General features: G+C 34.1%; 1 non-coding gene across 1 annotated transcript; it reads right to left on the reverse strand.

The window, feature by feature from the left end:
* Positions 1-24,920: 24,920 nt before the first annotated feature.
* On the reverse strand, positions 24,921-25,022 carry LOC118911850 (U6 spliceosomal RNA). Its single transcript, XR_005024627.1, has one exon. It is a non-coding gene; the product is annotated as a U6 spliceosomal RNA (small nuclear RNA).
* Positions 25,023-72,089: the final 47,067 nt, after the last annotated feature.

A 72,089-nucleotide genomic window follows, 5' to 3' on the forward strand; every position in this document is an offset into this window, starting at 1 on the left:
AGTTACAGGGTTATTGTAGGTGAGTGACTAAATTGTCAGCTCATTCATGAATTCATTATTGCTATAATGGAGTAATAATGAGCATTGTGCCTTCACTAAGTATCAGTCTAACATAGTTGACAGTAGGATAAGTAGCATGGTTTTCAGGATTCTCAGATGTTCCTCAGGATTTCCAACCCCTGGTATTACTGTCATGATTATGCTGCACAACAAAAGGGATTTTCCAGATGTAATTAAGATTATTAATTTGTTTACATTAAGCTCCTGAGAGTATCCTAGTAGGTCTGATTGAATCATATGAGTTCTTTAAAAGCAGAGAGTCTTCTTGGTTGGCCAAAAAGAAAATCCAGAGAGATTTGAGAGGGGTCAGTGGGAGGGAGATTTTGTATTACTAAGATGGGAAGCCCTTTAGAGTGGCCTTTTGGACTTGAGATATATTTCTGGCTGAAAGACAGCAAAAAAATGGAGACTTTATCCTACAATCATACAAGAATTGAATTCTGCCAATAGCATTAAGGAATGAAGAAATGAGTTATCTCTATTATATTTATTTTTCTTATCTTATTACCTAACTAGGAACAATGGTAAAACACTGAATGTAACTGGTGATATGTGGTATCTTATTTTTTACCTTAATAGAAATGTTTCTAAGTTCCACCATTCTCTAGTATGCTTGATGTAGTTTTCTGTTAAATAAACTTCATCAGGTTAAAATTTCTTGTGTCTATTGTCTTCTTGTAGGGACCTTTAAATCACTAAGTAAATGTATTAGTTTAAGTATATTTGTATTTTGCATTTTCTTATTTATGGCCATTTGTATTGTTTTAGAAAAATATCTGTAACATGTAAGTTTTCAAATTTATCTGCATAGAATTATTCTTGGTAGTTTCTTATTTAAAAAAGAGCAGAGACTTCTGGTTTAAGATTCTAAATGAAAAGAGATTGACAACTATCACTTCTATTATTATAACAAGAGGAAAGCTGAGCAAACAGAAAATCAATGGCTTTCTTGGATCCAGCAAAGAATTAAGGTCATAGAGCAAATAACTACCCTGGAATATGGAAAGAGGTGAGTACAGAGAAGCACCACTGAGATCACTTTAGTTGAGCAGAAGCCACTGGACTCACAAATTGGCTGGAAGACTTAACTAGTAATTTTGATGAAGGGCTGGAGGCTGACTGTAGATTGGCCTAAGAGTGAAAAACTCCTGGAGGTTCTAGTCTTGGGGAGGCCCCTCCCACATTCATGGGTTTTACTTCCACGAACATGACCAGGTACTTACCATGAAAAACAAAGGAAAAGCTCCTCCAGCCGTTGTCGAAGGAGGGGAAACATGAGTTTTTTATAAAAAGATATACTTCAGAAACTTGCATTTACATAAAGAAAGGAAAAATATTGGATAATAAATAAATAAAGGCAAAATACATCTGTTGTTTTCTTATCCTTAGTTGATCACAATAGATAATTATTCCTTCAAAGTAAAATAATAGCAATACATTGTGTGAATACAGAATATTGATAAATGAAATAAATAAATGCAATATTATAAAGGATGGGAGAGAGAAATTAAGAATACCCTATTACAGAGTACCTGAACTACTAGGGAAGTATCATTTGAAAATGGACTTAGTTTATCTTTAAATGTGTCTTTCAATTCTAGAAAAACCACATAAATATTAAGAGTATACTTGATATTATATTAAGAAAGGAGAGAAAAATATCCCACAAAATTGTCAACTGAAACCAGAGGAAACAGGAAAAGAGAATAACAACAAAACAAAGAAAAACTGCAAAAAATACAACAGCTACAGACATGGTAGATATTCATCTAACTGGATCAGTAATTACTTTAAGTGGTCAACAGGCACCAATGTAAAGACAGAGACTATTAGAGAAGATAAAGAAACAAGACCTAATTATATGTTGTCTTCAAGAAACAAATAAAAAGTAAGATAGATTAAAAGTAAAGAAATGGTAAAAGATACACCATGATAATGCTAATCAAATGAAAGTAGCTATAGTGATTTCAGAAAAAAGAGATGTCAGAACTAGGAAATTATTAAGAATAAAAAGGAGCATTAGAAAATGATAAAGGAGTCAATTCTCCAAGAAGGCATGACTATCTTTACCATGTGTGCATTTAACAACAGAGCATCAACTATATGAGGTAAAAGCTAAAAAACTACAAGAAGAAATAGATAAATCCACTATTATAGTTGGAGAATTAAAATCTCTTTTTCAATAATTGGAGATCAAAAGGTAGAAAATCAGTAAGTATATATTTAAACTGACTAGCACCATTAATTAAATGAATCTAATTATTGATATTTAAAAAGTGCTTTGTTCAAAAATAGCAAAACATACAGTCTTCTCAAGCTCACACAAAACACTCATTAAGATAAACCACATTCTGGGCCTTAAATGCACTTTAGAAAATTCAAGAATAGAAAAATATTTTTTTGGACTACAATAAAATTAAACTAGAAATTAATTGAATGTTAACTTAAATTAGATTAGATTAAACAACACACTGCAGATGAATGCATGGCTCAAAGACATCTCAAGGCTAATTAAGAAGATGTTTTGCAATAAATGAAAGTGAAAATAAAACATTCAAATTTGTAGAATGCAGCAAAAAGAGTACTTGAAGGGAAATTTATAGCACTGAGCTCATATATTAGAAAAGAAGAAATATCTAATATCAATAATCTAAGTTTCCACATTAGGGTCCTAAGGAAAGAAGACTAATTTAAGCTTAAATCAAGCAAAGAAGAATTTGAATCTGAAGTAAAATGCAGAATGTCATTTACATTAGCATAAAAATGAAATGCATAGAAATAAATCTTGCTAAATATTTATATTATCTATATACAGAAAAGTATAAAACTCTGAAGAAATTAATCAAAAAGATCTAAATAAATGGAGACATATTCTGTATTCATAGATTAAAAAACTCAATATTGTTAAGATGTTAGTGTTTTCTAACTTGATCTACACATTTATCACAATCTCACAATCCCAATAAAAACACTAATAAGCTATTGACAAACAAACTGCAAAATTTACAGAGAAAGGAAAAGAAACTTATAAGAACCAACAAAGTACTGGAAAAGAAGAAAAAAAGAAGACTGCCATTATCCAAAAACAAACCAATTAAAAAGTGGGGAAAATATATGTACAGGCAAATCAACAAAGAAGACACATTATGACAAATAAGGATATGGGAATATTCTCAACATCATTTCTCATTAGTTAATTGCAAATTAAAAACTTTAATGAGATATCATTATACACGTATTAGAATGGCTAAAAAATCCAAAACCTGACAATACTTAATGCTGCCAAGGGTCCAAAACAAAGGAACTTGCATTTATTGCTTGCATAGTGTTACCATGCAACCTAGTAATCATGCTCCTAAGGATTTATCCAATTGAGTTGAAAACCTATTTCTCCATAACAGTGAAAGATAATAATAAATATTAAATTATTTCTCCACCTGAAAATAAATGTTTGTAGCAGTTTTTTCCATAATTGTCAAAAACTGGAAGCAACCAAGATGTTCTTCAGTAGGTGAAAGGATAAGCAATCTCTGGTACATCCATTATTCAGTGCTGGAAGGAATGAACTGTAAAGCCACAAAAAGACACAGAGGAACTTTTAATGCATATTATTAAATGAAAGAAGCCAGAAAAGGCTATATACTGTATGATTCCAACCATTCAACACTGTAGAAAAAACAATGCTATAGAGACAGTGAAAAGGACAGCGGTTGCCAGGAGTTTGGGGATAAGGGAAAAATAGGTTAGCATATAGGGTAAGCTTGACAAATAGGCTAAACACAGGGGAATCTTCCAGGCTCCCATCTGTCTTTTTAAAAAATCTATAGACTAAAGTTCATCTCACTAGGTATTCATTTCCCAACACCTAAAGTGAGCATCATTCCTTGGAAAACATCTCAGGATGTCATATCCCAGGCTCATAGGTACAGAGTTTCATCCAAGTCTGGAAATGTCACTAGTACCAGGAATTCCAGGTGAGTAGCTGGCTGGCTGAGAAATGCAAGTGGCCAAAGGTGGGTGACCAGTACTTCCAGGGCAAGTAAATATTTGGAATTGAATATGGCAGTGCATTATAGGAAATGAGTCACACTGTAAATTTGAGGATATCCTTAAGGTATGTGTCCTATATAATAGGGAAAATAGGGAATTTAATACCTGAACTCAGAGGACCATTTTAATTGGAAGTCCCATATACAGATAATTTTATTTTCATTTATCTTTATTTTCATTTTATTAAACGAACATATTTCACACTTAGATATACAATAAACTCTTGGGATTATCTAGCTTAACACTCTCATTTTGAAAGTGAGAAAACTCAGGCACAGAGAGGTGATATTACTTGCTTAATTTGTTGATACTAAGGAGTTTGATTTACTTAATTTGCTGAGCCTTGGAATTTGGTCCTTAACTCATAGTAAAATTCAAAGAAATTCTCATTATTTCTTGTTTATGCTCTATGAGGTTTTAGCCATGAAAGATAACATGAGATGTAGCATGAGAAGATGTAAGGTTTCAAATGGCACATAAGTCGAGCTATTTACTTTTGTTTTCCGAATATGGTATCTAATATAACAGAACTAGAACTGAAATAAGGTGTTCAGAATAAAAGGTAAAATTGTAATGTTGATTTTCAAGTTAGCAGATGAAACCAGTTACTTCCTTAGACTGAATTGTCAAAGATCTTCCTTATACCAGAGAAAGAAAGATCAGTTGAAGCTTAGATGTAGTACAGTAATGCTTTAGCTTGCATTGGATAACCAGGCTAATAAGCTTACCTTAGTGGCTGCCTTTTGTCATTTGTTTTTCTGAAAAGACATATAAAATTCCAATGTTTTAATTAAGAGAATATATAATTATTTGAAAAATATGGGAATAAGGAAGACTAAAAATTACATAGAAAAAGTAATCATTACAAAATGAAACAAGAAAAATACACCAATTAAAAAAAAAACGTCTAGGCTAACAACATTGTGAGACTGTGATGCAATTTTGGGGAACTTATTTTACAATGAAAGTAATCAACAGGATTTAATGAATATTCAGTGTTTGAGCATGTAATAAATTACAAAACCTCTCAGATTCTGTTCTTTATTGCCAGCAAAACTTGAAGCAAACAGTACTGTTTCCTGGTTTGATGTCAAGTAAATAGTTGATAACTGGCAGTTCATCCAGAATCATTCATATGCAATCAGTAGACATGATGCCTTATATGACAGCTCTTCATTTAGTTTAATTTAGTGTAACTCATATGTATTAATACCTTGTAAGCTCCCTGGTGTCCCATTTCTGGCAGTGTGTGTGTCTCATTTTCTCTGTATGAGATTCCCTTGTGAAATATTTGGGAACTCCATCATGAAAAGCATCAGAAAGGGAAGGATGCTGCTTGGAGGGGGAGTTTTTTATGTTTGACTAGGCAATCTGTTACTCAAGAGGTGATAAAAACAAGTAGTTTGGATAATTGTCTCAACATTTATTGCAAAATTTATAATAGCATATTGTATTGAAAATAAGACCACTGAATGAATATACTACCACTTGTTTTTCTTACTGTATTTCATTCTTAGGTTCTGCAAATATTTATTAAGTTCATGCTCTATGGAAGATACAGTGGTGTATATTTTAGAGATAAAAAACAGATTGTATATAATTTCATTTTCACCAATATGAATAAATACCTCCTACTAAAAACAGCTATGAATGTTTGATAAATATAGAGTTGTCTATTTATTTACTTCTTTACATTAGGATGGCTCAATGGATTTTTATTCTATGCAATATATTATATTCCATATTATATTATTCCATATTAATATTGTTATTTATTTCTGATGCTCAATTTATATCAGATTTGTTCAGTGGGACCCTCTTCAATCTGGCTTTTTTGTTCTTTTGACTTGCCTTTATAATTGTTTTAATATTTTCTTATTGAAGATAGTAAAGATATTTCAGGCTTATTTATTTCTATATCCCAGATCTAGAATCAGCATTTTTCTCTCATAATGCCTCACAAACTTTAATGTAATATGGTATTTAGAAACCAAGATCAGGGTGGTAGGTGTGCTCATTGATACCTGTTTCAGTCATTGTTTCTAGGTCCACTTAGTGGGCAGAGAAAGGGAATCTGACATTATATTATCATTTTCACACCCATCCATTAATTTTTCTCTTTATTAAAAACCATGAATTCATATTGATATTCCAAATTCCCAAAAGTGAGAAACTGGGCTTTCACTACTGTCACTGTGTTTATTCACTTGCCCAAATCTAGAACATACAGAAAGTAGTCTCAAAATTGCTGACTCTTATTACTATAAAAAGGAATTCAGTATTTGTTTACTGTTGTCTCTTTGTGGAATATATGCTTTTTTCCCCCCAGTTTTATTGAGAAATAATTGACACATGTCACTACATAAGGCATAAAACATGATGGTTTGATTTACATGTATTGTGAAATGATTACCACAGTAGATTCAGTCAACACCTATCTTCTCATATAGATACAAAAAGAAAAAGAAAAGAAAGAAAAGAAATTCTCCTTATGATAGCATTCTTAGGATTTACTCTATTAACAGTTTTCCTATATATTATACAGCAATGCTATCTATAGCTATTATGTTGTACATTACATCTTAGTACTTAAGCATTCAATTAATTTTTCCAAAAAATAAACATTCATGAAAGTTCCATCCTTATCAAGATTTAGAACATTTTTGGTACCTGAGAGATTTTTTTGCAGGCTCTTTTCTAGTTGTTTTCTCATTCCATGCTACTTTCTTGACTTTTTTTTCATAAATATATCACAATCTTTTTATACATTTTCCTGTTGTGGATATTTGAATTATTTCCAATTTGGGGCTATTATGAACAAAGCTTCTACAGCTTTTCTTGTACAAAATTTTCGTGAAGGCTTATTTTCATTTATTTTGGATAAATACCTAGGAGAAGAATTATTTCTATTATGCATAGGTATACGTCCAATTGTATAAGAATCCACAGAATATTTTTTGCAACTTATTGTTCTAGTTTATATTCCAATTATCAATGTATGCACGTTCCTTGCCCCATTTCCTTGCTTACATTTGATGGTGTCAATCTTTTAAAATTTTATCTATTAGAATTGGTAAGCTATGGATCTATTATTATAGTTTTTGTTTCCTTGATTTACTAAGAATGTATTATTAATAATGCAATGTACACATTGCACATGCACATTTAAAGACCTATATTCTGATTTTTTTTATGTAGTGTTGCCTAGATGTCAATAAAGTCAAGGAGGTTGACTCTATTTCTCAGATCCTCATTGTCTTTGCTTATTTTCTGTCTATGTATTTATTATTATAGATAGAAGAGAGTTAACATCTCCATGTTTAATTATGGATTTATATATTTCTCCTATCACTAAAGTCAGGTTTTTCTTCTCATGTTTTGAAACTCTGTGGTTAAGTTCATACACTGTAGTGTTATGTCTTTATGGCAGTTTCTGCTTCTTAACTGGTATTAAATTTTGTGAACATAAATATGATCATTGCTATATTTGTATTTTGATCTACATTATATAATTATTTTTAATTTGTTTCTTCCAGTTTATTTCTTTCGCTTTGAATTTTCTAGTATCCATTTTTTGCTGTATTTTGGGCTATTTGAATTTTGGCCTTAGTTTTCAGTATTTTGACTATGATGTATCTGGGCATAGTTTTTCTTGAGTTTGTTCTACTTAGGTTTGCTGAGTTTGTTAAATTTATAAATTTATGCCTTCCACAAAATTTGGAAAGTTTTTGGTCACCATTTCATCAAATATATTTTCTGTATTAATCTCTTTCCTTTCTTTCTGAGATAATGGACTCTGATAAATGGACTCTGCCTTCTGTGATCTCGATCTCATCTTGTGAATATACTTAAAAGCAGATATTGTATTTTTCAGTATTAAAATTTTAAATAGTCTTTAAATACAGTTGTTATTTATTTGTTAAGCACTTCTACCTCTCTATTTCAAGAGTATTTACTTTTACCACAAGAAGCATATAAGTGCTTTGAAGTTGTTGACTGAAAATGCCAACATTTGAGCCATTTTGAATTTGATTCAGTTATTTATTAATTTATTGATTAATTCAATTAATTATTTTTTTCCCTTTGGAATTTGTCATATTTTCCCAGTTATTTGTATACCAAATAATGTTGGGTTCATCTTGGAAATTTAAAAACTAACTGTGAGTTTATTGCTATTATCATGTGGAGAGTATTGATTTTTGTATGTTTTAGCAAACAATCAACTTGGTTAGGTTTAGACCTCAAGTCTTTGTCATGTTCTGTGGCCAATGGTCTTAATGTTAGTTCAGTTTTCATAGCCTCTCCTTAATGTCTCAGTTTTATCTTGCCCATGTTTCTCTCAGGGGTCAGACTGCAAATTGGGCTGTAGTTGCTTTTCTGATTTAGTACCCAGGATGTTCTGTGTTGCTTTAGTTAGTTTTGTGCATATCCAGTTTGAAAATGAGTCCAAGACTTTTTTAGTTCTTATATAGAATTAGGGCATCCTTTTCTCCAGATCTTTTCTCTGGAATTTCCCTTGCACTGTCCAGCTCCCAGGAAGCCTTTGTTTTGGTTCTCTGGCTATTAAAATGGCCTCCAAGTATTTGGACCGTAAGTTCTGCTTTTTCTATTTTCCCTGGCTAGAAAAGTAAATTTTCCCTCAATATGCTCCATCACTATCATCTTGCTATATAACTCCATATCCAATGATGCTTTCAAAGCACAGAGATGGGAAAAAATGGAAAAATGTCCACAGTTTGGGGTTCTTTTTTTATTTGGACACTTTTGCTTTATGTATAATCAGTGTAGTGCCTTTCTTTTAAGGGTCAGGTTCCCTCTTATTTCTAGCTGCATTTAGTCACTTTTCAGTGTGTATAAATATTCTTTATATTTTGAGCAGAGCTTATAATTGTTATTTCTAAAAGGATCAGTTTGACAGTAGCAACTCTGCCATTACTGAAATTGATACAAACTTCTCAATATATAGAAGGTACACACTGTTATATACTTTTGTGGGGTAAATCACATGATATATGTATGCAAGTATATTCATGTATACTCATACTACTTAATTTTGTTAATTAAATCCTTATCATCATTTTTATTTTGTTACATATTCTTTTGGATGGAGTGATTCTTAGATTTTCTATTCTGTTTCTTTCCCTATATTTTCTTTGTATTTTACATTTTCCTTTTCTTTGTTATACAATTCCTCGCTATGTTATTTGGTACATAAAGGCACATAAATGTTATATTTATTCTAATTTAACATAACACTTTTTTTCTGCTTATTATATTCTTGAATTCTACCTTTGCATCATTTAATTTATTACATAATTTACCATTGATCATTATTTTTACTTAACTTTTCTGAGAACATACTATTTCTTGAAGACATACTTTATAACATGTTGATATGTTCACATTTCTAAGCTTATGAGATTGCATGATAGTGGTAATCTGTTGCTTAACAGTTGGATAAACACTCACAGTAACAGATGTGGATTTTGCATAAGAGCAGGTAATGCATTTGCTTGAAATTATTTGCTTGAAAATTTTCACTATGCCCATATAGTAGTTGTCTTTAATTTTCAAATGTGTTAGTGTCAAGTCAATGTATAATATTTCCTTATGATTCTACTGATAAGCTCAAAATGTAGGGATTTCACTACCATTCATGACATTATAATAAAATCCTCTATTTGTTTACTATGTTGCTGTAAGCCTAACTCTCCATGAGTCATTTTGTTTAATGTAATTTTAAAAAATGAGAAGGGATACTGATGCTTTGTAGCAGCTTACAATTCAGTAATTTTTAAAATCAAAAGTGGCAAATAGAGATTACCCATGCTCTTGAATATCAGTATATTTTAGTCCTAAACAAGTTATCAAAAACAAAATTATATACAAATTTGAATTAAACAATTATCAAGAAGCTCCTTATGTGATAAATAAAGCTCCTTTATTTATTCCAGTTTTCCTTAAGTGTGCTATAATTTAATATTCTTTGGACCATTTTTTTCCCTGAATTTTAATGTCTAGTGACAAATTAGAGTTTTAAAATCACAGATGATGCTAAATTAATTAGACGTTAAAAAGATACCACCAAGTTAATAGTCTTGATGCATAATCCTATTTTGTATAGTAAATGATGAAATAAGATAGATACTTCAGGATATTATTTCTTTCAGAGTATTTGTATATGTTTATATAAAAATTGCTGAAACAAATGAAGTATAAGATTTTTGTATTTATTTTGAATTGGGAATTAGGTGAGGATATACTATTTTTTTAATCTGTAAAATATAGTACTCAAATAGTAACACAAAGATGATATAGGTAATGTTGGATTAAGTAAGATAATTAAGTTAATGTTGTCCATAGATCTTTGGTATTCAATGTTGTCATAATTATTATCATCCAAAGTGAATGCATCACTGTGCTTGAGTTTCATGGTTAATCAAACAAAATTCAGACTCGATCCTTAGGGAATTTTATTAAAACATAAAACATGGCCATAAACAGCAAGAAAAGTCCAGAAAATATTCTAAAGATGCATATTCTAAGTAATTTTTTGTTAGATAAAAGATAAAACTTTGCTTAGTATTGAAACATAATGGATTGATTATTAATCTTAGAAGCCTGAATTCTAAATCTGTCTCTGCCACCTACCAGGAATGTGTCCTCAGAACAGTTACTTAAATATTTGAACTAAATCCATAAAATAGGGATAATGATACCTTTCTCTCTCCCTCACAGTTATTGCCAGAATCAAATTCATATAGTTTTATACTTTAAAGTGCTTTCTAAACTGCAAGCTATATATATAAATTTTTTGTAGATATAGTCATTTTTAACATATTCCTTTATATTGTGTTCATTTATTTTCTGTTTAAGTGATTTAATATTTTCTACTCTATTTCTCTTTGTCTCAATTTCATAAGAATGTGAAGGAATATTGAAAGACTAGCCATACTGCAGTTTCATTGTAAGAAAACAGCTGATGTCAAAAAATAATAAAGAGGAAGCGAGGAAAAACAATTGTCCTCCTACACCATACAGTTCTTATCTTTATTAATCAACCAAGATTATTCATTTGCTCTGTTCATTTCTGTGGTAGATGGAAAAACAGGATATTTTGTCACTTCTTATCAAAAGATGTGACCTGTGCTCTAATCCCTTCAACCTGGTCTAATCTTTGGCTGATACAGTGTGGAAATCACGTTGTGAATCACCCAGACCAGTTCTCAAGGGGTCTTGCACCTTCTGCTTTTTTCCTTTTGAGTGTTGTCTTCTGGCTGCCATGTTAAAAAGCCATTTTAGCTGAAAGAAGAATTGGGAGCCAAATGGGGGAAAACTGAGTTAGAACCAACTTCCAGACTAGTTGTTAAAGTTATCTTGAAGATTTCATCCCACCTGTCCCTACAGTGACAGCAAGTCCAGCAGAGGAACTATATAGTAAGCCCTCAGATTGGTGAGAAAAAATAAATTAATAATCTTTTAAGCCACTACATTTTGAAGTGTTCTGTTACACAATAGATAACTGATAAAATTGTCAAAGAGCAGGTAACACCTTGGCAATATCTTATTGTTTTTCCCTATCTGTAGTTTTGACTACATTTTGACTAATGGAAAACCTTTTCGTATACTAAAATGAAACTTTGACAGTGCACAGTTCATTATGGCTCTCAGTTAAGTGAAGTAAATTAGTAATGATTGAATTATAATCAGCAGTAGTTGTCCAATTCTGTGTATATATTTTCAGCTTGAGTCCTGCTGATAAAATAACTATTTCTGTTTTCCCATTCAAGAGGAATAAGGGTCATTGTAGGTGTATAGATTTTTGCTCCAAGTGAAAAATTTTTGCTTTGTATTCCTGTTTTGTGGTGTTCTGATCTCTATCCTGTTGCACATTATATGTTACTGTTTCTTTACTAGACATTTCAGTGCTAACAAAGAATCACTTATATGTTAGTAAGTTGATTTTATATCATCACAAACATCTGGGGTGAGAAGTGCCTGAATTAAACAAGAAGCAAGATTTTAGGGGAATTAAGAAAATTTAAATTAATAGGTTTATTGGTATTAACTGTTATGTTTAGATTCAACATTATTACTATTTTCAATCAATATTCTTATTATTAATTATCACTAAACTACTTAATTTACTTTTTAATAAAGATTTATGATTGCAGGAAAATATATATTATTTTAATGGAAACATCTTAAAATGGGATTAGATTTTCAAGGAAAAACCCTCTATTCAGTTTTAAACGTATTCCCAGTAAGAATTAAACATATTTGGAATAATGGATCCTCTGAATAAATGGGTCCATTTCTTTTTTGCTAAATATTCCTATCAAAGATTGGTTAGTATCTGTGTATCTGATCCTAAGGTTACAGATTTGCCTATTTGCCAAGATTTAAATCTGTAACATTTCTAACGACCCTTGGGGCTGAATGGTGATTCTGGAGAGAAGCTGTTATTCTACAGTGACAGCTATGCCAATATTTGGCGGAGAGAAAGAAAGAATATATATAATGAAACAAAAATGCTACATCTTGTCTCAACATTTTAAGTCCCTTTCATTTTAATGTCAACAATTATAATTTACCAGCAAAGGCATTGAGATCAGATGATGTCTGTAGTTTAAGGCATCTTTATGAGGTATGGTATGAGAAAAATCTTAGCTTCCTTGTCTTTGGGACTTAATGCATTCTTCAAGCAAGCTTTCCTCCCCTGCCCTATTTTTAAAATTGACTGTTTTTACAATAACAAGCTTTTTTGGGTTTCTGGACCCAATTCCTTTGTGTGTTGGGTGGGGGGGAAACGCTTCCTCCATATCACCAAAAAGTCTCCAGACATCAGCTGGCTGTCCTACAATTTAACTTAGTTCTGACACTATCTACCCAGAGATTGCATCAGATTCCACAGGTTAAAGATTCAGTCTGCCCCCTTCTCCTCCCCATAAACACACACTTCAGATGCCAGTTGCAAGCCCAGATTTTTGCCTGTTGTTTCTGAATGACCAATTACAGATTGGAGGTTCCAATGACCCTCTCCTTGACTTAAGACTGGTTACAAGTCCAGATTGTTACTTGTAGTTCCAACTCTGACTCCAGGGAGGAAATATGTCCCCAGCCTGGGGCAAATAACCTTTGAAGCTGAATTCATTCAAAGAGAGAAGTAAAGCGGGAGAAACCCATTTATTGTTTACAAGCAGTCGTCCACTTCTGCTCAACCGTGTCTCTCATGACCTGGCTGCCAAAAAGGGACCCCACCTAACCTCTCTGGTCTACATATGCCCTCACTCCCCCAACTCTTGTAATCACCTATTGATACAGAGATGGACTACTTCTCTCCACCCCTTGTAAACACCTATTGCTATGGAGATGAACTAAGGCAAGATAAGAGATTCTGGAAATATTGCAGTTTTACCCACACCAACCAACTGGTTACAAATTACAGGTTACAATTTACCTCCTCTTTGGATCTCATTAATTTACTAAGACAACTTACAAAACTCAGAGAAACATTTTAATTACTAGATCACCAGTTTACTGTAAAAGAAACAACTCAGGAACAATTAGGTGGAAAAGATGCATAGGGCAAGGTATGTGGAAAGGAGAAGGGGCTCCCTGCCTTCTCAAGGCACATGACTTTCTCAGCACCTCCACATATTCATCAACCTGGAAGCTCTCTGAATCCAGTCCTTCAGGGTGTCGTGGAGTCTTCACTACATAGGCATGGCCATTGGTAATTGATTCAACCTCTAGGCACCCTCCTCTTCCCAGAGATTAGGGGATGAGACCGATAGTTCTAAACCACTAATCATATGGTTGTTTCTCCTGGCAACCAGCCCTCCTCATTATGTGTGTGGGGGGTCCAAAAGTTACCTCATTAACATAAAAAAAGTCAACTTTTTTTCATCATGTAGGAAATTCCAAGAGTTTTAGGAGCTCTGTGCCAAAATGAGACAAAGACCAAATATATATTTCTTACAATAAGTCACCATATCATACAAATATATCTCTCCTTTGCTCTTTTTAAACAGTTATATTAAGATTGAATCACACATACTCCAATTTTTCAATAATAATCGTGAAGGAATAAAGTCTTTAGTCTATTCTCTATTATGCAAATATAGACTTAAATAAATATAAATATAATTAAATTTCCATGCAAATATGGTATGTTCCAGATGAAACAGTTGACTTGACTAGAGAGATTAGTTGCAATTCACCTGTCTAGAGTTGAGTGGATAATGAAACCAGGAGGAAAGAGAATGTTATGTACTACTTTCAAATGGGTTAATTGCACTAAGATCTTAATGAAGTATCTTAATTTCTAACAAAAGTTTAAACTGGATACTGGCATTGTTCCCTGGCTTTGATATAACTTCAAAGCCAAGTTATTTCTGAACATTTCTGTGCCATATTACTAAATATAATGTAGATAGTTTTCCCTACACTGATCTTTTACTGTATCCATAGTTTTGTCTTCTCCAGAATGTCACCTTTTGGAAACATACCATGTGTAGCCTTTGGCTTCTTCTGCTTAGTAATATGCATTTAAGTTTCCTCCGTGTCTTTCTGTTGTTTGATGGCTCATTTCTTCTTTGCACTGGATAATATTCCATTGCCTGGATGTGCCACAGTTAATTTATCTATCTACCTTCTGAGGGATATCTTGGTTGCTTCCAAATTTTGGCAATTACAAATAAAGCTGCTTTAAACATCCATGTGTAGATTTATGTGTAGAAAATAAGTTTCAACTCCTTTGGATAAATAAGAAAGAGTGCAATTGCTGGATTGTATGGTCAATGTATATTTAGTTTTCTAAGAAAGCACCAAACTGTCTCCAGTGACTGTATGATTTTGCATTCCCACCAGCAATGAATGAGGATTCCTGTGGCTCCACATCCTTTTCAGCATTTGGTGTTGTAAGTGTTCTGGATTTTGGCTGTTCTGATGGTGTTATCATGGTATCTCATTGTAATTTTAGTATGTATTTCCCTGATGACATATGATGTGGAGCGTCTTTGCAAGTGCTTATATGCCATCTATACATCTTTGGAGAGATGTCTGTTAAGATCTTTGGTCTACTTTTTAATTGGGTCATTCATTTTCTTATTATTGTGCTTTAATTTTTTTGCAGATTTTGGAGAATATGTTTTTGACAGATGTGTCTTTTGAAACTATTTCTCCCACTCTCTAGCTTGTCTTCTCATTCTCTTGACAGAACCTTACACAGAGCAGATGTTTTTAATAGTAAGTCCAACTTATCAATGATTTCTATCATGAACAGTGTCTTTGGAGTAATACCTAAAATGTTACCATTATGTCCAAGGTCATCTAGGTATTCTCCTATCTTATCTTCTAGAAGTTTTATTGTTTTGCATTTTGCATTTAGACCTATGATCTATTTTTAGTCAATATTTATGAAGGATTTAAGGTCTATGTTTAGATTTATTTTTTTTACATACCGATGTTCAGTTGTTCCATGCTATTTGTTAGAAAGACTATCTTTGCTCCATTATATTGCCTTGCTCCCTTTTCAAACATCTATAGAGTATATTTACATAGATCTGTCTGTGGGCTCTCTATTCTCTCTATTCATGTTCCATTGATCTATTTGTCTATTCTTTCACCAATATCATACTGTCTTGATACTTGTAGCTTTTTAGTAAGTTTTGAAGTCAGGTGTTTGTCTTCCAACTTTGTTTTTCTTCAATATTGTGTTGGCTCCTCTGGGTCCTTTTACTCTCCTTATAAACATGGTATGTCTTTACATGTTTGTCTTAGGAATGATTCTTTTTCATTGCATATTCCCAAAACATTCTGACTTTAATATGTCAAAATTTACTTATAAACCTAGCACACATTCTTAGTACTTAGAGTTCTCTTTTTAAATGTGGAGTTTTTGCTCAGCTCTTTCCTATTTCCTCATTTTTTTGATCTAATTAAAGAGATTCCACTTTAATTTGAATAAAGTTTTAAAGGACTTGAAATTTGTTCTGACTCTCTCTCCCCCGTTTTTTCTTTCTTCACAGCTCTTCACCTTTTACCTGCTTTTCCCCCTTAACATTCTTTGAGAGTGACGCCTTAAAGGAACCAGTACTCATGCTTTCTAAATAATATCAAAGTGTTGTAAAGATCATCAGCACATTGAGAAAAGTAGGAAGAAAAAATAGCTGCAATTACTAAATATCCTGGGTTAAAAGCAATTATTTACTTTTATTTCAAAATCTCAATTGACTGTTTTGTTTTTTCTCAGAATTCTAGTCACTATATTGAAATGTGAAAAATGCAACAGATAAAAAAAACTCAGAATCCATTTTATACTTTAGGTCAGTTGTTATTAGGTTAATTCCTTCAACATGAAAACATTTCTTAAAATAAAATTACATTTCTTGAACTTATTTTCACAATGGAAATTCTAAACTATCAGATTGTATGTAGTGTATAAATTGATTTAGCAAAAAAAAGAATTAAATGCATAAACTAGTTTCCATAAGATCACTGCAGTAAATTTTACTTTTATATTTTCACAATTAAAACTCATTATATTACTACTACAGATAGCAGTCAGCTGTTTCAAACTAGAGGTTGGCAGTTCTTCATGTTGGGGATTGCATATAGAAATTTATTTGCCTTATGAACTGATATTGTATAAAAATGATTGGCCTTCATGCCTGAGATCCTAGGTCAGGCCATTGATAAAGTTCAGTAGCTAAGAAAGAGGTCAGTGACTACTATTTATAATTTGTTTTCTGATAATTTTGTCATGTACATGTACTCAGAGGCCATGGGTTATAGTTCATAAATTGAATAAATTAATAAAAATATGTAAAACTAATTCTGTCAATTTTCAAAGCACTAAGATATTTGTTATATTCATTTAAATTAGTATGGCTTTGTGCATTGACTCTAAAGCAGAGGTGGGCAATAACAAAATATCATCCTGTCCATGCCCCTTTATGAATTTTCAGATATGAATATTTATAAAAAGGACATTTGTTAAAATGACAAAAGCCACTACAATGTAAAGAATAACTTTGTTCACTGAAGCTTTTCACAACTCCTCATCATTATTTCTTTATTTCTGACGTTCAAGAATTTGAACAATTATTTTCTCTCTCCTCATATATTACTTTGAGTAGTAGATTCTAGATTTTTCATTGGCAAGTCTTCATCTACTATTTATCAAATTTCTTATCGGTAATTTTGCCAAGACATTTTTGGGGCCAAATGTCTTATCTGCTTGATTGACAGACACAAACTCTATATTGAATTTCCTGCAGGTTCCTTAGCAAATTTTGTTTTAGACTTAGTTAAATTCTTGATACCTATAAAAGCAGAGTATATAAATAAAGTTTAAGAGAATATATTACTAAAAAAAATACTATAAAGGTAATCCACTAAGAATTAATTAAATAAATGCTCTTGTAAATATTTAAAATAAGAGATTGAATTAATTTTCAAAATGTTTTCTTTTCATTTGCCTTTTCTTCTGCTTGATTTTGATGGAACTCATATTGATATGAAACACAGGGTCATTTCAAAAAATGAAGATTGCATATCCTAGTCTAATCAAATTTGGAACATAAAAGGGGCTGAAAATGGTGAGAGTACCTATTTCTAACACGGCCCTACTATGCAGAGAACACTGAAAGAATAGCTTTCCTTGGAATTTTGTTCTTGAAAAGCTGAGTGTAAGTAACAGCACACAGCAAAGAATGCACAATCTTCATGCTATGTATGTGGCACCATAGGTCAACATTCAATGCTGGATTTGGGGTGGAGGGGATATCTATTACTAGGGATTGCTCATTGCCATGTTCCTTGTTTGTGCATAAGGATAGGTTTATATTTGGCTTAAATAAGTGTGATGTGTTTAAATGACTAGAATTTTTGCAAATTCAGTCTAAAAAGATTCCTATTTAAATGTTCAAATGTCATAGAGAAGATGATCGCATAATCAGAGATGGAATATTGGTGCCTCTTATATTAGCACCTAAACTAAACTTGTAGAAAACGATAATTGGTTGAGTAGCTGATATTAAATAAAATGCTGTTCTGAGGAAATGGGTGATCACATTTGATCACATAGAGTGATCAGTTTTGTTTGGTATAAGGATCCACAGTGAAAAAGACTGCTGTGTGCACAAGTCAGACTTGGTGTCACCACTGCTAGTAAGGAGGCTGAATAATCTCCTCATTAGGAATGAGAGCATTGGAATTAGACTGTCTCGATTCCAACTTCGGCTTTCTCTCATTCCAGCTTTCTCCCAACAGTACGGAAATTACTTAAATCCTTCAAACCCTTATTTCCTCACATGCAAATTTGAACCAATAAAGGAGTTGGTGTGAGTACTAAAATAGATTGTGTGTATAAAATTCTTAGAATAGTGGCTGGCATATATGAGTCCAACAGATGTTAGTATGTTAAATGAGATTTAACATACAATAGAATAGAATGTTTTTATGCTCACTGTAGAGAAGATGTTCATAGATGTTAATTGGAAATTAATATTAGCTGTGTCTCCAAACATAATTTCTGCATTGAGTGGAAGCAGTATTTCCTATGGAACTTAGCATTATTAAGTCTATAAAAGTGCTAAGTAGCCAATAAACTATACCATAGACTCAGTCAATGAGGAGACAATGAGCCCAAGTGAATCCATAGCAGTTTTGTAGACTGACACAGAAATCTGCATCTGTACCCTAAATTGCGGACAAGGTAGACCTGCATGCTACTGAAATTAGGAATATGGAATGGAAACGGTCTTGAGGAAATCTCTCATAAAAATATAAATGAGAAACTGCATGAAATAGTCATTTATCAGGATGTCTACCATTGCTCATGTAGGGATTACAGGGCATTCCACCAAAACTGTGGTCAAGTGTTGCCTATGTGGTCTATGCGGAGACATGCAAAGACTCCATGTTACCATAGCAAGACTATTAGATTAAGAAGAGAACCAAAAATTGAAGACATTATTGACCTGTTTCAGACTCCCACTGTTACAAACACAACAGTACTCTGGGGACAGTGTTAAGAGGTGGTGTTTTCAGAGTGCCTAAAGGATGAAGATGATTTTTACATGGGCTTTGTTAATTCACATGCGTTTTAGTCTTTACTCTAGTTAATCCAGGCAAGAACCAAAGTCTGGTGCAGGTGAGAGGTCATAAGGAGTGGCTACCTTAGACAAGCTGTTCAGAGTTAGGGGAAAACACACTGTGTAATTTTCTCTAGATTTTGTGATTCTTTATACCATTACTTTTATTTTTTAATTCAAAAAAGCTTATAATTGAAGATTAGGGTTGCATCAGGACTGTTTTTATAATAGGTCTTTACTTGGGATATTTTTGAACTAACACAGTTATTCAGAGAATCCTACAGTTATAAATTTTACTCAGCATGACCTCCCTACATATTTTTTTCTGGGACCCTGAGAGTTCATAGGTAGATGGGGATTCTGGGTAGACTTTCACTGGGAGTTTGAACATAGCAGAATGAGATACACCACAAACTGAAAAAAGACTCTGTAGGACTGAGTATCTTTCCTTCTGTTCCTCAAAACATACATACCATCCATACTAGTGCAACAGTTTTCTGACGTGCACACCTTCATTCACCTTTGGGCATGCTAATCTCATTTTATACCCTATAAATCTGATTAATTCTTAATTACAGTTTAGAATGATCTTAAATTCATAAATATATTCTTCTTTCCTACTTTTCCATCAGATAATCCTCACTCTTCTGTGCCTTGGATTTATTTCTGTTGTTATGTTTATGTAATATGTGTTATTATATAGTAACACAATAAGCTGTACTATTTCTCTTTATATATCTATCTCTGCTAATACACTGTAACACCTTTGAACTCCAGTTCATGGTTTATGGTTTTGTGTTCCTGGCATTGAATTCTTTACGTTTTTGTTAAATTGAATTGAGTTGAATTTAATTAAATTGAATAGTTGTGTATTTTTCTATGAAACCATCCACATTCTTCCTTCATTTTCTTTCTGACCAATGGCAGGTATTTGAGAGATGGACAGGTTTAAGGGCAGAGTATTTTGAAATGGAGCAGAACAAAGTTAAATGATCCACAAGGAGATCAATGTCTAGAATTAAACCATAGAAGCATAATACTCAAACCAACAAGCTTACCATCTTGAGGGCTGTAATGAAGCTAGAAATTTATTTTCTCTTTCTTTGCTGAGGTCTGTCCTTAAGAGATCTGTATTTCCAGACTTACAGGAAATAGACACTATTAAAATATAGGCAATTATTATTGGTAAAGTTATTCGCCTGTTTAGTGAAGGACGTAAAACTAACACTAATGAAATTTAAGTCTTTTAGAGTCAGAAAAAATAAAAACTTAAGAAAATAGCGCAAGATAAAAATAATTTAAAATGAAAACTATTTTGATGGAATTTCATAATATCTATCAGTTTTATAGTAGAAACATTCCATTTAAAATATTTATGAATTCATATAATCTTGTACTTTGAATTATTGATAAACTCTACAGACAAATCAGATGTATGGGGTTCAGGAATTTCTTTGTTTCTGATGGATTCTTTTCAAGGAAATAGGATTGTTTTTTACTTATTTGTCAAGAAAGTAAACAATGTATTCATAATTGGCTCCTGGTGAAATTAACAATTTATGTCATATGTTTCACTTAATAGTTGTCACTGTTGAAATAAATTCAAAGATGAAATTTGTGATTTGGTCTGCTAGTTTTTTCTCAGTTGGATAAAATTTTGGCTAAATAACATCATGGGTATTGCAAACTTCTACCAATATTTTTAAGTTTATCAGATAATAACAATCACCCAGGGTTCTTGTTATGCATGCAGATTATCAGTTCAAGTTCATGAATTTGTGCTGAGCCCCAAGAATCTGTTTTTTAGTGTAGAGTCCAAGTGATTCTTATTTTTCAACATATGCAACTGCATCTCTACACATTTTAAATCTCTGGTCTTTTTGGCCATGAATCACCTTTTTACCCCTGAAATATTTACTTTGCTGTCCAAATTCATTTCTCATCACTAATCTGTTTTCTAAGGATTAGGCATGTCAAACTGCCTACATGCTCCCTGTTACTTTGCCCATGGTGAACTTTCAATCCTGTGGCCTATGTGTTCCCTCCACTTGGCTGACCACATTTGCCATCTGAGACTTAAATCTTCTGTCCTCTAGGAATGGTTCCTTGTCATCCTGTACCTGAGCTGTCTCTCCCTATTGTACCTTAAATCGTCTGAGCCTTATGTCTACCACGATACTCAGCATTCTTCATTATTCTCTTTTGTTTTTTAAATGCTCCCAACTACAGCATGAGACTCTCTGGCAGGCATACTAGTAATTACTGTTCATGTTCCCAGACTAGCATAAACCTGATGAGCCATAAGTAGTTAATAAATGCTTACTAAAGGAATGAAGAGTGTAGAATGGTTGGATTCTCTTTTTAATTTTTAAATCTCTAAACATAAGTACTATTAGGGTGTGTGCCTTTTTTTCTTCTTAGTGTGTCTTCCATCTACATAAACAACTGCCAAAGCTAGGTTTATATAATTAGCAAGCAGTCGTTATACAAAAACACTTAACAGTTAAAAAAAATCAAAGAAATATTTATACATGCAAATATAGAAGGTAATATAAATTTAAAGTAAGCCTTCCTTACCAACTCCAACTCATGACAGATATCATCTATTAACCACATTTTGTTTGTATTTCTAGAAATTTTAGTATACATAGAATATATGTGTACATATAGTTATCTTACATATATTCTCATATGCACAAATACACATTCATCAATACATGTTTGTTTTTAGTATACTTTTATATAAATAATTATATTAATATCTTAAAGAAAATTTTATATCATAAATCCACCTCATTCTTTTTATTGGCTGTATATTATTCTATTTTATGTATGTATCATGACAGTTAATTAATTCCCTCCTACTAGATATTCAGTTTGTATTCATTTTTTCTCACTACAAAAAATACTGCAATGAATGTTTTTGAATAAAAACCTTTGTGTAGCAAATAATTTTTCCTATTAATATGGATTCTTTATTGAAGTATAGTTAATATACAATATTATATTGGTTTCAAGTATAAAACATTGTGGTTTAGCAGTTGCACACATTATTAAATTCTCACCCCAACTAGTGCAATTACTGTCTGTCAACATAGGAAGATGCTACAGAACCAATGGCTACATTCTCCATGCTGCACCTCCATCCCCATGACCAACTTATATTGAGAATTTTTTACCCCTTTTTGCCCTTCATGCTCACCATCCACCCATCCCAACCCTTCCTCCAGGGTAACCACTGGTCCATTCTCAGTGACTATGAGTCTACTGCTGTTATATTCATTTTGTTTTGTTTTTAGATTCCACATATAAGTTAAATCATATGGTATTTGTCTTTCTCCACCTGGCTTATTTCACTGACCATAACACCATCTAGGCCCATCCATGTTATTGAAAATGGCATAATTTCTTTCTTTTTTATGGATGAATAATATTCCATTGTGTATATGTGCCACATTTTCTTCATCCATTCATCTATTGATGGACACTTTGGTTGCTCCCGTATCTTAGCTATTGAAGGTAATGTGGCACTAAATATAGGGGTGCATATATCTTTTCAAACCACAGATTGTGTTTTCTTTAGGTAAATTCCTAGAAGTGGAATTACTGGGTCATATGGTATTTCTATTTTTAGTTATTAGAGGAACCTCCATACAGCTTTCCACAGTGGCTGCACTAGTTCACAGTCCCACCCACAGTGTAGGAGGGTTTCCTTTTCTCCATATCCTCACCAGCACTTGTTATTTCTCATCTTTTGGAGAGTGGCCATTCTGACTTGTATGAGATGATATCTCATTGTGGTTTTAATTTGCCATCCATAAAAAAAGAAAGAAATCATGCCATTTGCAATAACATGGATGGGCTTAGACGGTGTTATGCTCAGTGAAATAAGCCAGGTGGAGAAACCATTTGATTTCTCTGATGATTAATGATGTGGAGCATCTTTTCATGTGCCTGTTGGCCATCAGTATTTCTTCTTTGGAGAAAAGTCTGTTCAGGTCCTGTGACCACTTTTTAATTTGGTTATTTGTTTTTTTTGTGTGTGTGCTGAGTTGTATGAGTTCCTTATATGTTTTGGAATTAAGTCCTTATTAAATATCATTTACAAATATGTTCTTCTGTACTATAGGTTATATTTTTTTTCTATTGACAGTGTCCTTTGCAAAGTGGGAGCTTTTTAATTCAATGTAGTCCCACTTGTTCATTTTTGGTTTTTGTTTTTTCTCTTGCCTGAGGAAATAGGTCCAGAAAAAAATTTCTCATGCTTCTGTTCAAGAGATTTTTGCCTATATTTTCTTCTTAGAGTTTTGTGGTTTCATATCTTATATATAGGTCTTTAATCCAGTTTGTGTTTGCTTTTGTGTATGGTGTTAGACAGTAACCCAGTTTCATTCCCTTGTGTGTAGCTCTCGAGTTTCCCCAGTACCATTTACCGAAGAGATCATCTTTTCTTTATTGTATATTTATGGCTTCTTTATCACATATTAATTGGCCATATATGCATTCTATTTGTTTCACTGATTTATGGGTCTGTTCTTGTGCCAATACCAAACTGTTTTGATTATTATAGCTCTATAATACAACTTGGAGTCAGGGAGTTTATTTTAATAACTCCAGCATTGTTCTTCTTTCTCAGAATGGCTTTAGTTTGGGGTCTTTTGTGGTTCCATATTAATTTTAGGATTATTTGCTCTACTTCATTGAAAAATGCCATTGGTATTTTGATTGGGCTTGCACTGAATCTGTAAATTGCTTTGGGCAGGTTGGCCATTCTGACAATACTGATTCTTCTTATCCATAAGCACAAATAGATTTCCATCATTTATTTTTATCTTCTTTAACTTCTCTCTTGAGTGTCTCTCAAGTTTCAGAGTACAGATCTTTCACCCCCTTGGTTAGATTTATTCCTTGATATTTTATTCTCTTTGATATAATTTTAGTTGGAATTGATTTCTTGATTTCTCTTTCTGCTAGTTCATTGTTAGTACTTAGGAACACAGCAGATTTCTGTGTATTTGGATTTTGAATAGATATTTCTGAATTAACCTCAAGAAAAGCTGTTATAGTTTTTACTCCCATCCAAAAGAAAAGAATGTCTGTTTCTCCATACCCTCCACTAATTTTGTATTATCCAATCTATATTTAGGTGATTGCATGTGTTTTAATTAAAATTTATTTATATATGAGTGAACAGGATCATCTTTGCATGTATATTAAAGATTTGTATTTCTGAAGCAAATTGGTTCTGAGTCATTTTCTTTCTTACACACTGTTATATCTCAGTTTATCTCTGCTCTAAAACTCTCCCAAAGTTTTTTCATACTTTTGATTTCTAGTTCTTTGTTCATTTATGAATTTCCCATTTTATGTTTCAAAATCACCAAAACTTAATATCAAACTGTTCTCCAGCACTTGACTATTTGAAACATATGTTTATGCTTGATGTAATGTCAGCTTTCTTGTTTTGCCATTATGCCTATTCTGTTAGAAGCTATCTAAGACTCATACAGACTTTGATTTTCATTTTCCTTTTTTTTTCTATACTTACAATTTAATGAAATTCCAACCGCAAACATTTCCCATGATTTTGGTTTCTCATATTTGCTTATCTAGAGTTAACAATACTTATTACCTATTCAATAATTACAGAAATAAACTTTCAAAGTCCATAAGAGTTCTAAATATGAGATGTATAAAGAATATTGATTCAAAACTATGGACTATTTCCCAAATTTTCATCCCTGCACAGGAACCATGCTAATCTTCTCTGTATTGTTATAATATTAGTATATATGCTGTCAAAGTGAGCACTAGACTTAATTTTCTAATTATAGATTTCTCTGTACTAGTATAATTTGTGTATGTGTGAGTACCCATATGTGTGCTCCAGTATTTATTTTAACTTGTTTTACTTCTACCTAAGTGGTTTTCCTGTTCTGGAGCTGCACTTGATGAGACAGTAAAATAGTTTACTGGGTAAGTTTTGTGTGTGCTCTAAGTGTCCAGAATATTTCATCTCTCTTTATCCAATCCTAAAATAATAAAGGGAAACTGGAGTTTCACTCTGGGATTTTTAATATTGTTGTGATATTCAGTGCTATATGTATCTTGACCATTAGATTACTTGCCATTAGATAGCTCTGTTATGAAGTTTAATGTCTTGTTTTTACCACCCTAGTTTAAAAAATGTATTTTAAGAAATTTGCATCTTAAAACACAGATACTCACATGTTAGCTTCCTTTAACTGACGTTTGTTACATTTTGCAAGAGGTCTTTTTCTCCCTCTCTTTCTCTCCATGAGGAAAGCAGGAACAGAAAGCAAGAGAAGAAAGGTAATTGACCTCTTGACCAAGTTGTTCTTTTGGTGAGGTTGTACCACATTGCCCTTGTGAGGTTTACAGTAAAAGCCGAGCAGAGGTCTGGAGTAGAGGGACTAACAGTGTTAGGATCAAAGGCCTAATTGTCTGTTTTCTTGAAGTTAGGGTTATTGGCAGCTGCCATTATACCATCCATGCTGCTGTCACCCAGCACAGCCAACCAGCATGCACTAATTGCAGTGGCCTTTTCATCAAGTAAGATCATCCCACTAAACACAAAGAGCTGTCTTTCCATTAGCACAGACAGTAGCCAGCTAGATCAGCTGGGCTCCTTGAGTATGATTGGACTGTCATATTGTTATGATTCGTTCAAGTTTAGAGCATTTAGCAGATACCCTTTGCACCTCTCTTTGTACCTGAATACTGTAACCTGACTGCCCCTATCATTTAAGAGGGCACTATAGCTTTTCAAAGCTCAGCAGCACACAATTGCAGGCAGGCAACTGGTTTCTGACAAGAGATCAATACTGTCCTTCCAAATGCTGGAGTCAAGCTGCTGGGTCTGTCAGAGGGATGTGTGCTGTAATTGGATCATGGATGCTGCGAGTCATCTGAGCTTCCCTTCAGCGCTGCCACAGCTGTCAGATGTCATCCCTTTGTACAGCTGTCACTGCGGGAGGGTTGGGGCTCCTTTTCCGTTCTAACCCAATGCAAATGTCCACTTAGCAGATGAATATTGAAGATATTAGACACTTCTTTATGCCTTTATGCAAAATAAAGATCTGTGTCATCTGTGAATTTCATGGAAATAAGTTGCAATTTATTCTCTGTGAGAAAAGTGAAGTGAAGCCTGTAAAAATGAGAAATTATTTGGTTCAGGCTATTAAAAAAAAGGAATATTTTACAGAATAAACAACAATATGCAGACATTTTTCTTGAAATAGAAAAGCTCATACTGTGCAGTATTTAGACTGGTCACCTTCTATTTGGGTGATATTTTAAAATATATATATATATATCTTTGCTTCATCCATATTCTTAAGAAAGGGACAAATCTTAAATAGATTTAGGTCCTTTTAAATCATTAAATTTTTTTGAAAAATTTAATTAAAGTAGCAAAACAATAAGATTTAAGGAAAGCAGTTATATTTAGAATCAGTCAAGGAGTCTCAAGAAAGTTTTAAAGACAGGACAGACTATACACATGAGTATGACATTTTGGTGACACAGTCTTTTTTGTCTAAGTTATTACAAATGAAAGACATGCCCATAGTTAGTAAAATAATTTTATAACCTATGATGGCTTCTGTTAAGTTCAGTCAATTTTGCTTTTATTTAAATTAGAAAAAACATTAAAATAGAATTGCATTTTATTTTAACATACTTACGCTTATGAAAGTACATTGTAAAAAAATGATGAATGCTTAATTTTTGAAATTGTACAACAGAGTCATGCACACTTTCCACATATAGTAAACATAAAAAGAGATCACTAATGGGGCTTTATCAGTTATTGTCTTAATTCAGGAACTTTCAAAATACTGAGATGGATCCATGAATTTCCTTAGACTATCCCAGAATAAAGTACAATCTTAGTTCTTTTTTATTTTTTTAACCATTTTCTGCCTGTCTTCCTCAGCTGATGTCAAAATCATTTTTGGATGGCCGACAGGTTAATTTTTGATCTGGGTGGCTGACTTCCTTTTTCTTGAGGTCCAGACCACACACCACCTTCTCTGTCAAGCAGTCAGCTTGCACCAGCCCCACTGACAGAGTAGCATGAACCGTATTTTCCAATATCTAACCTTAGCGTCCTCTCATCCCCAGAGGATTCACTGGGTCAGCCCCTCAAATATCCAAACTTTTTGTCTCCTTTTGGCATTACGAGCTGACCTCACCTCACCTGAGGTGGCTCAAGTTTTTGGAGCTTAAAATTAGTGACCGCCAAAAATCAAAGCACAGACATTTGGTCCACAGTGTGGGGTAAGACAGTAGGAAGGGAAGCAAGAAACAACAGATACATCCAATGTTTTCATTTAAAAGACGGGAAGTATGAAATGATTCTAACATGTTAATCAGGAAAAGAAATAATGCATTTCCCCTTGCCACGGTGAGCATTTTTCTCTCAATGTGACTTGACTTGTACAAGATGCGGGATACAAATCTTGCGAAAATTAAAATGTTTTACTTCTGTGAAACGAACTATTTAGCCATCAACTCTTAGTTAATGATCATTGATATAGTAAAATGGTCTTAAATAGTTATTTGGACAGAAAGTATAGGAATGAATGAAGTAAAATTTTAAACTTAGTTTCTCAAGGCTATTCTTCTGTGATGATAACTGTGAACTTTATGTACAACTCCAGTGACTCAAGTAGGCACTTTTTTTAAACATGGTTTATGGCTAATTACATCAGAGATCCCAAACAGTCTTTTTTACATCTGCATTAATAAGAGTGTCACATGACCACATAGAAGTAAAAGTATACATCAAAAGTAGATTAAAGGTTGGTTAAGCATCAAAGCATGTTCCATATGTAAATTTATAGCAATGATGTGCCGTAGAAAGATAGCTTACCCTCTATTTCTCTGATACTAAATAAAATTAAAAATTCACAATTCTGGTTTATGGGATTTTAAATGAATTTGATCTCTCTTTTGGGCAGGGCAAATAAGTGTTTTGTGATGTATTATTTTATAAAAAAAAAAAGACCATCGTTCTGGCTCATTTAATTTTGCGAGTGAATGATCTAAGATTAACTACAGACTAGTCAGTGCAGTTTAAAAGCTGAAAGCAATTTTCAGCCATAGATGGTAATGCCACATTCAGTCCACAACCGAATGACTCTAAATGACTAAGCTTCGAGGTCTTTGTATATGACCACAGGGCCTGATAAAGCCATAGGAACACAGTAAAAGCACAAAAATAGTTCCAATTTATTTGGTGCCATCACCTTAATGAGATTAATACAGACGTGTTCATGTGCCTAATTGGTGATTTTGTTTTAACTAGTAATGAAGGATTACAACTTCAGGCAACAGGCTGCTTGTTGGAAAGGGGATTTGAGGGAAAAAGTTTTTAATTATGAAAGGAAGCAAATGAAAGACACCACTGCAAAGTTAGTAATAATTTTTTAAAAAATGAACTGATTAAAATGTGTACCCTGGACTGTTCTTGCCATTTTGTGAGAAAGGGTAATTTTATGAGCAGTACCACAGAGAGCTTTATTTACCAATAGACCACTTGGCATACAAAAACATACAGAATTGCTACTGCTGAAGAAAAACTGTTAAAAGGGAAAAAAGCATTGACCCTCAGGCTACTGTGGAATTTAAAGTACGTGGCCTTTTATTCTAATTTATTGTTTAATGAGTTACTTCAATTGGATGACCTGTGGCTAGGTGTCCTGAATCCCACAGGATCCCATAAGCCAGAGCATCTTTGAAGGAACTTTGCCTACCACTTGCAATGGGTCGCTCCCCTCGAAGTCCAGTTGTAACCATTTAAATGCTAACACTATTAAGCATGCTGCCAAAACACAAACACTCGGCCTCAGTCATTAAAATTTAATTATAAGGGGGCAGCTGAGCCCAGTTTGAGTTTTGAATCTGAAAAATCTTGTTTAAAGAACAAAAGCTAATAAAAACAAAACGACCGACCAAACCGATCAGCATCTGTCTATACCAGCGCAGTGAGCTACATTTAAATCCACGAGCAGGTTTGAACAGAGTTCAACAGGATCACAATCCTCACGTAAGAACATTTTAATTATTACTCCTGCTTCACAACTGCAAAATGGCCCATTGTTTTTTCCCATCCCTGGTGGGGTGAACTGTATAACTGGGGATGTGAGTATCTTTGCCAGCAGGGTAGTTTGTCTTTCAGAATAAATAGCAAATAAAGAAGTTCAGATCCTTACACTGTCAACTGTAATAAAACAAAATTATCTAGGTTATTATTTTCCCTCAGAAACTTTGCCCAGTGCTAAGGTGTCTTCGGTTAGGGAAACAGCCCTGAAACGCCAGATTTTGGTCTTTGAGGTTCTATTATGAGCCACGTTAAAAGGCCTCTGGGTAGTGATACTGTGCAGTGTAAGATGCTACCTTCCAAGAGAATGAAGACAGAAATATATTTTACATTTCTTGTCAGACTGAACTTTAAGACATCCTGACTGCTTTCTCTATAATTTAAACATCACAGCCAAAATGGCAACATGCTTTGTTCAGTTCCAGTTGTGTGGAGTTTTAGTGCTTCATTGGTTCAGAGGAAGTCTGGGGCCGGCACGGGGAGCAGGCGACGGAATCACGCTCTCACTGCAGCATGTCAAGCCATTATATCCGGGACCGGAATGTCACCGTGGCCTCAGTGGGTCGTCAGCTGAAGGATATGGTTAACAAATGTAAAGCCAAACTTCAGAGGAGCTGGTTTTCTGTGCTAAGTGATCTGTATTCCCTCTGAATTTACTTTCCCCTAACCCCGTGAAATTAACAGTACTTTCTGACATTCGACCCCCTGACCTCACACATAATAAGAATTTAAAAAGCACCATGCATGAGTGTGTCTCTGTAATGCAAAACTGGGAAAAATGACCATGTCACCGTTTTATTATACAAAACCTTCTCAATCTCCATTGCATGCTTCATATATGAGTGCTCGGTTTAAAGTTATTATAAAGAAAAACACAATTTTAACAGTAATAATTCACTGTTCGTGACTTTTATAGACAATAAATTGTAGCAAATACATATTGCTACCAAAAAGCTTTGTACTCCATTAATGCAGATATTTACCAAGATAACTGTTAAAAATAGTCCGCCCGAAGATTCTGATGGTTCAAAGGCAGGGGGCTTCCTGGGAGCCGGTTGCCAAGGGTGCAAATGCATGCACAATGTGTAGGTCTCAAGGTTTAAGAGGCAGAAGCAGGGAAGTGTTATGTGGAAATGATTTTGTGTTATCAGGCTCAGGGGATGACAGCATACAAGAGTAAGAACAAGGTGCTATGTGGCTTTTTCTTCACTGTGAAGTGAAGATTGGCAGCTGGAAGTAAGGCTTACAGACAGACCTGCACACAGGACCTCTTCACCTAGGACTCATAATCACTACTCAAAGGGAAATGCATTTACCAGGGAAAAGCGGCTGTAGCCATCAGAAGTGTGCTTAAAACACCACTTAAATATCACTTTATACGCTATTACTTGCAAACTGTGGCTTCGTATTAAATTATACTTGCATAGGCTTTTGCTTAGGTGCTGATAATGCTTTTGAGGTTGCATTGGTGAAGAAGAATTTAGGCTGCTTTACAAGAGACGTGACCAGAATATTCCAAGCAGCTGACAGTGACAGGGTGAAAAATTGCAGAACTGTACTTTCTTTCCCCATATAGATTGTAATTTTAATTGTCATTGTGGCCCTTCTGTTTTAATTATGGGACTTCTTTGATATATACCAGGACATCGTATTGAATGAAAATATGGTGCTATAATAGTCTCTTTATAATTAATGACCACATGTAGATCTTGGTGCATAAAAGGGAAGGAATAAATGAACAATTTATTTAACTAGGTTTTGGATTTCTTTCTGTCTTCCAGTGAATATAAAATGATCCTAGGGCTTCTGAGAATGTTTGATGTAAGAACTGCACAGAATATCTAAGAAAATTACTTAAGGCTAGATTACAAAACATACTATGTTTTAAAATGCTCTGTCTTCAGGCGGGTAAAATTTATCTATTTACCATGATATTCTTTTAACATTTTATCTTGAGCAAAGGCTCTTTTAAATTTATTTGCAAGTATATTTTAAACATGTCTTCTTACAGGGATTTTACTTGTGATATAATTAATTTTTACAGGTAAAATGAGAGTTCAGGAAGGAGACTTTTGAAGCTTGATTTATCAAACTGCACATGAAAAAATTCTTGCTGAACTTTTGCTTTCAAAGTACAATGGATCTATGCTGCATTTTTCCTCTGAAGGAGGAGTAAATTTTTCTCAGTTACTACGACTAAACAGAAGCTGTTTTTCTACAAATCAAATATAAGTAGTCTATTCATAGGCAATTTAAAGCCCCTGAAAACTGTGAAGAGGAAACAGAAAATACAGTGAAGGCTTAACATTGTTCTCAAGCTATCACCTAATAAGCTTACCATATAGAACACTGTGACATAAATATGCTGGGCTCATATACATTTCAAGGGAGCCGGACCTCTATGGATTTCTAGAAAGCAGACCTATTTGTCCGGAGTCTGTCACTGTAAAACAGGAAAATGCCCCCTGACAAGCTTTTGCTAATTTTATTGAGGCATGGAGCCCTGTGCATACATCCTCTACAGTATGACTGCAGTTCAATTGCAGAGCACGATGAAATTGGATCGGCAGAGACAGGGACTACCCCGGGGTCAGCTGTGACCATGCCACTTCTATGTGATGTCTAGTTGGGGTGATGGTGTGTAAATAAACGTAGAGAATTGCAAATCTTGTCATGGCCACGCAGAACAGCTCAAGCATTTAAAGATGGTTGCCCGCAAACCTAACTGGAAGGTGGTTGCTCTATGTGGTGGCTGAAGAAATACTCAATTCCTTGCCGGAATCGTCTTCTTGATGTATCTGGAAGTACTGACCCTGTAGTATGTAGCCAAAGGGATTAATCACTAAATTGTTTTCCATCAGAGTGGAAAGTAAAGAAACAAACTAATCATGTTTGAATATTGTGCTTTTAAAGCTATGTCTCTAATACAAAGACACTATTTATATTATCCTACTTTGATTTATTTGTTTTTTTTTTAAATTAGGTGACGCATCCTAATGTCCTACTGTTTATTGAATTTAGCACATTAAAGTTCTATGAGTTCTTGTCATTATTATGAACTTTCCTAATGTTACAAAATAAAATATTATAGAATTCACATTTTCTGCTTATGAATCTAATTTTATTTAAATACTACTTAGAGTACCCATTAAAATATACTTAGGTTTTCCTACCTTCAACCAATAAGATGTATTTTTTACCAGTTTTGCATTTATACATCTCTGTTTTTCTGTTACTTTTCCTACATGACAATTACCTTTCATTACAAATTTATAAAATCATTTACATTTTAGCAGTTTAAATGTTTCTGCTGACATTTTGTAACTATTACCCTCTTCTAGAATGGCATATGTTCAGGCAGTTAATAAAAAATTAAATGGAATAGCACTAGACAAGGTGACGCTTTGTATCAGAGTGTTCGCCACATTTCTGAAAATACCATCTTTGTGTTGCAAACTGTGAAGTGAGGTTAGGGCTGTGCCAATATGTGTATTTGTCATGACTGTCACAGACACCGTGAGCTAGCCAATCACACAGCCCTTAATTAGACAGTTATATTTTGCTTTTTAGAAATTGTCCTCATGTAAAATGGTGTCTAAGATTTGAGAAAGGGGCTGAGAGTTAAGAGGGCAAAGAATGCCAGCAGAAAAACACTTCAATTTTTTTGAAGATTTATTAACTGCTCATGATTTCTTAAGTATAGAAATCAAATATGCAACATAAAAGCAATTGTATAAATGTACCAGGAAAGAAAGGCACAATAAGGATCATAGAATTAGCGATGGACTAAATTAAACACGACCATGGCGTAGCATGTTGTCAAATGGATTTTGAGATTATAAATTTAAAAAATCCATAAAATGAGCATTCAAACGGTGATCATAGATGTTTTAAAAGTCTTCATCTAAGCTTACAATTGTGAAATTAGCTTCATTTGAAAATTCCATTTAAATTATGTTACTGAAAGTAAATCATGTATTTTGTTAAAGATTATGATTTTATCTGTTTTTGAATTCTAGAAACTTTTATGCAGTATTATTCTGCATTTTTTTAAAAGATATGAATTCAGGCTTCTTCATCCTAAAAGTAAAAATATATTGAACAACTTACCATATTTTCAATAATGATTTTCACTTTTATATTTATGCACAATTACAAAGTTTCATGGAGAATGAAGCAGATAAAACTATATCAGTAAGATAATGTCTGTGCAGTTATTTAATCTTTATATGCATTTTCTTATCTGTAAAATAATGCACTAATACACCCTTTTACTGATGTTATCTACATCTATTTTTACATTTTGAAAATTGGAAATTGAAATTGCATTTATCTTTTAAGTAATAAATCACCAAGGCATTTAGTAATGTTTGCCAGCAACATTGCCTTTGGATAAAAATTTTATGTGATGAATTTTTATAATCCTGCATATATATATAAAAGTAAATCAGCATGAGTTAAAAAATACTGTAAAAATTATTATGACCTTTTTCTTTTATATGATTTCTGAGGTCTTAAGGTTTTTAAACTAATTCCAGCCAGAGGAGAAACATTTTGGATTTCTGGAATCTAAAGGTGGAAAGTTCTAAAAATCCCAATAAATAACAACTGCACATCACAAAGAGCCCTTTTTAAGAAATTAATAATAAACTCAAATTTAGATGGAAGAAATTTGGCTTATTTGTTTGTTTTTAACAGTGGGAATTTCATGTATTTAAGAGCAAAAAACTCTAATTTGGGATAACTTGCACAGTTCATCCCATTTTAAATCTTTATTCAATAGGCATCCCATAGAAGTTTTAACAGTCATAGCAGATTAACCTTGCCTGTGCTTTTGGAGCCTAGTCATCTGATGAATTTACATGCAGCTGGATGAAAATGCTATTTGGAGAGAGATTGAGAGTTTATTTGATTAAATCCCTTTCTCCACTACCTTGACCTCTTTCTTGTGAAATAATCAGAACTGTTTAGCAAGAATATTCAGGCATTAATAATGAATTGCTTTTGAGCTGGTTTCTTCTGCATGCAACAAACCCATTGGTATCTCTGCTAGTCCCTTTTTTTCTTTTTTTGATAGTGCTTGATTTAATAAACAACGTGATTAGAAATAGTAAGAAACATATCTTTGAGGAGTTTTATTTTATTGTATCTAGGCCACTTCGCTATTCGTAGTACTAATTGTTTTGGTTTCACCTTCCTACAGGACTTTGTCCCCACAGCCTGTATATAGATGGGATGTGTTAGGCAGGGCCACATGCTCCAGCATGATTGGATGGCAGTTTCACGGTTTATCCTCACCAAGTGTAGGGATGGGCTTGGGAGTTCATAGAATACTATGACCTTAAATAGTGCCATTGTTCACGATTCCATTGTTTGTGTATTTAAATACTTTTCCTCCATAGAGCCTTTGTGTCTAACAATTTTATTACTCAACAGTTAACAGTTATATTTCTGAGGAATAATTAGGTATTTCACAGAATTTTTTACTTTTAAGAAATTTTAGAGATCATCTGGTGCAAGCTATCTTTGGGGGGAGGAAAGAAAATTATCTGCAAGGAGGTTAAATTAATTCCTCCTCATGTACAGCTAGTATGGACAGATTTGGGTTGATTTCAAACTCATTCCAGGCTAGGAAGATAGAGTACAAGGTATGACTCTTGTCTTTTAAAAAACAGTCAAAAAACAAGATATTCACGTGTAAAGAAGTAATGAGAAATTATTACTAGCTACAGATGAAGGAAATAGGGACTTCTTACCATGAAAGTTGAGGGGCATAATTTACCTCTTTCAGATCTCCCTGGAGTATTACTGAATGATTCCTAGACTATACATTGGATTAAAGAAAAAAAAAAGAGACATTGGTCAGAGTTTAGAAGCTAAAGTATCTTTCAAGTGTAACACTGACATGAAGTAATGGGAGCAAGTATGATCTTTAAAAGTACAGTGTTATCACTCTTACTTATTTAATGCTCTTGGGAGTGGAAATTTTTGGCAGATGGCATACTTGTCATATATATACCCTACTGTGTTTCACCCATTATAAAGCTACAGTATCTTGTCTTAATACTAAATTAAGCTTCATTATAATTTGTTTCTTAATAGCATGCACTTCACTCTAAATTATAAAATGTTTGGCTTTCATGAACAACTCTATGGAAAAGCTGGGCAATATCTCATTTGCCTTTAGAAATTATATTACATTACAATATACAAAGCTGTAGAAAAACTAATCTAGCATCAAAATTTAAAATAATAATTTCCAGTGTTTTACAAGTAGGATACAAGTCAGTTTACAGTAACACATTGTACTATTTCTCTGTTGAGTAAAGCAAAATTGGTTCATTATTTTTTTAACCTCAAAAAATATTCAAGAAAGATTTAATTCTTTATGTGAATAGCATTATATTGAGAAGGGAAGATCATTTAAACATTCAAAGATAGATAAAATTTGTCTTTCTTGATCATGAATTAGTCATGTTTTTTGGATCTAATCATATCATTAATATTTTACATTTAGGCAAAGGTTTTATAAGACTCAAAAGACCTCATAGCAATCCTGTTGTAAAGACCATATATGTGATTTTTGAAATGTTTGCATTTTTAATTATGAAGTAATTCATAATTCAAGAATTCACATTCAAAAATAACAGAAAACAATAAAATAGATTTTTTACACTGACATCTAAATATACCCACTCTCAAACTTTTTTTATATTTTTGATGTTTAGAATCCTATAAAGATCACACAATGTTGTAAAGGTGATGCTTAATTTAACCATAAGGATTTGAGAGTAGGGTTTCTAGATATATATGTATGAAAATTTCTGAAAAAATTTGAAATCCATATAATATTTGAGCTGCTATAATAAAGTTCATTCTAGAGTTCCTGTCAGAAAACACAATCTTCTTGCCAACAAGTACTTTATGATGTATATTGAGAGTGATATTTTTGCATATTAATTATAAAATGAAAATAAAGTTAGTGGCATCAATGAATGAACAGCAGCACTTCAGGAAAGAAGTCATACTTAATAGAGGGTCAGCAATGCTATGCAGAGAGAGTTTTATTTTAGATGAGGCTGAAATTCAATTCAATTAAACCCTAGAAGTATTGATTGTCATCAAACATGATATGATCTCTGCTCTGAAGGAGCTTATAATCTAATTGCAATGAGGACACATTGGAAGGGACAACTTCTATCTGAGCTATTAGGAAACGCCTCCTGGAAGAAGTCACATTTGACCAAATTCTTAATTAAGAGATAAGTCGGGGGAGCAGGAGGTTTTCTGGGATGAATGAAAATCGTAAGAGAAGAAAAGAGAGGAGAAGAAAAGGTCTTAGAGTGTGAAGGGGCATGTGTCTTCAGGAAAGACTAGAGAGCTCCAGTGCGGCTGAATCGTGGACGCGAGCGCGCTGAGATCACTGATGAAGCAAGAATGGGAACAGGGCTTGAAACCCTTGTGTGTCTGAGCAACGGAGGGACAACATCTGCCCTGATTTCTTTTCTTCTTTCTCTTTTCACCTTTTTTCTTTTCTCCTCTATTTTTTCTCTCTCTTTCAGGAAGACGGTTTTGTTAAGAGTTCAATTAGAGTACAAGGGAAGAGAAAAACTGAGAAATTTCACTTCAGATTGAGGTAAAGTCAACACCTGCTGCATATAGGCTGAGATCAATCTTAACTTTTTAATAGTACGCTCCTGGTAATGCTGTGTTTAGGACTTTTTAGTATATTGCTTACTTGGTTTCCATTTAAGAAGACAGTAATACAAAGTAGATATCGGAGGTGAGAAATTTAAACAATAATCCTTGTAGCTAAGAAAACCAACACCTTTGTATTCCCAGATTATGCAAATTGATTGGAAGGTAAATTAAATTTTCAGGTTATTGCTCAGCTTCTTCTCTGCTTTAGTCCAGAAACAAACCTTTAGTGAGTAGGAAGCAAGTAGGTTCCTTTTTTAAGAGCTGTCCTGTTCCATTGGCTCTATTTACATAATATTAAACAAACCAGATGACAAGTATCAAATTCTATGCATCCTCTGTATGTCCATAAGGAGAAACTAAAGCAATGAAATTAATTTCACTCCAGTTTATATTCTTAAAAATACTCTGCATTTTGTTTCTTTTGCAAATGAGCTTTTCTTTACTAAGATTCTTTACTGAGATTCTAAAATCAATAAAAATGTGCCAAAATTTAAAAATAGTTGAAAGAATGATATTCACTCTAAATGCACTTCATGTTTATACTAAAGGTATTTCTAAATTTAAAGCAATGCCTTTTTATTATTCAGAAAATTTGTGAAGCATATCTTAATCATGGAACTAGATAAAGCAGCGACTCCAGAACAATTATATTGAGACATACTACTTGTTATTGTACTACTCAATTGTATGTCCCTTCTTTTGGGTGGTCTGCAAGAGTACAGTACTAGGAGCATAAAACCCAGGAACTAACGTAAATTGTAGAAATACTTCCATCAGCAACAAAGTAGCTGATCTGACTAATGATGAAATAAGCCCAGCTCTCCAATGTCAGACTATTTAGATATTTCCAAGAATGTTTTATCTATATTGTATGCAACTAGGATGGATTTGGCATGACATTTTAGTATATTACTTTACCTGAAACTCAACTTTGACTCTACCCTATAAATTTAATTGACTATGTTTCTAAAATCAAAAGATGAAATTTAAGAGAAAGCTCAATTGCCCTAGCCAATCAGCCTTTTTAATACCATACAACTTGATCAGCAGTTTTATCTTCACATCATCTCACCCAAATCCCTCCAGCTAAAAGTTGAAAGTTCAAATTCAGTTCCACATATTTTGCCTTGTAATAAAAGGTATGCAATATATTAGGTAACTCTCCTGTAGAGAGAGATTTGGGGATTAAAGTTAACACCAAAATTGGGAATTAAATTAGTGCAGACATGTGGAAAGAAGTATGGAAGTTCCTCAAAAACAAAAAATAGAAATACCATACAACCCGGTAATTCTACTTCTAGGAATTTACCTGAAAAAAACAAAAATCCCTGAATGAAAAGATATATGACCCCTATGTTTAGTGCCACATTATTTACAATAACCAAGTATGGAAACAACCAAAGTGTCCATCAACACTTGAATGGATAAAGAAGACAGAGGACATACCCATAATGGAATATTATTCAACTATTAAAAAATAGAAGTCCTGCCATTTGCAACAGCCTGGATGGTCCCTAGAGGGTATTATGCTCAATGAAATAAGCCAAGAGAAAGACAAATACCATATGTTTCACTTACTGTGAAATCTAAAAACAAAACAAAACAAAGTGAACAAAATAGTAGAGTCATAGACAATAAGCATGGACTGGTGGATACCAGGTGTGATAGATTAGGATTGGTGGGTGGGGAGGTGGAGGGGTATAAAGGGGCACAAAAATTCTCAATCATAATGTAAGCTGATCACAGGGATAGTAGTACAGCATGGAGAACATAGCCAGTGTTTCTGTAATATTTTCCTATGTTGATAGATGGTAACTGTACTAGTAGGGGTGAGGATTTAATAATATGGCTAATTGTTGAAACACTGTGTTGTATACTTGAAACCAATAAAAGATTGTATATCAATGATACTTCAATTTAAAAAATAAAAATAAATAAAACTAAAAAAAAAATTAACACCAAAGTTAAGGGCAACTTAGCAAAACTAAGTTCACCCTAAGAAAAGTACCATAAAAAGTAAGCATTGAAGTTCATTACTTTAGAGTTCACTCCTCATTTTTTGCAGAAAGTCTTCATTGTGCAGAGCAGAACATAGTCTCAAGCTTCTACTGATCAATATATCCCCTAAGACGAGTATGGCAAACTTTCAAACCTTTTTGGAATGCAAAGGACTGCATCTTTAATCTGTGGTTCTTTCTCATTTCAGTTAAGTCTCAAGGTTTTTTGGCAGTTGTAGATTTAATTCCTTGATTACCTTATTGTAATTCCTGAAGTTTCTCTCCCAGATTTGAGGTACTTCCTCAGGGCAATAAACGCATCCCACAATGAAAGGACGTGGAATCTACTCGTTTCGGTCATAAGGTTTGTCATGGGACCTGGTCAAGGAAGAAGTAATAAGGGAAAATGAGAAATCCTAAATAATTCTGAGAGAGAGGATGCGAATGTTATTCACAAAATCAGGAAATCAGAAAGAGAGCATGTATAAATAATAAAGCAGGATTCTGTTTTACTTTGAAACTTGTGGCTGAAAGGTTTACTAACTTTATGAGAGTAGTTTGGACACACTGGTGGAAAGAAATCCACATTGCAGGAGAAAAAAAATGAGTGGGTGGTGATATGTGCAGCAGAGATGCTTGACAATTGTAGGTGTTTGGCAACAAAAGGAGAACCAAAGATAAAGTTAAGTCTTGAGGACGAAAAAGGGAGATATATCCTAGGGCAGATAAATCATATCTGAGTTTAAAGGCGCTAGGGGAGTGTAGGGCAAGTTCAAATGAAAGAAGCAGCACTTTGTTAACTAAAGAAAGGTTGAAGACAAGGGAAAGAAGTTGAGGTGCTGGAGTAGAAGAAGGTGCTTACAGCAGGTAAACTCCACCTTCTCATGGAATAGCAGCCAAGGCAATTTGCACAAAGTTAGCAGGCTATTCTCCTGACCAAAGTGGAGATTGTTTCACAGAGTTAAAACTGTGAAAAATAACAAAATTACAAAACTGTGTAAAAGGAATCCTGAGAGGTAGTGAAAGCCTGACTATGGTTTGATAGATCATTTTACATTTCTATTTTCAAAATGCCTTATTAGAGCGGAGTTATAATTTTTTTTTTTGGCAACTCCATTTCTGGGTGTTTATATTTATAATAAAGTTGTTAACATTCTGTCAGGATTAATGTTTCTGAAGCCATCCTGTGCTATGTTTGTAAACATTTTTGGGATAGACTGAAAAGTAGCTGTGGTGCTAATCAATCAGAAAAAAACCTACTCCCTCATTAGGAGTTATTGTTAAAAGCTTTACATCCTTCTTTGCCTTCAATACTCCAGATTAAATGCTTTCTTTTATTAAATAATTTCAGATATCATTTAATTTCATTCATCATCAATGAAAGAAACAAATACATTATTTTGCCTCAGAGAACTGCACATATATTTAGAAATAACTTAGCTCAAATAAAAAATGACATTATAAATAAAGATGTATTGACTTGCTTTCCAGTTTTGTACATAATTATATGACAATTATTTTACTTTGATGGAACTCTAGTGTATCAATTTAGATGAGTTCATACTGGCACATCTGAATATATAGTGTCATGAGGATAACATGAAGGCCAGGAATCAAGAATAAGATTTAAAAGACCTTGAGAAAAATATTCAAAAATTTTTAATTATTTTGAATTTTTATTCTTGATATTGTGATGAAATAGATTGCATATTAATATTCGATGGGTAAATTTCTCCCTGGGATAGGTTTTGGATATTTTGGAACATAAGTAGGTATTTCTTGTCCACATTGCATTTTTCTAGAAGATAAGAAAATAACTGAAAATTACTTTTTTATGGTTGATATCCTGGCTTTACCAGCTTTTTCCCAATGTTATCAAGTAAGTCCACATGTTTATGACCATTTCCCCTACTGTGAATGCCTGTATTAATTAAAAAGCAAATATTCTTCTTTAAGTTACATTTCTCATACCATAGTTAGAAAAGGTTAATTCACTTAAACAATATGATCTTATTCTTCATAGATTGTTTTCTTTATTGACCACTATTTAGATTCATTAGCTATCAATACGCATGATAAAATGTGGGAATATTCTAATATGTTATAGGGCTGTTTTTCTTTGAGGTTTAGTGTAACTCAGAAAATAACCTTCAAGAATGTAAATAAGAGAATGCATATAATAATTCTTTACATAATATTAGCTTTGAAATCATTGCAACTGTATTAGGAATGTTGGTAAAACAGCAAAGTTATCTACTGGTTGAGTTGATAAAATAGTTTATGCCCAGTGTTCAGTCCATTTTCTACATTAAAGTTAGTCTAAATATTAATGAAAATTGCTACAGAGAGAATTGCATTAGTTTCTGACAAGATTATACACTGCAAAAGGAAATTTACAATCACTTGTCATAGCTTGAGCCAATTCAGAATTCAGATACCCTCTGTCTTGTCAACGTTTTTACCTTAGGCCATGTATACCCTTCCCACCTGCCACATATCCAGTAGGAATCTTCAGAACAGATTTATTAATTCTTCAAAAGCTTTCACACTGGTGTAGTCTATACTGATATCGACATTGTTCAGAACACTGAAAAAATTAACCATTACTGGAGTGAATTTCCCCTACTTTCTTTCCCCTTCCTAGGCAAAGATGAAGAGCAAATGGAGAATTTTATGCTTCTACCTTCAAAAAAAGAAAAAATCAAACAAGTATAACCAGAAACTTTAAGCTTGTTCTGGGAAAATACTGTTAGGATTGTGATTTACTTTTTCTTTCAGAACTACAAATCTAATCTGATTATTTTCTCTTTAGAGTACTGGGAATTGAATGTGTGCTTAAGTACCCATAATTAATTCTAAATAATGTGTGTTATATTGTTATAACAATTCCATCACTCATGTGATTTAGAGTCTCTCAAATTTTCATTGTTTTTCCTGTATTTCTTCTTTACCTCTCTTATCTATGGTCTTTTTGAATATATCCCACCCAAAATAAAGATCTTTAAAGTCTACACAGCCATTGCAATCTTTAGTTTGTCTTATATTTCTGAGATGTTCTAATGAAATGTTATAAATTCTTCCAACTGTGGTTTGATATTGCTTAAAATGACCTAAGATACACTTACTGTGTGCTAAAGATTTCTCTAAGTAATTTGTACAAATAAGTTCTTTAAGTGTCAGAACAACTCTATGCAGTATTAATATCATTATTCCATTTTTACTGATGAGAAACTGTGCAGAGAACATAATTGAGTTGCTCTAGATCAAGAAGATGGTTGATGGTAAAGAAACAAAGTTTTAGTCATGCAGCTCCCAGTTTCCACACTCTTAAGCATTTATATACAGCAGGAGTTTCTGGGACCAGGGCCAAAATTTTACTTCCAAGTCAGGCCATTTATTCTGTCTTTTCATAAAATTCATTCTTTATGTAGTGTTTATAGAATATGAGATATTGATAAGTCTTTTCGAGAAAGATCAGCAACTTTGAAGTCAGGTAAAATTTGTTTAGAGTCTTATTTTATAATGAGCTTGATCTTGAATATTTTTCTTAATCTTTCTGATTGCATTCATATTATGAGGATTAAGATAGTTACATATATAAAGTGACTAGCTCAAAACTTGGTTCATAGTAGATATCCTCCCTTTTTCCTAGAAGAGGAAGAAAATAACATGTTTTCTTTTATCTTTGCTATTGCATATAGGTGAAAGGAGTAAATGATTAATATCCTTTGGTCTAGGCTAAAAAAGAACTGGGCATTTTATATACTGATTTGTAATATTTAAGCATGTTACTTTTCTGTCTATGCATGAATTAGCTTGTATCACAGTTGAAGAACTCCACCTCCTCTGTTTTACAGTGTTTACTTTGCCTTTAGAGGAAGGAGCATGTATTTTACAGATTTCACTAGAACTACACAGGAAAGAGGGAGAAACACTCTCCACCATGGGACAGACATCCACTCCTTGCCAAATCATATTTTGTGGAAGTTTGTTCTTCCTTTGTGGGGAATATAAGTAGCTGCACTGAGTTCCATGTGCTTTGTGAAATGCTTAAACTTATTTAAAACAATATTTATGTCTATTGATAAAACACTCTTGTGAATATTTCATTGAAACCTGGATTACAATTTTTTTTCCCTTAATTCCTTTGTCTTTTCAGATATACCATAAAGAAATCTAAGGAATTTTGAGAATGGACAAAGTCCTGGTGGGCACTGGGAGTACATTCTGAGTATTAATAAATATATGCTTTTTGTGCAGGAATATAATATCTGCTGTTTATCTAGACTGCTTCTTATGTCATCTCAAGGTATTAAGGCTACAGCACAATATACTGAATGCTATTAAGAAGAAGATTCAATCCTGAAAAGCACTTGTTTTCTTGTTAATTAATAGAACAGAAAACTCATGTGAAGTTGAACTTACTGATAGTAAATAAAACGTTAAGTGTAAAAAATAAGTCAGTTAAAAGGTGAGTGATTTTTATATAATACTTTCTAAAGTATTTTTCAAAACTGAGATGTGTGCAGAAGGGAAATTTCACTTTGCTGAACATTCCAAAGTTATTTAAATATCTGTGTGAATTTTGGAAGTATTTGAATTGTGTCAAGTTCAGATTACTTAGGTGTGAGTAGTGCAATTGACTATTGGCAAGAGATATTAACAAGACCCAGGAAGTGGGCCAATATTACACTTGACCCATTCAGTATTCTTGTTTCTCTTTTTATCACTTACGTAAGTTTCAAAACAAGTCCAAAATCGCTGAAATGGTTCAAATAGCATATGTGATTAGAAAAAGAAATTAAACATAAACAAATTTAAATAGACCTGGAGATTCCTTCCTTTTTGACAAATGTGCATACTAATTCAGTACTTAACAGCTGAATGTAGGACAGATTTTAAACGTTAAATGGAATTGTCAGGTATTTATTATAATGATGTTTGGGTTTGCTTTGCATAAAACAAATACCCAAAATAACCCCTCTGAAGTCTGCAGTTCACTACCATTTATGACATACGAAAATAAGTTGTTTTTAGCCAGTATCTTTCGCCCCATATTTTATTTTACATTTCATTCACCCAGTTTCACTGTCTGGGTGATGATCATCTATGTAATATATGTAAGGAATTTTCACTTGAAGGACCATGTATCTTTAAATGTCTTCTTTTTATTCATCCTAGTTCCAACACATGTAATTTCCCCTTTAATTTGACATCATTTAACGGCACATTACACGTCAATGATGTGATCTGTGAATATTTACAATGTTCATGTCATTTTTATTTTCTAATCCAATTTAAGTAGCTCTGCTTTTTATGACATCATGAATTCTTCAGTCTTTTTGGTCTTTTTGGGACTAATTATTCCATTAGTTCCTTTGAACTAGCTCTGTGTTGTCAGTCATTTCTTCCCTTTTGATCATAAGACCTTTGCTGCCCTCCCTTGCATGTACAATCAGTCTTAGGCCTATGCAACCCCTCTAAGAAGGGAGCCATCCTCAAGCTTGCAAACTGCTATTCACAATCATTTCTGGCCCGAAGCCACTTTGCAGGTAAATCTTCCTATTGTAAATTCATGGCTTCTAAAGTTCTTACCTACAGAAAACAAATTTGGATAGATTAAAAACAGTATTTTAATAATGATAAATGTTTTATTTAAAGTACTTTCACTTGCTGAGATATAAATTTCAGGAAAAAAAATATGAGTAAGAAAAATAATTAGAAAAAAAGAAGATGAAATTTGCACTTGTCACAGTATCATATGACATGTAGTTTATGTTTTTTGTTTAATGCTGCTTTTGGTGTAATTGCAAAATGTCTTGGACTCAATTTTTGAAAAAATCTAGTCTTTCTTGATACTTTCCATACCATTTGCTTGCTGACTTATATGAAAGCTTATAGTTGTGATTAATTTGAAATGGCATAAAGGCAAAGGAAAATTTGGAGTGATTAAAGCATGACTTTGTCTTTAACCCTCTTGTTTACTAGGAACTTTTAACATTTCATCTGCGATGCCACAGAGCTCTGCTGTCCGTTGCTGCCCTCTGTAGTGATGAAGAAGAGAGAACAAGATCAGCTTTGTTAAATGCAGTAGAACTTGACTAAAATTTACTCCACAATGCAAATGCAGCCTATTTGAGATGCACGTATTTTCTGAAAATAAAAAGCCAATAGGAGTATTTTTGCATTTTAAGTGCTTTTCTATAAATAGTAGACACTGAGAACATAACTGACGGCTTTTTAGGGCATCATTTTAAAAAACTGCGATTTTGATGAATTTAGTCTGATAGAAGGTACCAACAAGAATATTTAGATACAAACTAAGATTATGATAATTTACTTAAAAAAGTGGATTTATGATTTAAGATTTCAGATTAGGTGGCAATGGCTAAGAATAGTCCAGAATTTTCTGCTTTTATAAGCCTATCTTAAATTAATCCATTAATTCTCCATGAGGTTAAGTTTCCTTATCTATACAATGGGGGTAATTATTGTAAAGCTAAACTCTTATAAGGAATGTGGTTGGAGAACTATCAAGTTCTACCCAAGTAGCAACGATTCATATTTTCTTATATAGATTTAGTATGATTTAACTGTGAAATAGTTAAATTCTGTTCCTTCCTCTCCATTCTACTTCTAAACATCGATCTCACTGCCCCTTCTCCAGGGAATAGGGTTAGAGAGGATTAGTCCAAGTGACAGGCAGTTTTGAACTCAGGAGGAACTTAATAGGACCTGGGTAGTGTCTGGGGAGAGAGACAACAGAAATGTACCCTTTTGAAAAGAAGTCTGGCAAAAGCTAGACAGGGCTGGGAGCCTTAGCTAAGTAGGCTGAGGCTCAGAACAAGGAACTGATGGCAGAAAAAAGTAAGACCCAAGCCCTATTTGCTGGAGTTAGGGCTGGACCCAAGTATGGTGGTCCTTTGGAATTAGTATGGCTAATTTCGGCTATCATCTGAAATCTGTACTCTTTTAAAACCCTCTTTTATATTGTAAAGTCAACAGATGTGAGTTTAGGTACCATCTCTGCTATAGCTAGGTTATTCAATTTCTCTGAGCCTCAGTTTCTTCAGTTGTAAAATTGGGGATAATCATGCGAAACTTCTGATCTAATGTCTATTATTAAAAATAGTAGGTATTTAATAAAATTAACTGACTCTAAACCTAGCCAGAATGAGAGCAGGAATTGCATAAATCAACCTGAAGTTAACATCAATGATTTTATTTAAGAGGGCCCAATAAGGCCCAGGAAACTCCTCCGAATTTCAGAAATTATATGATACATGTGATTGCCTAGTCTATGTATTTCCAGCATAGAGAACTCTAGAACTCATTGTAGGAAACTGTCATATGGGCAACACTCAGTTCCTGTACATACTTCGATTAGTCAGTTGTCATTTTCATGCTTATATTGGTTTATATTTAGATTTTTCAATGACACCATTTTTGAGGGGTAAGTTCTGCCTAAGTCTGGCTGTAACTCCAGGACATATGTCTACAGTTTGTGTAGGCAGTCCATATGATTAAGTCCTCAATATTAAGAACTACTTTGCCTAAAGGATACGTGGTATAATTAATATGACTGCTTTTTATCCTTGCAGTTGTATTGCCACTGGAAATTTTTAGAGAGATCACATTTAACCCTTTCCATGTGTGTTGGGGGAACCTTGGCAAAAAACTATATTTATTCTTTATTTTCCTTCAGACCATGTATCCTTTTTTTTTTTTTTTTAGCTTAAAAAAGAAGTAGCCAATCCTACTGACCTGCTTCACCATAGTCACCACTTACGGTTAGATGAAGAAAGACTGGGGGCTTGAAGTAATCGCTAACGCAAATATCCACTGATCTTACGTGGTCTCAATATTCTTTTGAGAACAGGAGAAAATACTAAACATTTAAATATTTAAACTTTATAAGTAAAGAAGTGATAATGTTTCTTAACACCAGTCAAAATGGACTTTGGACCATATAAAAGTAAGCATATACACCCTGGAGCCAGAATATCTGGATTTGAATCCCAAAATTGCTACTTCCTAGCTGTATGAACTTAGGCAAATTTCTATATGTCTTTTCGTGCTTTGGTTTTCTCTACTTTAAGTGGGACTAAACACAGTACTCACCACACTTTGTTGTTGGGAGTAAACAATGCATGGGAAGCATCTATCTGTATTTGTAGGTTTACAAGGACCCAATATAATACAATTATACAATGTAATAAATATAATACATTAAAAATCCAAGGTTTAGGGACAATTCCAGTAAAACAAAAGAATAGTTAGGTTTGAAAAATAATTGCTCAGGTGATAACTTTTTCTTAGAAAATTTTGAATGAGGATATTTATTAAGCAAAGCCTATAAGATGGTAACGTTAATTAGAAATCTTTGAAATTTCTCAAGAAAAAATCCATCTCCTTGAGTTCAGGGTTACTCCTCAGCTGTCAGGTTGTTTTTCAGACAAAGCACTCAGCAATTTGATTGAAAGCATCTCTGTTTTCTAGGGGGAAAACTTGTTTTGAAGTCCTGTGCATGTTACATGGTTGATTACTGGGTGTTTGGAAAAAGTTCAGGTGGGTAGTGGTAGACGTCCTCCTTTGTGATTCGCCCTATTTTTTAGTGCCCCCTTTTGTAGTGTGCAATTTAATCAGTACTTTAACTGTGAGTCAGAAGTACATATTTTATGAATTCTCCTTTAAGGTTTACCATTTTTTCCTTTTACTACTAATATACAAAATGACCATTTTATGTCTCTAATGATTGTGTCTCAATAGCCCAATACAATTACTAATAGAGAACTACATCTTCTGAAATGAGCTCTAATATAATTATTTCTATCCCTGGGTTGTGGGTAATTCAATCTTCAGGGCTGATGTACTCAGTTAAACATGGTGGATTTACATACCTACAGTCATAGTTATGTATCTAAAGAGGCCAACTAGTATCATGAATAATAATCATTTCATTTTGCTATTTATCTAGTGAAAATCTGGATTCTGAGAGCATTATATGATTTTTCTCAAGTGCTCAATATTAATGAAGGAGAATAAATTTATTTGAATTATTTAGACTTATAGGTATCTGAAATAGTCTGCCACAAGTAGAAATGGAGCTTTGAAGTTTGTATTTTAAAATTTATTTTTTCCATATGAATTTACTGAAAAATCTATTTCTCAAAAAATTCTGAGACCACTGATATTTATTCTTTACTGAACTGAAATTTGTAGCATATTGTAAATTATTGGTAAACTAAGTATGAAGATAAATACTACATAAATGATTAAAAGAGAATGATACGCTTTGATCTTGTTTAAAGGGTTATTCTGTTGTTTCAGTTGAAGGATACTTCTACTTATTTTTATACTATTATATAATTTTAAGAATTTAGAATATTAAACTAGCATTGTCACTAAAGGGAAATTTTGGATTGACTGCTATGATTCTGCAAGGTTGTCAAACCCCAAGGGCTATAGCAAACAAAATGTAACACAACGACTATTAATTGAAATCTTGCTGCAAAAAAGCATCTGTTCACTAAGTATAGCACAAAGTACTTACAGATCCAACTTAGAGTATTTCTTCCATTCTCTTCTGTGGTGTCTGAAATGCCTATAATTAGAGATATTCCTCTGGGTTCAGGCATTACCACAATTGTTACTTGGAAGGTTAAACTGTTACTGCACATCAGCCTAGGAATACACATGATCTTGTCAAATATGTAGCTTAGTACTTCAAAAAGAAAAAACGATTAGTAAATTGGAATGGGGAAACCCCAGTTCATGTTCTATTCTGGAAAAGATATCTTTTTGTAAGCATAAACAATGTAAGGCTTAGCTCTGATATAAAAAGCCATTATTATTCTAATTTGCTTCTTGTTGAGCCCAAGTATTGATTGTTAGTGGAAAAAAAAAAAATGATGGAGATATTTCTTAACCTAAAGTGAAAAGCATATAAGTTCTTCAGACTTGGTGAGATTTTCCCATTCTTATGTAGCCTTCATGATTTCAAGTTTATTCATATGTTTTACTTATAATTTTTTGCTTTGATCTTTGAAAGCTTTATATTTAGGGAAATGATTACATTCAGGAGTCCTTAATTAATGATTTATTTGTGATCAAGGACAGAAGGAACAATAAGTATATTACTATAGGTGTTTTATCTTTTCCCTAGACATGATTGATGTACTCTAGTCTGGTTTGCTTTGTGATCAATGATTTCTATTTATGAAATGGTATGACCAATAGAAACAGAGTTCATTAAGAAATTGGTCTGTTCACTTCCTTTTAGTTTTAAGTTCATTTTCAAAAAGAACACTTATTTTATATCCTCACTACCATAGCTATAGAGTTTTGTAGCACTCATTATTTTAATTAAGCGATTTAACAAATATTTATTACAAATTTTTGGGCACTGGCTATGTACAAGCTTATTACTAGGGTTGGTGTAGGGATGGGATGACTCAAGAGATAAATAAAATATGGCTTCCGGTCTTTAAAACACTTTCAGTTTTAAGGAAGAGACAGTCTGTACAGAAATAAGAAGGGATGGTAAATTAAATGAGATTAAAAAACATAAGGTTAAGGCCACATTTCCAACTGGAACCCTAGAACACTAATTGTAATATAGGCTTTTCAATTGTTTTCCAGAAAGTACTATCCAAATGTAGTAGGAGGGACCACTTATAACATAAACAAAATAAACAAACATAAAAACATTTATTTCTGCTTTAAAAATATTCTTTTTCCAAAATTAAAACAAAATTAAGAACTTTTTAAAATTCTCCACACCATAAATTCATTAATACTTATCCCTCCATGTAAATATATGTTTTTTTCCTCAAAATAGAATCATACTAAAAAGCTTTTCTGTAACCTACATTTTAACTCCTTTGATGGTAATAGTTATCTTGTATAACATTTGCACATTCATCATTTGTTTATTCATCCAATAAAAAAAATACTACCTGGAAATTCACTGTATTCTAAGCACAGTCATTGTCCAAGGATACAATTAAACATATCAAAGATATGCATGGTTGATGGTATCATTATATACCAGAATTTAGTGCACCACGTTGAAGAGAAGACAAAGGAAAAATAAATCTTTTTATCTCCTCTGTGTTTTGTCTTTTTTGAGGATGTTTAAGTGTTTAGGATGTGTTCAGTGAACTGCAAGACCACAGTACTGAGACTACTTAAATTTGTTCTGTTTACAAAACAGGAGATGATGTCTATTTATTATAGATAATAGATAAGATTCTGCAGTAAAGTCTTAAAGGTAGAATAGGGAATTACACAGATTTAGGCTCAAGTCTTGTCTCCATTACCCAAAAGCTGTGTGACCTTGGACAAGTTGATTAGTGAGAACTGGTTGAAGACATTCCACTATTCACTGGCCTAACTCTGAAAGTTCAAAGGATTCTAGAGTAAGTAAACAAAAATTCTTCTTTTCTGTCTCCATATGGTTCTTATAATCTGAAACAAGAAAGTAGAGGCAATGCAGGTGCAAATTACAGAGGGCTACACTATTTCTTACTAACATCATGTTTTCAGTTTGCAACAGTTACGGTTTTTATAGTCATTTGTTTTTCAACCATCCATCCACCCATCCTTTTATGTATCTATGTATGTATCTATGAATCTAGCTATATCTATCAATCATCTGTCTAATCAGCATTATATTTTCCTTAGATAAATGGACTTAGATATTGAATACATCTCAGAGAGAAAGAGACAGAGAAAGAGCGAATTATTTTTTTCATAAATGTTAAGAGCAAATATGTAGTCAAAGATGTGTGAATAAATATGTGTCTATGTATGTTTATATATGTACCTAGTCCCAATTGTTCCAATTTTTTTTCCTGTTTAATTCTTGCTCACTCTCTTGTAACTTTTTTTCTACCTAACCGCATACTAATGCACCAGAAAGCTCTCGAAGAGGGGAGGGGAGGTAAAGGTATGCTTTCCAACTGTGTGGGATTGGTCCATGTTTATTTAAAAAAAAAAAAAAAAAACTAAAGGAAAATAAGAAGCTCTCCTCTTAAAATTAGTCTTCAAAACAGAGAGTAATTAGGTTTAGAAGAAAACTCAGTTAAAGTTGTTATGTGACTACACTATTAGAATTAAGAGGTAACTGAGATTTCCCAAGTGATAACAGATAATTTGCCATTTAGCCTGTAATGAGGTTTGAAAAAAAGATGCTCAACAAGATATCAGCAGTAACTAGAAGGCATTTCTTAGAAGGTCCACCCAGTGTGCATTCATCCCTTTATCCTTATAAAAGAGACAAATTGTCTAATGCAATATACTCTCAGTATAGTCATCATTAGTGCCCCCAAAAAGATTTCTACTGACCCTAACCACCTTTACTGACTATTCCTCTCCCCTGGCTTTTCCTAGTTTTCTGCTGAGCTATTCTGTCATGAGCCATTTGGGTCAGATGTGGTGGGATAGTACAGAGAAATAGAAATCATAACCTTCAGTGTTGTAGTAACTACATTTTTACTTGAAATATCCAGAGAAATAGGATGCAATCTTTAAATGCATATGCAAATCATGTGCAAATTATATGCTAATACATGTGTGGCCCGCCTAACTATTACATATAACTGAATGCAGCCCTTGGGAAAATCTTATTGGAGATCATTGGTCTAATGAAAATTGCTGCTGCACGCTAATTAGAGTGACATGTGTGCCGCTGTATTGCCCCTTAGTGGTGAGGGGGATGACAGAGGTGAGATGAAGTTAGATGACTGACTGACAGAATCATGCCTGTGATCATAGAAGTAAATAGCAAAATATCTCTATTCTCTAAAACCCAATTTTTATGACCTTACATCTAAATTAAAGTGCAATAGTGGATAACTACTAACAATGTGTTCAGGAGGATAGGAGTGCAGGAGACAAAAGACACAAATTACCACTTGACTGAGTCAGTTTCATCTTTCTCTGCTATAATGTTTACATGGATTTTTCATTTCTTATCAGTTGACTAACTCATCGAAAATATGCAGATTATAGAAATATACTTCATATGTTTAGAGAAGTAATTCCACATTTAGATTCCAAAAATAAGCCAAGTGCTAAAAGGATTTAATAATTCCTTGAAACAGGCCAATCTAAACTCCACTTAAGCAGGCTGCATAACCTTGGGCAAGTCTCTGAACATCTTTGAGTCTTCAGGTACTTAACTATGAAAATACCCACATGTCTTTGTGGGTAGTTAAGGGATCACATGATATACTATTTTATAAAGCCTGGAATATGAAAAATAAGTGTTTAAGAACCTATTACTATACTTGAAATGAGTGATTATTAAAAGTATTTTTTATATCTAAATATCTTCTGTAGTCTAGACCAATTTTTATTTTATGATGTTTATATTTCCTGGCTAGAAAGATACTCAATATTTGACAGATGGCCCATTCTTATTTAAGCTATAAACTAAGAGAAACGTTTAAAAAAAAACATTTCTTTCAATTCTGATGTATTATATTAAACAGAAATACCATGTGTGATTGTATTTAGTTCCAATACCACCATTTGAAACTTATGACTAAGAGATGAAGAGGTTGAATTGTGGGGGAAGAGTGAAAGAATTACCTTAATTATTCATTAGCCTAATTAGCTTAATTAATTTAAGCAGTTTCCCTGCTTGAAAGAAGTACTTCCCTGACTTGTTCAGAAATCACATCTACCTTCATTAAAACCAAAATAGACATGAAGTGTTTGGTGGTTAGCTTATGATAAAATTTGGGAATCAAAGCACTTGCTAGTCATATTGGTCAGGAAATAACTCATGGAAACAATACCTTGGTTTCTAAGATTTGTTGATACTTGCCAGGCCTCTTCTTATACCTTGTTAAAGGATATTATTTTGCTATTTCTAGAACTATTCCAAAATGAGATTTCAACAGTTCTTCTTTGAGCTTTGGCTAAAAGTAAAGATATTAAGATCAGTGTGTGTTTTGATGGTGGGACCTATCTCCTGGATTTCTAACAGCAGAATATGTAATCATTTTTAAGTTTTAAAAAGGAAACAGTTTATGTCTTGTTGCATTAAATAACTATACATTTAAATAATTGTATATGCTTGCCTTACACTAGGCATAAATTTAGGTAGCTTGATATCACTTTGCCCATGCTTAGTTGATAAAGAAGTACAAGGGATATCCAGCTCATTATACATATTTAAAAAGGGAGATTTTAGAAGAAAACATATTGATCTGTAGAAATGGCTGTTGTATATATAGCAGTATTTTCTATTAGCTGTTAATGCTTTCTGGCTTGCCTTCTGCACTGACCAGTTGTCTTATACAATCAGACTTAGGAACACTGCTTACTAAATACTGTCGCATTATGAAGATAATGAAAGCAAATACGATTGTTCGGCATTACACTGAATGTGTTCTATTTGACATCCTAAAAATTAAATATAGGGTTGACTCATGATGGACACTGAGTTGTGCTTTAAATCGAATGTCACCTTTTCCCCCGTACAGATGACTTAATTACTAAAAATGAAGTCACTGTCCAGTTCTTAATGACTTAATTATTTGAAAGCAAATTGATTTATCATTTTTATCTCAATACACTCCTTACCTCCTGTGTTAAGCAGAAGGAGGAAGTATGTTATAAAATAAACTGAAGGTTTAAATATGTTTGATCACAGTTTTCTCCTACTCTAAAATGTGTGAAATCAACAGATTCAACACTTTTAGCTTCAGGAAATGCTTGACTCTCTGAAAGGCATGTAATTGAGCATACCTGTGGTACAGGGCTCTGTCTAATCAGTCGACTGTGTAGCTGGGTTGAATCAAGTGTCATTCATTTGCCTCCCCTGAGATTTGTGGAAACAAGGAGGAGCAGGCATAAGACAGAGATATACAACCATGTTGACCACTGAAGTTCATGGTTAACAACTTAATTATCTAAGTCCAGCCATCACTCAGAAGCAAACCTGTTCAACTTGCGCACACTTGGTAATTTACAATAGAAATAGCATTATGCTAAGGACAGTGCTGCTGGAATTAGAATCTACATTAAGTGTGTTTAATTTAATTTTTCTAATTATATTTCTAATAGCTTAAATATCTGCACTGATAAAGCGGTTAACCACCTGCATTTAAATGCCACCTGATGCGTTTATTTTGGAACAGTAACAGATTGGTATAATTTGAGCTCAAGTTCCTCTGAAAATTCTTCTATTAATGGGTCCTAAATTAATCTTTGTGCCTGATCTGCAAATGATGTGATAAGGCAACAATCACTGTGAGCATTGCCATTGCGTGGAAATATCCTGGGTCTTTTTTTCCCAGTTCAAACGTGAATCAGAGGATAGTTACATTAAAAACAGAAATTTGCACTGGTATTTCCGTTTTCCTATGGAGCTTCAATGTTGGAATAGTGCCTGATTTAAAAAAAAAATCAATTCAATGAAATGTTTGCATAGCACTATGTGAGGAAGGTTAGGTGAATATGCACTACACCTACTGTACCGAGTGAGCAAACATGGGTAGAATGCTCCTATTTACATATAGTTTCTATATATTCCATATGTGTGGGGCTGATGATATCATATACAATGTAACTTGAACTAATTCATTGCTCAAGTAGTATGAAGTCTAACCTTTTGAAAACTTGATGAATGATACAGATTCTCTCCTCTTCTCTCAAAAAAGAAAAAAAAAACAGCACAAAGACAGCATCAGCATGTTATCAAGACAGTCAAACGGGAGTTTTCTATTTCCTTTTGTTTAGAGTGGAACCTAGTCGTAGCAAAGCACAGAGAAGTAGAAAGATCAAACAGGCTATCCTGTCCATCCTTAGACACACAATTATGTTTGAAAATGTTAAGTCTTAAGATACTGAAAGTGAAGATTTCTGGAGCTCTGATTCTAATGATACCACCCACTCAATGAGCTGATGCATGACCCACACTGAATAGGCTGTTATTCAAGGAAACGTGGGACAACGCAACTGTAGGGAATGACGTGGTAGCCCCACAGTAGTTCCCATGCTAATAAGAAGCAGGTTTTCCTTTAGTGATGGTGATAATAATACTGATGATTGTTATTGCAATATCACCTTTTTCATTGAATATGATACAGAAGAGAGTTGATTGGGGAATCATGAGTTTAGATGTTGGTGCTAGCCCTAGTGCAAATATGTGTGTGACCTTGATTAGGTCATTTAATCGATATGGGCCATCGTTCCTGCATATGTAAAACGTGGAGGTTAAACCTGATGATGTTTACACATAAAATTACTGTATTGGACATAATGTTGTGAAGGGGGTAAAATATGAGCTTTGGAGACCGTAAGACCTGGGTTCATATTTACGGTCTAACCATTTATTATCTCTGTGACTTTGTTCAAGAACAACCTCTCCCATCCTCACTTTTCCTTTGAGTACGTTTGAGATAAACTGATCAGACAGAGCTGGAGTCAAGATTAAAGGGTAGTCTGTCCTTGAGTCATAGTAGGTTGAAATATTTGTTCATTTAGTTTTGTTATGAATACTTCTTTACTTGGCTATGAATGCAGCAGAAGGGAAACTAACCATGTCAACAGCCAGTGATGATATGATTAGAAAAATAGGTATAGGTTTGTAGCAGCTACACCTTGCAAGACTGTCATAAGAGCCACTGTCACACGTGTAGCAGAGAGAATGGACTATGCCTTTCTGAAACCAAAATGCTCAACTTGGGAGCTTGTGCTATGTGTCAGACAGACTTGTGAGTTCATGAAGAAACTGCCAGAGGCTAAAGCAAGGGCCCTACTCTAGGTAATTCACTGATATTTTTGTTGTTCTGTCCAGAATCATGTTCCCCAAAAGGACTGCATGACAAGGCTGCCAATTGCTGATTGTTAAGGGCCCTTTATATAGCACTCTGTGGAATTATAAAGTGGAGCAAACACTGTATCTGAATTCATAGTCTCCCAGAAAATGTTAAATGACTGAGGTTCACTTTTCCTAGATAGTTTGAGTTCTTTCCTCTCTTTGACAGAGAGAATTGAGCTCACTATGACTTCTGAAATACAATCATAGGAAGCCATGTTTTGGATTGACACTGGGGCTGGAAATGGTATGCATGACTCCTGTTCGGTCAGGAATGTCTATTGAAGAGGCAGTCAACCTTGAATGACCCCGAGGAACAGGATGATGAAGCATGAATTGACAGGTGATGGGATAGATCTAAAACATTTGAAGGGCCTGCGTAATAAAATGGGTGAAATAGGTTGACTTGATCAAGAGACATTATGGGAAATTATGTCATTACTGTACTATTTGTTTCTGTGATAAATGAAAAACTCTATTTCCTTGACTCAGGTTTAAGATCTTTTCTATTCATAATTTCTTCCAAATCTACTTTGGAAAAAAAAAGAGATTCATTTGTAAAGCATTATTATATTTGTCTCCTGGTCCAAACTATGTATGTCATTTTGTGCTACCCAAGATGAATATCATGGTAATTATGGTCTTATGTTTTTACCCAGTAGGGAAAGAAAAAGTAATTCCATGTAATGGTCAGCTTTGAGGCCATCAGAAATAGCCAGTACATGTCAAAAACATGTTTGCAAAAATTTCTTTAAAATTTCTTCGGTGATAAATGATATGGAAGAAAAGCTATGACAATTTGGATTGAAGTCATTCTTGACGTTAAGGGGAAATGATGCTTCTTTACCCTTTCTAATATTTGCACGATCAACCCATAGCATGCTCTGGTTCAGGACTTGCTAATGGAGTAAGTCATGTGTCTTGTCCCTTATAAAGTTACTGACCCTTTGGTGAAGAAAAGTTACTTTTAATTTGACATCAAAGACTTGATATCACTGAGTAAATGGAGAACAGCAGTGGTGAGACAAAGACATCTCAGAAGGGCTGATCTGCCGGCCAAAACTACCTCAGTGGGCTTGGGATAAGAGCTGCACTGCAATCACCTCCTCCACCAGAAGGGAATAATGCCAGTTGACCCTGGGACATGAGTCAGGAATCAGTGAATAGGTCGAGATCAACTAGTGAAAACAAGTCGTTTGCTGGTCATTTGTCTACTTGAGAAGTGACCTATTTGCTCTACTTAACTGTGAGAAAACGAAAATGGTCGTTCAAATTCAACTGATAGTTGAACACACTTCTAGAGCACTGTAAAGATGAATCTCTTAGACCAGAATCTTAGCAACTTTCTCTAGGAATAGCCTCTTAAATGTGTCTTACTTGTTTAATTTCTGTCTGAAACACATACTTCACTTTGGTCTGGTTTCCTATCTGATGAACCTTTTGCCTGGATGAGCCTCCCTTGGCCCATATCTGGGGAAGAAGAGGGAAGTGAGGCCCAGAAACAAATAGGTTATCAGAGAAGAGTCAGGTTGGAAATGAAGTAAGAGGGTAAATGCTTCCCTTCAGTCTTCATGAAATGCATCCCCTCATAATCATAGCTAAGAAAGTGTGGAGATACATCAATTATGTTTCTGAAAGTATAAAGTTTTTCAAATTCATTGAGAGGAGAATTTTTTAAGGAGTCATTCTTTTTAAATAAAATGTACATTTTTTTTCAAATTAAGTAACTTCATGTTTTCTTGATGCAGAGCCTCAGCATGTATATTGGAGATTTTGGAAACAGAAATTAGGTCTAAAGCTTGTCCACTTAAAGCACTTAGCTAGTTATAGGACCTCAGTCGCTGATTTGTGTTTTACTGACCTTTCCAGCCTCACATAATACTACACCCCCCAGTTACACTGAATTTGTTGCTGTTGCTGCATCAAGTTATGGTATTTTTTCCCTTCCAGCCTTCACACATGATATGTCCTCTGTCTGCAACACTCATAATCCAACTTTAACCAGCTACCCCATTGCCCAACCTACACACATATATACCTAATTTCTCAGCCACATTAGCTCAAATGATACCTCTTACAAGGAGCCTTCTTAGATATCTAATTGGAATTAAGTTTTCCATCCATTAACTCCCATATAACTTTACTTCTTCTATCAAAAGTCATTTTACTTAATGATGTGTTTAGGTTTCCCCAACAAGGCCATCAACACAGAGAACAAAGCTCAAGTTCTACTCTTCACACCTATCTAAGCCCCTGGGAACAGGGAGGTAGTTGGTGAACTCTTGTGGAATGATACCCCCAAATGTAATCAGATTTATCAGAGTCACATGTCCAAAATCTCAGCCGTTGTGCTGTGTTAACAGCAGAGTCTGGCACACACTTGCCATTCACGAACATCTGTTCTAAGGAGGATTAAACAAATGAATGAATAAACGAATGAGCCAGTGGGTGGGGGAGGCAAGAAGAGCACAGAAGTCCTTCTGTCTAAAATATTTCTTCATAAAACTTGAAAGCCTGAATAATATTGCTTCTTGGACAGCTGTTAATTCCCTATCACAGCAACTGGGCCCTGAGAGAATGAAATAAAAATTGATAGAGCTGAGCAGATTCCAGTTGAGGAAAGGTCCTTGGGACCCTGAAAAACAGAACTCCAGGAACCTAAGGAGTGGAGGAAAAAAGAGGGAGAGAGAGAAAAGGACTAAAACCACCTGCTTGTATTCATTATTTTGCCCCTGGTTGCAGCAAATGAGAGGTTCTTTTCCTCCACATCTCAGGGAAACGTTTTTGAAGACTTCTGTAGCAAGGACCTCAGAAACAAAGGAAACATATGCAAGTTCAAGGAAATAAAATCAGTAGTTTAATTACTAAATATTCTACCTTTAAAATTAAAGAAAAAAAGCTTAAATAATTCAGTTTGATTTAGTCTCATTAGTCTGATTTCCTAGTATTTAGCCTTAATTATGTGATACATAAGCCCTAATTATGTGGTACATATACAGTGAGCTCTCTAAAGTTAAAGATCAGAACGGATACTGACTTAAATGATAAAATATGTTAAATTATTAATGATAATTAATCTTACAAAATAGGCATAATTAGTTTAAGTACTTTAGATATCATTCTTAATAGCATTACAAATAATAAGACACAGTTTGATCATCTTAAAAATAATTTATTGGGAGGAAAGGCTATGCAAGCAATGTTTTGTACTCAGAAGGGCCAATAGTTTGCTTGGGGCTGTCAAAATATATCTCTCTGTCTGCTGAAAAGGTGAGTTTGCTTTAACTCACTTAGAGTTGTGTCCTAAACAAAATAGGACTATTGCTTTCAAAGAATATTTTTTCATGGATATAATTATCTTTAAAAATAATAGTACCTATGTCATTCAAATAATTTAAATATTTTTCATTCAGTGCATTCTGGGTATTGTGCCATGACTTAATCAGCATTGTTCAGTTTGTGATGTTTTTTTTTTTATTGTCAATTTTTTTTCTCCTACTCCTGAATAAATCTGCTATTGTCTAACATGGAGTTAAACTCTGAAATGTTCTACAGGAATATAAAAGGATTATAGTTTTCCTTTAAAGTAAAATTTTGAAATGGGTGTTCCCTTACTGAATGGGACCACACACTGAATGAGATAATTGTTCATTTCTCTAATTGAAAATCAGTAATGAAGAATAAGATGATAAACCACACATTAGAAATCATACCACTTGTTTTCTAGATTTTGCAACAGTGTTTCAAGGCCAATATCCTTGCTGAACACTACTGAGGAAATCTCATATAATCCGACTACAGAGCCTTTTCTCAGAATGGAGCTCAAGAGAATCACCAGAAACAAGATTTCATCCAATAAAAATCCCGATTTGATTAGCTTAGTTTACATGTATAAATCAATCTTGAACTTAATAGTATAAGACACCACAATAGTTAAAAGTAGGTAAAGGGTGCTAAGGAACATCTGTCTGTAAAGTCATGCAGGGAAACTTTCTAATATTAGGGGTTGGGTCTAACAACATCTTTTTACAATGTTCGGTTAAAAAGTGCATTCTTCCCAGACATCACATTAACCATTCAATGTGTTCTTCAGAGCTACCATTTCCACCACTGTGAACAGATTTCTTCCCCATGCTCAGTCTCCATAATTAGATGTAAGGCGGTGTTGATACATTACTAACTCAAATTTAGCTCCACTGAATAAACCCTTGTTAAAGACAAAGATAAAGGCTGGCTCCTGAGAGGGAAGGTAGGAAAGGAAATCTCAACAATGTCATAATATTTTACTGAGAGGGCTGCAAGGATTGTCGCAGTGGTTTCCATACTTCTAAAAGTTTTAAATCAACAAATAGTGAGCTTTCTTAAAATGAGATCTTGCATAGAATCTCAGTTTGTAAAACAGATGAGACTGATTATTTTAGAAGTTGAAGAGAACACTAAGGGTATTTCATTGAAAAAAGAAATGTAAAATTGGATATTACAAATGATAATACCACTCAACTCAGCACTCAGTTGATTTCTCTATTTTGTGTTGCATCATTTTAAGAGAATTCACCCAGATAGGTTGCTATGGAGCATAGCAGATTTTATTTATTTTTCAACAGATGACTTTGCCTCTTAGACTGTGCTTCAACTGCTTTTGACAGTGTCAGCAAAATAAGTTTCTTTTGAGGTGCACAGAGAAGCAATTGTTGGGAACTGTTGGTTTCTGTGTGGTTTTATTTAATTGCATGTTATTGTGATCTACATGCTTGCATGTTGTGATTGGTTTTATACAAAATATCCTTAGGAAACTCTTCCAGGTATATTTCATATTAGTTAAGCTATACATCATACTGTGTGTTCTTTGTGAGATCTCTAAAGAGAAATTCCTGTTTGAACTTGGTTCCAAATGGTATGGTGGTTTTTGAGCCTAAACAACAACAAAAAGTCCTATGACTTATGTGAACTGTGTAACTGCCAAGTCTTACTTTTTATTTTGGCTGACAAAAAACCTCAGAGCCATCAAATATGCCAAATATTAGGGGTTTGTGTGTGTCTTTACTATAAATGTTTACTGTTCTTGTCATTCTTTGTATTTTCCTTGTTTGAATTTCTTTTGCATATTTTTCTAAATTTTCAAATATGCTATCATACAATTACAACAATAATACTTAAGATGTTAAAGGTTATCTAAATAAAAGATCAGGAGAAAATAAATAATAGATCATTTAAAACAATCTTTGATTGTTTCTCCCACTGACCTTCCCACTCTTAAAGAATGAGACCATGTGTAATTTGTTCTCACACTTTCATACCTAAGAGAATATCTGCCATTTAAGGGTAGTCATCAAATCATTGATGAATTAAAAATACTAATAATTCTATATCTCTATTTATAACATTTCTACAATTATTTGTTGGTTACTAATAAAAACATGTGACATAGGCTTTTAAAAATGTGTTTCCATTTGTACTCTGTAAACACTTACCAGTCCAAAAATTTACAGGTATCTAAGCATACCCTATGCTACTGAGTAATTATACTACTGCATGCAATGATTTTTGCATTTTTCTTTGTCTTGGAATGTTTTTCCCTACCTTGTTAATTTTAACCCAAGTATCACTTCTTCTCAATAGCTTTTATAACTTTGTCAGGAGAGTTAATCACTCTTTTCCTGAATTTATAATATAACTTAATCCAAAACTTTTTTTATCCAACTCTATCTTAATCATCCATTAATATAACTATCCTGAAAGTGTGTGATCTCTTTGAGGATAAATTATCAGTCCTTTTTATCTGTGTTTCTGACGTATCATGAGTTTTTAATAATTTTTATTAAATGTATGCTGTTAAGGAAATTTAAAAACAACAGTTGAAGGACATCATCAGCAAAACAAAAAGGCATCCTATTGTATGGGAGAATATATTTTTAAATGATGTATCTAACAAAGGGTTAACATGCAAAATATATAAAGAACTCACATGTCTCAACACCCAAAAAGCAAATAACCTTATTAAAAAATGGGTGGAGGATATGAACAGACACTTCTCCAATGAAGAAATTCAGATGGCCAACAGGCACATGAAAAGATGCTCCACATCACTGATTATCAGGGAAATGGAATTAGAACCACAATGAGATATCACCTCACACCAGTTAGGATGGCCAACACAGAAAAGACTAGGAACAAGAAATGCTGGCGAGGATGTGGAGAAAGGGGAAGGAACCCTGCTACACTGCTGGTGGGAATGTAAACTAGTTCAACCATTGTGGAAAGCAGTTTGGAGATTCCTCAAGAAACTAAAAATAGAAATACCATTTGACCCAGGAATTCCACTCCTGGAATTTACCCTAAGAATGTAGGACCTCTTTCAAAAAACATATGTACCCCTATATTTATCGCAGCATTATTTACAATAGCCAAGAAATGGAAGCAACCTATAAGTGTCCATAAATAGATGAATGGATAAAGAAGATGTGGTACATATACACAATGGAATATTATTCAGCCATAAGAAGAAAACAAATCCTACCATTTGCAACAACATGGATGGAGCTAGAGGGTATTATGCTCAGTGAAATAAGCCAGGTGGAGAAAGACAACTACCAAATGATTTCACTCATCTGTGGAGTATAAGAACAAAGAAAAACTGAAGGAACAAAACAGCAGCAGACTCACAGAACCCAAGAATGGACTAACAGTTACCAAAGGGAAAGGGACTAGGGAGGGTGTGTAGGAAGGGAGGGATAAGGGGAATAAGGGGCATTAAGATTAACACACATAACTTGGGGTGGTGGGCACAGGGAAGGCAGTACAGCACAGAGAAGACAAGTAGTGACTCTATAGCACCTTACTATGCTGATGGACAGACTGTAATGGGGTATGTGGTGGGGACTTGATAATGCAGGGAATCTATTAACCACAATGTTGCTCATGCTATTTTACATTAGTGATACAAAAAACAAAACAAAACAACAGTTGACTATCAATCCAATAGTTTTAACTTAGTAGCTTGAACTATAAAAGTAGTCCATATAATTGCTGTTATTTTCCCTAACTTTGGCTAGTTCCTAGTTTTATTTTCACTATTAGAGATAATTTTTTAAAAGTCTGTGGTTCTTTTCCTAAATTTAGAGATAAATGGTGTGATTATATCTTTTTTACATTTCTGAAACTCATAGGAATATTAATAAACATTTTTACAGATAGAAAATTTTGCCAATGTAAAACTAAATATATACATACACATATGTATTATGAATATATATTATATGTAATATATGTTATATGTAAAGTATGCAGGAAAACCATAAGCTAAAGTATAATATTTGGAATTATACAGATAGAGCTAAATTTTCAACATTATCTGGGTGCTACACAATGCACACAATTGGAATAATTGGTGCTCTGTTACTTCTTTTTGAATTTGTTAAGTGGCTATGGAGATAGGTTGGTGTAACCTCAGATTTAAAGAAATGTGATGCTTGAGGTTAGTCTCATAAAATTAAAGAGTACTTTTATGTGCATTTTTATATTGAGTGACTGTTTTTTATTAAGAATAAGCTGCAAAAGGAATAAATGCTTGGAATGCTTATGTTGTAAGTTGCATGTAATTATAACATTTATTTTTGGCTGAATAGGACAGTACTAGGGCTTTGAAAAAGAAGGCTAATATTTTGGTTTATTTTAATTACCTAATCATTTATTTGACATATACTTATTTATTTCTAAATATTTTCCTTGCCTAGTTGCCTGGGATTACATTGATGAAAGTTTTAAAATCAAAATCATCAAAAGAAACATCTGGGCTTCCTTAATTTGTTTGTTTTTTTCCCCCCACTCTGGACAAGCCACAGAACAAACACAGTCACTTAATTATATAATATTAAATTTACAACAATATAGCGATCTATAGTTTTCAAATTGGAATACTGTGAGAGGTATTTATACTTAATGAGAGAATTTGTGATTAAATGAACATTAAACTGATTAGCTTCATATCACCTTTATATTTATAATCTTATTTCAACAGTATTTAATTGTTATGATACATAGTAATCATCTCAATGCTCATGAAAAGTAATGATATTTATTTGATAGCAGGCTGCTGCCTGCATTGTCCAGTTTAAAAATTATAACATCAAAATGTTAGTGTAAAATACACTCATTTTTCTTGGGTATTTTCATCTTGATTCCTTTCTCCTTGAATCTTTCTTTTGCTTATGAAATAGTTAATAAGATACCAAAGTCAAGCTGCATGAAGAAAACATTTAAAGTCAATTCTTAAATCTATTTTCCCTAACTCCTTTTGTTTGTTTGATATCAGATGCATATGCATTTAGTGCATTATCAAGAGGAAATATTTAGATCATTTTGTTTTTTTTTCTTAAACGACAGAAGTTTATTTCTTACAGTTTTGGAGGCTGAGAAGTCCAAGATCAAGGTATCAGTATAGTCAGTTTCTGCTGAGTCCTTCTCCTGGCTTGTAGGTGGCTGCCTTATCTTTGTTTGCCTATATGACAGAGAGCACACTCTGGTGTCTGTTCTTAGAAGGACACCAATCTCATTGGGCTAGGTCCCCACCCTTATGACTGCATTTGATCTTAATTACCTCCAAAGGGCCCTATCTCTAAACACAGTTGCATGGGGGTTAAAGCTTCAACATATGAATTTAGGAGGGACACAAGTCAGTCTATAGCAGTTTGTTATGTTGATAGGATGTATGCATGTAGCTAATTCATGTTGTAATAACATACAGAGAGCTTGAAAATAAAGAAATTTAGAGAGAAGAGCTGAAAGAAAAACTATGTCCTGAAGACATTGTTGAAGACTACGGATCCATCCATGTCTTTGCCCAGGTGTATTCCAAGACTTCCAGGTACATGAACTTATTCCTCCTTTATTTTTACTTAAAACTTTTTTTGTTGTTGTTGAGAGGGCATCTCTCATATTTGTTGATCAAATGGTTGTTAACAACAATAAAATTCTGTATAGGGGAGTCAATGCTCAATGCACAATCATTAATCCACCCCAAGCCTGATTTTTGTCAGTCTCCAATCTTCTAAAGCATAGTGAACAAGTTCTTACATCGAGGACAAATTCTTACATAGTGAATAAGTTACATGGTGAACAGTACAAGGGCAGTCATCACAGAAACTTTCGGATTTGCTCATGCATTATGAACTATAAACAATCAGTTCAAATATGAATATTCATTTGATTTTTATACTTGATTTTTATGTGGATACCACACTTCTCTCTTTATTATTATTATTTTTAATAAAATGCTGAAGTGGTAGGTAGATGCAAGATAAAGGTAGAAAACATAGTTTAGTGTTGTAAGAGAGCAAATGTAGATGATCAGGTGTGTGCCTGTAGACTATGTGTTAATCCAAGCTAGACAAGGGCAACAAAACATCCATGGATGCAGAAGATTTCTCTCAAAACAGTGGGGGTGAGGTTCTAAGCCTCACCTCTGTTGATCCCCAATTTCTCACCTGATGACCCCCCTGCGACTGTGCCTGTCTTAGGTTGTTCCTCCCTTGAGGAATCTTACCCGTCTTTGGCTAACCAGTTATCTTCCGGGGCCATACAGGGAGATGTAAAGTTGGTAAGTGAGAGAGAAACCATATTGTTTGAAAAGGTTAGCTTTTTACTTCTTTGCAGATTTATGCCCTGTGGCTTCTATGCCCAGCATTTGTCTTGAGGTATCTTTAGCACTTGGAGGAATTATGAGACTCGGTAAATTCGATATGAGGCACAAATTCTATTTAATGGTTGTAAGTAGGAAGGAAGAAGAAAAGCTATAGAAGTAGCAGGCGGAAGAAAACAGGGAAAGGTTGATTATTTCTTTGACATATCTTCTTGTAGAGTAATTTAAGCATGTATAGGTTTTAAACTACTAATCAAATTGCACACACACATTAACATAATAGAAATACAGTTACATAATCAAAGCAGATCTATAATTACCAGCCATTTCCAGTGAGGCCAAGAAAACCAGTTAGGTCCCCTAGGCATTTGTGAAAATTTGTCTATGATATGATGGATATTGTCCAACTGTACTTGAACAGTCTGAGAGAAATCAGACAAATTAAAACAGCCCATTCCTGGGAACTTATATGTTCTTTTAACAGTAGATAGTCTGTAGTTGTAAGATTTTGGAGCGCTACAACTTGCACTTCTCCTAATTCTTGGTTGAGTTCCAACAGTGTAGATCCAGTCAAATTTGTTGTTTTACTGTATGCACAGGCAAGCTTAGATATCTCCTTCTTCATTCCAATGGCAAGTCCAGGAACCAGCGGGATGAATGCAGCTACAACTGCAGCATCGCCTGGATCTTTGTTGAGGTTTTTTGATGATCATCTTCTGGTATGAGTCTTCCAGAGAGTGCTGATGATGGAAGTTCTTCTTCATATCATATCTTAGTTCATTTTCTGGGTAGCGAAATTAGGCTTTGATCCTCTGTATAAACACAAACAGACCCTTTGCCCACACTTTGATCTGCCCTTTATACCATTGTGTAGAACTCATTGGAAGTCACCACACAGGAACTGCTTTTTTTTTTAAGAGAAAGGAATATTATCAGAAAAGTGTACCTCCATAGCCGATCATCTGACACCCTTTAAGTGATCAAAATTAAGGATATTTAAAGCATGCATTAATCGTTGATTTACAGTTAGTTTTATCCTATCATGGAGTAATCCCCATTTTATTTCTTTCTTTCTTATTTATTTTTATAATTCAATCTACACTTACATAAAGAATATTACATTTACTAGGCTCTTCCCTATACCAGGTCCCTGCTATAACCCCGTTTACAGTCACTGTCCATCAGCATAGCTAAATGTTGTAGAATCACTACTTGTCTTCTCTGTGTTGTACAGCCCTCCCCTTTCTCCCACCCACCCTATGCATGCTGATCTTAATACCCCCCTCTTCCTCCCCCCTTATCCCTCCCTACCCACCCATCCTCCCCAGTCCCTTTCCCTTTGGTACCTGTTAGTCCATTCTTGGGTTCTGTGATTCCGCTGCTATTTTGTTCCTTCAGTTTTTCCTTTGTTCTTATACTCCACAGATGAGTGAAATCATTTGGTATTTCTCTTTCTCTGCTTGGCTTATTTCACTGAGCATAAAACCCTCCAGCTCCATCCATGTTGCTGCAAATGGTAGGATTTGCCCTCTTCTTATGGCTGAGTAGTATTCCATTGTGTATATGTACCACATCTTCTTTATCCATTCATCTATAGATGGACATTTAGGTTGCTTCCAATTCTTGGCTATTGTAAATAGTGCTGCGATAAACATAGGGGTGCATCTGTCTTTCTCAAACTTGATTGCTGCGTTCTTAGGGTAAATTCCTAGGAGTGCAATTTCTGGGTCAAATGGTAAGTCTGTTTTGATCATTTTGATGAACATCCATACTGCTTTCCACAATGGTTGAACTAGTTTACATTCCCACCAGCAGTGTAGGAGGGTTCCCCTTTCTCTACAGCCTCGCCAACATTTGTTGTTGTTTGTCGTTTGGATGGCAGCCACCCTTACTGGTGTGAGGTGATACCTCATGGTAGTTTTAATTTGCATTTCTCTGATAATTTGTGATGTGGAGCATCTTTTCATGTGTCTGTTGGCCATCTGTATTTCTTTTTTGGAGAACTGTCTGTTCAGTTCCTCTGCCCATTTTTTAATTGGATTATTTGATTTTTGTTTGTTGAGGCATGTGAGCACTTTATATATTCTGGACGTCAAGCCTTTATCGGATATGTCATTTTCAAATATATTCTCCCATACTGTAGGGTTCCTTTTTGTTCTATTCATGGTGTCTTTTGCTGTACAGAAGCTTTTCAGCTTAATATAGTCCCACTTGTTCATTTTTGCTGTTGTTTTCCTTGCCCGGGTAGATATGTTCAAGAAGAGGTCACTCATGTTGATGTCTAGGATGTTTTTGCCTATGTTTTTTTCCACGAGTTTAATGGTTTCATGGCTTACATTCAGGTCTTTGATCCATTTTGAATTTACTTTTGTATATGTGGTTAGACAATGGTCCAGTTTCATTCTCCTACATGTAGCTGTCCAGTTTTGCCAGCACCATCTGTTGAAGAGACTGTCATTTCACCATTGTATGTCCATGGCTCCTTTATCAAATATTAATTGACCATATATGTCTGGGTTAATGTCTGGATGCTCTAGTCTGCTCCATTGGTCTGTGGCTCTGTTCTTGTGCCAGTACCAATTGTCTTGATTACTATGGCTTTATAGTAGAGCTTGAAGTTGGGGAGTGAGATCCCCCCTACTTTATTCTTCTTTCTCAGGATTGCTTTGGCTATTCGGGGTCTTTGGTGTTTCCGTATGAATTTTTGAATTATTTGTTCCAGTTCATTGAAGAATGTTGCTGGTAGTTTCATAGGGATTGCATCAAATCTGTATATTGCTTTGGGCAGGATGGCCATTTTGACGATATTAATTCTTCCTAGCCATGAGCATGGGATGAGTTTCCATTTGTTAGTGTCCCCTTTAATTTCTCTTAAGAGTGACTTGTAGTTTTCAGAGTATAGTTCATTCACTTCTTTGGTTAGATTTATTTCTAGGTATTTTATTCTCTTTGATGCAATTGTGAATGGAATTGTTTTCCTGATTTCTCTTTCTATTGGTTCATTGTTAGTGTATAGGAAAGCTACAGATTTCTGTGTGTTAATTTTGTATCCTGCAACTTTGCTGTATTCCGATATCAGTTCTACTAGTTTTGGGGTGGAGGCTTTAGGGTTTTTTATGTACAATATCATGTCATCTGCAAATAGTGACAGTTTAACTTCTTCTTTACCAATCTGGATTCCTTGTATTTCTTTGTTTTGTCTGATTGCCATGGCTAGGACCTCCAGTACTATGTTAAATAGCAGTGGGGAGAGTGGGCATCCCTGTCTAGTTCCCGATCTCAGAGGAAATGCTTTCAGCTTCTCGCTGTTCAGTATAATGTTGCCTGTGGGTTTATGATATATGGCCTTTATTATGTTAAGGTACTTGCCCTCTATTCCCATTTTGCTGAGAGTTTTTATCATGAATGGATGTTGAATTTTGTCATATGCTTTTTCAGCATCTATGTAGATGATCATGTAGTTTTTGTCTTTCTTTTTGTTGATATGGTGGATGATGTTGATGGATTTTCGAATGTTGTACCATCCTTGCATCCCTGGGATGAATCCCACTAGGTCATGGTATATGATCCTTTTGATATACTTTTGTATTTGGTTTGCTAATATTTTATTAAGTATTTTTACATCTACATTCATCAGGGATATTGGTCTGTAATTTTCTTTTTTGGTTAGGTCTTTGCCTGGTTTTGGTATTAGGGTGATGTTGGCTTCATAGAATGAGTTGTGAGTATTCCCTCCTCTTCTATTTTTTGGAAAACATTAAGGAGAATGGTTTTTATGTCTTCTCTGTGTGTCTGATGAAATTCCGAGGTAAATCCATCTGGCTCGAGTGTTTTGTTCTTGGGTAGTTTTTCGATTACCGTTTCAATTTCGTTGCTCATAATTGGTTTGTTTAACTTTTGTGTTTCCTCCTTGGTCAGCCTTGGAAGGTTGTATTTGTCTAGGAAGTTGTCCATTTCTTATAGGTTTTCCAGCTTGTTGGCATATAGGTTTTCTTAGTAGTCTTTAATAATTCTTTGTATTTCTGTGGAGTCTGTCATGATTTTTCCATTCTCATTTCTGATTGTGTTGATTTGTGTTGATTCTCTTTTTCTCTTAATACATTTGGCTAGAGGCTTATCTATTTTGTTTATTTTCTCAAAGAACCAGCTCTTGGTTTCATTGATTTTTGCTATTGTTTTATTCTTCTCAATTTTGTTTATTTCTTCTCTAATCTTTATTATGTCCCTTCTTCTGCTGACTTTAGGCCTCATTTGTTCTTCTTTTTCCAATTTCTATAATTGTGATGTTAGACAGTTCATTTGGGATTGTTCTTCCTTCTTCAAGTGTACTTGGATCGCTATATACTTTCCTCTTAAGACTGCTTTCGCTGCGTCCCACAGAAGTTGGGGCTTTGTGTTATTGCTGTCATTTGTTTCTATATATTCCTTGATCTCTATTTTAATTTGTTTGTTGATCCATTGATTATTTAGGAGCATGTTGTTAAGCCTCCATGTGTTTTTGAGCCTTTTTGTTTTCTTTGTAGAATTTATTTCTAGTTTTATACCTTTGTGGTCTGAAAAGTTGGTTGGTAGAATTTCAATATTTTGGATTTTGCTGAGGCTCTTTTTGTGGGCTAGTATGTGGTCTATTCTGGAGAATGTTCCATGTGCACTTGAGAAGAATGTATATCCTGTTGCTTTTGGATGTAGAGTTCTACAGATGTCCATTAGGTCCATCTGCTCTACTGTGTGGTTCAGTGCTTCCATGTCCTTACTTATTTTCTGCCCCGTGGATCTATCCTTTGGGGTGAGTGGTGTGTTGAAGTCTCCTAGAATGAATACATTGCAGTCTATTTCCCCTTTAGTTCTGTTAATATTTGTTTCACATATGCTGGTGCTCCTGTGTTGGGTGCATATATATTTACAATGGTTATATCCTCTTGTTGGACTGAGCCCTTTATCATTATGTAGTGTACTTCTTTATCTCTTGTTACTTTCTTTGTTTTGAAGTCTATTTTGTCTGATATTAGTACTGTAACCCCTGCTTTCTTCTCGCTGTTGTTTGTCTGAAATATGTTTTTCCATCCCTTGACTTTTAGTCTGTACATGTCTTTAGGTTTGAGATGAGTTTCTTGTAAGCAGCATGTAGATGGGTCTTTTTTTTTATCCATTCTGTTACTCTGTGTCTTTTGATTGGTGCATTCAGCCCATTAACATTTAGGGTGACTATTGAAAGATATGTACTTATTGCCATTGCAGGCTTTAAATTCGTGGTTACCAAAGGTTCAATGTTAGCCTCTTTAGTATCTTACTGCCTATCTTAGCTCACTTATTGAGCTGTTATATACACTATCTGGAGATTTTTTTCTTCTCTCCCTTCTTATTCCTCCTTCTCCATTCTTCATATCTTGGGTGTTTTGTGCTGTGCTCTTTCTAGGAGTGCTCCCATCTAGAGCAGTCCCTGTAAGATGTCGTGTAGAGGTGGTTTGTGGGAAGCAAATTCCCTCAGCTTTTGCTTGTCTGGGAATTGTTTAATCCCACCATCATATTTAAATGATAGTCATGTTGGATACAGTATCCTTGGTTCAAGGCCCTTTTGTTTCATTGCATTAAATATATCATGCCATTCTCTTCTGGCCTGTAGGGTTTCTGTCGAGAAGTCTGATGTTACCCTGATGGGTTTTCCTTTATAGGTGACCTTTTCCTCTCTAGCTGCCTTTAAAACTCTTTCCTTGTCCTTGATCTTTGCCATTTTAATTATTATGTGTCTTGGTGTTGCCCTCCTTGGATCATTTCTGTTGGGGGTTCTGAGTATTTCCGTGGTCTGTTTGATTTTTTCCTCCCCCAGTTTGGGGAAGTTTTCAGCAATTATTTCTTCTAAGATACTTTCCATCTCTTTTCCTCTCTCTTCTTCTTCAGGTACCCCTATAATACGGATATTGTTCCTTTTGGATTGGTCACACAGTTCTCTTAATATTGTTTCATTCCTGGAGATCCTTTTGTCTCTCTCTATGTCAGCTTCTATGCGTTCCTGTTCTCTGGTTTCAATTCCATCAATGGACTCTTGCATCCTATCCATTCTGCTTATAAACCCTTCCAGAGTTTGTTTCATTTCTGCGATCTCCTTTCTGGCATCTGTGATCTCCTTCTGGACTTCATCCCATATCTCTTGCATATTTCTCTGCATCTCTGTCAGCATGTTTGTGATTTTTATTTTGAATTCTTTGTCAGGAAGACTGGTTAGGTCTGTCTCCTTCTCTGGTGTTGTCTCTGTTATCTTGGTTTGCCTGTAGTTTTGTCTTTTCATGGTGATAGGAGTAGTTTGTAGAGCTGGGACGAGTGATGGCTGGAAGAACTTCCCTTCTTGTTGGTTTGTGGCCCTCCTCTCCTGGGAGAACAGCGACCTCTAGTGGCTTGTGCTGGGCAGCTGCGTGCAGAAAGGGCTTCTGATTCCTGCCTGGCTGCTATGGAGTTTATCTCCGCTGTTGCTGTGGGCGTGGCCTGGCTCTGGCTGCCTCTCCGACATGGTGGAGTCGCGTTGGAGGGGGAGCGGCGGGGAGGCTATTTATCTCCATGAGGGGCCTCCGTGCTCCCTGCTGCCCAG

Source organism: Manis pentadactyla, chromosome 8, assembly GCF_030020395.1.
Source record: "Manis pentadactyla isolate mManPen7 chromosome 8, mManPen7.hap1, whole genome shotgun sequence".
Classification (NCBI taxonomy): Eukaryota; Metazoa; Chordata; class Mammalia; order Pholidota; family Manidae; genus Manis; species Manis pentadactyla.